Raw genomic sequence first — 72089 nt, forward strand, 5'->3', positions numbered from 1 at the left:
GTGTCATCCATTTTTTTACATTGAGCATTACCGCACAACCTCCAGGCAAAGCTGAGGTATCTTACGTGCTTTAGCGAAACATGTGCTTTGATGTTATCTAGATCTGGTACTGTTGTCCACGGAATGCAAAGAAATATCTAAGAGTCTCTGAGTGTCTGAATGTAGTGTGATGTCCTGTAGTTGCCACAGTGTCTGCTGTGAACTCTTCTCAAACACTTACAGAGAGACCATTGTCTTTACAATTTGCAGGACTAATAAAACATTTGATAACAGTGTCATGCTGTATAGGTATGCTTCTCTAGACCGGTGGTTCATCTTACTCCAAGTTCACTATACTTCCAAGAGGGATCATGGGTCTCTATGTGGCCCTGCAACAATCTCCAAAGGAAGGTAACAGCATGAACTACTGTACCCTCTGAATGGGGACATCTTCATTCAGCAGGCGTGTAACCTGGACGCTGTGTAAAACCTTTCACTCTATCACTTTTGCTTTCCCTCTCAAGCCTTTTTCTCTGTCGTTAACACCCCCGCCCTTTCTCTTGCTAAGGCCTGCCACCAATTACATGTGTGTGTGATAGTCACACCCATCGTCAGACATCACAACACTCCGACAGCCCTCCACCAATTCTCAGAGACAGAGAGAGAGAGAGAGAGGCAGACAGACAGACAGACAGACAGGAGAGAGACAGGCAAAGACAGAGAAATGTGTCTGTTTGTGCCTGTGTGAGCATTCTGACAAGCCTTTGTTGACTCTGTCGCCCTTTGTAAATCTGTCCAGTGACGGGGTACTGAGGCTACATCAGTCTCCCACACAACCAGCCTAACTGCCATGCTCTGTCAATCAATAGCCAGCCACAGCCAAGCGAGAAGCCTTCCCTTCCCAGTCACCACCACTATTTGGTCCAGCTAAGTAACTGCAGCTGGAGGCATGTGATGGCCATTGAAAGCATTTGACGGCGGCAGCGTTTGAAAGTTTGAATACGCTTTGGTCCCCATCTGACCCGATCAGACAAGACCCATGGGTGTCAAACCCCAAAGTAACGTCATGGTAACGTTTTAAGAACGCTGCATTCCACATATGCCTTCCTATGGACTTGATCATGTACAGGATGGGGGTGAGAGAGTGCTTGTTTACAAAGCAAAACTCTGGCAATGGTTTGATATGCATTGTAAACCAATGGTTTGTAATTGTACTGGAAAGAACACATAAATACACTACAGCTCTGTAAACTTCTACCATGTATGTTTACCTTGTGTTTCCCACACTGTGTAGCTGTTTATGTTTAAATCCTCCTCCTTTGTCTTCAAACTGTCTCACATTTGAAGTAAATATCTTTGTTTTGGGAAGATTCTTTTGGAACGGCAGTGACCACATTTGCTATTGAAGACAGGTTTGACATGTCTGTGTTCATACTTTGGACTGAATGTAAGCCAATGTATGTAAGAAAGAAGCTCTAAATATGCATTTTCAGTCCAGGTGGATACCATCATTATATCTCGTGATAAAGATATGAGCCCACTGTTGGTTCCTTTTAGTGTCGTTTTTATGTAACACACGTCACCAGTTTCATTTTACGTTCAGATTGAGCAAGAGATGTGCCGGCAAGAGACTGGGGAGTGATTTTAGTATGCTTGGCTTTTCTGAAGACCATTGTACTCTTCTGCCATCTACTGGCTAAAAGGAGGTACCGCTTGCATGCCCATCATGTTTACGTAGCCTATCTATACACCGAATATACAAATATTAGGAACATCTAAATATTGAGTGGCCTGTCTAGGAAAGAGCAGGTGTTCTTAATGTTTGGTATACTCAGTGTATAGGGAAAACAGCTATTGTTTCTATGAGATACTACAAATGATTATTAATTCCCAAAATCGAATAATTATGAATAAGCCTTTAAATATGTAAGTTTAATACAAATTACTAATTGATTAAGGGTTACATAGTTATAAACAAACAAATCATAGCGTACCAAATTAATATTTTGTCAAACATGTGCGTTAGAGTGTATGCATTGAAGAAATAAAAACTCCATTAATTGTCCCTCAATATTTTGCATGAAATGGACCTTGATGTGAACTATTTACATATAAACATTTGGTAGGCAAAACAATTACAATGTCCAGATTTGGGGAAATATAGGCCCTTTTACATTTCAATAGATTATCAAATGTAACTAATGCCGACATGTTTATTTTTCAAATAGCTTACCATATACATTACATAATTTGAATTAATTTGAAACGGAATTCAAAGTTTATGTGTAGGGTATAGCCCTAAAGCATGGTTATATGCATGGCTTATTGGGCGCTCTGGTTCTTTTAGTGACAGCATGTGGCGTTTTGGAGACCGAGTGGCCAGGTCCAATATTGGGGAAATAGCCTACAAGCTTCGGCCTTATATGGCATTGAGAATCCCATTTTCAAAACAAGGTAGTCTAGGTTAGTCTACTTTAGCCTTTAATTTCCAACATCAGGCTCGAATTTACTTTTGCTTGATTGACTTCCTGTTTATTATATTTTCTGTGAAACCTCTCAGCCCCGCCTGTCACCTCATATTTTCAGAAACCTGTCGCCTTGTTTACCTTTCAAGACGACAAATCGTTTTATTTTTTCTAATTCGGCTCCATTTTACGAAGATTGTGTGCGTCCGCGGTCTGAGATTGTGTGCGAGTTTATTTGTTTAAGAATGGGCCATCATTTATATCCCGCGCGCTCTGTTTGGGCAGATGGCTGGCTTTGGTGCGCCAAACAGGGCTGTTTATTTGAAATGGAGCATGTGGCACGCTAGGGTAAAAAAAAACGGCCCCAATGAGCATGTGGTCCTCCCGCCGCTGATTGAGAGACGAGAGTTTGGCAGCTTGGCTCGACTTTTGACAAGATGCAGGAGACAGGACTGGTGTTCTGTTGAAACAGACCCGACTGTTTCCACCGTGCAGGGCGCGCGGGGCACAGAGAATGACTGGCCTCGAATACTGGCTGTCCGTTATTCTTTATGGCGTCGTTCGCAACCCGGTGTGGATGTGATAATTAATTTTAAATGTCCAGCTGGAACTTCATATAAATCTAATTAAATTTCAATATGACATTAAATATGATATTTCACGGACTAAAGCATTTGGCAATGGAAAAATATTGGAGAGTAAAAAAATGTGCACATTTTAGGACATATTGTGCTTCCATAGTGCAGGTGAGAATATGAAATTAAACTTTCATATTCAACGAATTCAATCTTTGCAAGATAATTAGATTGGGAAGGGGGTTATTGATTGTTCAATTAAAACCAATGCACTCATTAAAACATAATAGATATAGGGACTACTATCAGTCAAATTATAGTTGCAAAAATGATTATGGTCTGTACTCTACAGACCGTCAGTAAGAGACCCACAGGGTGGAAGGGCTCACATTGAAGTGTACAACAATAAGGCAGAGGTATTTGACAGTTATAGCCTAGAAAATACAGTGTAGTTCATGAAAATGTTAAGCTCTTATTTCAATTGTAATTGCATAAGATGTTTTAATTATCATAGTCTAGTTTATCAGTAAAACACTTTCCATTTGTATTCTTTATTAACAAGACGTTAGACTACAGCTACAACTAATATGTAACCCCACAGTCTTATTTAAAGAAAACAAAAAATAGCACGTCTTTGACCACAGTTGTTGAGTGACAGTGTACCCCCTCTTCCACCCCACCCTTCGCTGTCTCCATCCAGCTCAGCCCACTTTTACACGTCACTGGAATATCCAATCAGCTGGAGACCAATTTGTCAATGTCAGGTCACACACCAATCAGCAAAAGATATGGTAATACATTCCAGCCAATAGAGTCAGCCTTTGCACATCATGGCTACATATATATATATATATATAGGAACTGGGCTGCATCTGTCACATAGACAGTTGGGAGCCAGCTGGATCATCTTATGGAACTAAATGAAACTGAGCAGAACAAACCTTGAGGCTGATGTTATAGGCGTATTGATAGAGACCAGGCATAACTAGATTACTTTTGTATTGGGATGTAGGCCTATTTTAGGGGAACAGAAAGGCAGAAAGAAAGGATATACACACCTATTTATGTGGGTGTCCTTTCTGAATTAGATTTTGTCAATACCGGCTACTTAGGTAGCCTACATGAAGAACTTTAAAAACGTTAGTAACACGTCAGTAACATTACACAACACAACAGACGGAAAATACATTGAGAGTGGACACGGGCAGGATTTACAGACTGACGTAACCACATTCAATGTCTGTCTGTAACATTGTCCAGTGTTGTCTTAGCTGAGTGCTCCCTAGATAATCCCATGACCCAGCTTTGGGAGAATCTGACCCAACGGCCCGACTGCGGTCCACGTATCTTAGGAATCCCAGCCCCAAATCCCCATTCCACTCCTGGACACCCCTCCAGAACCCCTGCCATTACCCAGAGCACCATGGCCCCATCATGGCCATGCACTGCCTCTGCCTGGCTTGTACAAATCACCCCCTGTCACTCTGTCAGATCTGTGTAACATAATTCACCCTATTTGACTTGGCTCTCTCACAAAAGGGTCTGAATGTGTGTTAAGTGTGCGCTTCCCACCTCTACGTCACACCTGCTTTGATGGAGGCCAGACCCTGGGGCCGCAGAGCCAGTGTGTGTGTGTGTGTGTGTGTGTGTGTGTGTGTGTGTGTGTGTGTGTGTGTGTCTATTGTCCATAGTCTCTCTCTCTCCCATCACTGCTTTCCTCTCTCACAACCCTCTCAATTTCACTCCCTGTGTATTTTCTCTCTTTCACTCATTCCATTTCTCTGTATTTTTCTTTCCCACTCAGTCTCTCTCTCATATTGTAGCCCATCCCTGTGTGAAACCCCCTTGTCAAACTCCCACTCCCACTTAGGCTTTGCCAGTGGGAGTCACTGGGATGGGGGCTAGGGAGGTTGTGTTGCCAGAGAGCCCTCCTCACTCTCCCCATCTTCCCCCCCAACTCATTCATCCTCTCAAGCTGCTTAAAGATCATACAACCTAAATAAGCTGTTGTCTTTTTTTTTAGGTATTTATGGCAAAGGGTGGCGTTGTGGGTTTGTGGTTCTCAAATAAAGTTGGCTGTGAAAGGCATTTGTATTATATATTTTTTTTAATCTCTCGCTCTCTCTATATATACACTCTCTCTATACATTTTTAAAATTATTTTACTTTTCTCTGATTAGCTCTGTGGCTGAAACCAATATGAATTCATAGTTTTACTTGGTAAGCATATATGCTAGGCCAAGGCCTATTGGTCTATCAAGCCATACAAAAAAACAATGAATATCTGATGTGTATTAAAGGGTCTGTTTTAATTTAATTATGGGGCTATTGCTAGCCTACCGTTGTTGTTATTTTATTCTTCCTCTCGGTGAAGTTGAACTATCGCTGACCTTTCAGCATTCTCTTCTGCCTCTGTCTGATATGAGAGGACGGAACCACGTGTTTGTGTGCGTTTTATTGCCCATACAGTTCAGAGAGTGGCGGGACGTGAACACATTTGAGAAAACGTCCGGAAAACAGATGTTAGTCGGCTTTAAAAAAAATGATCTCATAAAAAGGCCAGCTGGGTTGCTTTTGAGTCCGCTGTGACAGATGGAGATGTATCTGATATCTATTAACACTCACGCCTCGCTTCTAAAAGGCCATAATGGATGTTGCGAGTTTCCTGAGGATGTGGCACACGTGCGTCGCATGCTCAGAGTCGACTGGTGCGTTGATGACGATAGCTTGTGCTGAGTGCAGCGAAGGACAAGTGAGATAGAGGATGTCATGACTGACCCATTCGCTATGGAAATGTATCATCCCATGTAATTAACCAATTAATGGCATGTAATGCCACAGACTGGAATATATTCCGGAATTCATCTGACAACATTGAGGAGTTTACCACATCAGTCTCCGGCTCCATTAGTGCATCGACAACGTGACCATACAAAAATATCCCAACCAGAAGCTATGGATTACAGGCAACAGCCACACTGAGTTAAAGGATAGAGGTGCCGCTTTCTAGGAGTGGGACACTGATCCGGACGCTTATAAGAAATCCATCTCCGACCTCCGGCGATCGATCAAACAGGCAAAGCGTCAATACAAGGTTAAGATCGAAACTCTACTATGCCTGCACTGATGCTCAACGAATGTGGTAGGGCTTGCAAACTATCATGGACTACAAAGGGATACCCAGCCGCAAGCTTCCTAGCAAGGCTGCAGGGCTAGACAGAATACCAGGATGTGTACTTTGAGCATGCGCTGACCAGCTGGCAAGTGTCTTCAATGACATTTTCAATCTATCCCTGACCTGGTCTGTAATATCAACTTGTTTCAAGCAGACCACCATAGTCCCCGTGCCCAAGAATGCCAAGCTAACCTGCCTAAATAACTCCGGCCCAGTAGCACTCACATCTATAGCCATGAAATTCTTTGAAGGCTAGTCATGGCTCACATCATCCTGGACCCACTCCAATTCGCATACCACCCCCACAAGTGACCAGCCTTTCAAAGAAATGTCATGGCTATGAATGTGAGTGCTACGGGATGATAGTCTTTTAGGCAGGTTAGTCCCCTCAAAGCTCATCACCAAGCTCAGGACTCTGGGACTGAACACCTCCCGCTTACAACAGGATGGTGAACTTCCTGACGGGTCGCCCCCAAGTGGTGAGGGTAGGCAACAACACATCCGCCACGCTGACCATCAACACGAGGCCCCTCAGGGGTGAGCGCTGCTTAGTACCCTCCTGTACTACCTGTTCAGCCATGACTCCATGGCCGAGCACGACTCCAACACCATCATCAAGTTTGCTGACGACGTGGCTGTGGTAGGACTGATCACCGACGACGATGAGGCAGAGCTTCAAGTTCCTTGGTGTCCACATCACTAAGGAGTTAATATGCTCCACAACACACAAACACAGTTGTGAAGAGGGCACGACAGCGCCTCTTCCCCCTCTGAAAAGATTCGGCATGGGCCCTCAGATCCTCAAAAAGCTCTACAGCTGCACCATTGAGAGAGTTTTGACTGGCTGCATAATCGATTGGTACGGCAACTGCTTGGCACCCGACCGCAAGGCGCTTATACAAAGGATGGTGAGTTCGGATCAGTACATCACTGTGGCCGAGCTCCCTGCCATCCAGGACCTCTATACCAGGTGGTGTCAAAGACTCCATCCACCCAAGCCATAGACGGTTCTCTCTGCTACCGCATATCAAGTGGTACCAGTGCACCAAGTCTGGAACCAACAGGACCCTGAGCAGCTTTTACCGTCAAGCCTTAATAAGACATCTAAACAAAATCCTAAATATCTAACGAAATGACTACCTGCATTGTCCCTTTTTTGCACACTCCCTTGCACTGACTCCATGCACACACACGGGACTCTACCCAAATACTCACAAATACTTAAACTGACACCCCAACACACACATAACATGCTCACACATGCATACTGATGACACACACATGCTGCTGCTATTTATTATCTATCCTGTTGCCTAGTCACTTTACTCCTATCTATACATACATACATACAGTGGCAAGAAAAAGTATGTGAACCCTTAGGAATTACCTGGAATTCTGCACAGATTGGTCATAAAATGTGATCTGATCTAAGTCACAACAAAAGACAAACACAGTCTGCTTAAACTAATAACACACAAACCATTTTATGTTTTCTTGTCTTTATTGAACACACCGTGTAAACATTCACGGTGCATGGTGGGAAAAGTATGTGAACCCTTGGATTTAATAACTGGTTGACCCTCCTTTGGCAGGAATAACCTCCACCAAATGTTTTCTGTAGTTGCAGATCAGACCTGCACAACGGTCAGGAGGAATTTTGGACCGTTCCTCTTTATAAACAGTTTCAGTTCAGCAATATTCTTGAGATGTCTGTTGTGATCTGGTATCTTGAGGTCATGCCAGAGCATCTCAATCGAGGTGAGGTCAGGACTCTGACTGGGCCACTCCAGAAGGCGTATTTTCTTCTGTTGAAGCCATTCTTTTGTTGATTTACTTCTGTGTTTTGGGTCGCTCTCCTGTTGCATCACCAAACTTCTGTTGAGCTTAAATTGGCAGGCCGATAGCCTTACATTCTCCTGCAAAATGTCTTGATAAACTTAGGAATTCATTTTTACATTGATGATAGCAAGCTGTCCAAGCCCTGAGGCAGCAAAGCAGCCCCAAACCATGATGCTCCCTCCACCATACTTTTCAGTTGGGATGTGGTTTTGATGTTGGTGTGCTGGGCCTTTTTTTCTCCACACATAGTGTTGTGTGTTCCTCCCAAACAGCACAACCTTATTTTAATCTGTCCACATAATATTTTGCTACTGGAACATCCAGGTGCTCTTTTGCGAACTTCAGACATGCAGCAATGTTTTTTTGGACAGCAATGGCTTCTTCTGTGGTGTCCTCCCATGAACACGATTGTTTAGTGTGTTACGTATCATAGACTCATCAACAGAGATGTTAGCATGTTCCAGAGATTTCTGTAAGTCTTTAGCTGACACTCTAGGATTCTTCTTAACCTCATTGAGCATTCTGCGCTGTGCTCTTGCAGACATCTTTGCAGAACAGCCAGAGAGTAGCAACAGTGCTGAACTTTCTCCATTTATAGACAGTTTGTCTTACTGTGGACTGATGAACATGAAGGCTTTTATAGATACTTTTGTTACCCTTTCCAGCTTTATGCAAGTCAACAATTCTTAATCTTAGTTCTTCCGAGATCTCTTTTGTTCGAGGCATGGTTCACATCAGGCAATGCTTCCTGTGAATAGCAAACTCACATTTTGTGAGTGTTTATTGTAGGGCAGGGAAGCTCTAACCAATATATCCAACTGATTGGACTCCAGGTTAGCTGACTCCAATGAGCTTTTAGCCTAGGGGTTAGCATACTTTCTCCAACCTACATTGTAAATGATTAAATTATGTATTCAATAGACAAGAAAAAGACCATAATATGTGTGTTATTAGTTTAAGCACACTACGTTTGTCTATGGTTGTGACTTAGATGAAGATAAGATCACATTTTATGACCAATTTATGCAGAAATCCAGGTCATTTCAAGGGGTTCGCATACTTTTTCTTGCCACTGTAGCTACTTCCATTACCTCGTACCCCTGCACATCAGCTCAGTACTGGTGCTCCCTGTATATAGCCATTTGATTTTTACTCTTTATTGGCATTTGTTATTCCCTGTGTCACTATTTCTATTGTATCTTTAAATAGTTTTGAAAAAGAACCTGTAGGTAAAGCATTTCACTGTTAGTCTACATCTGCTGTTTATGAAGCATGTGACAAATAATATTTGATTTGAAAAAAAAAAAGCTTTGGCTATGGTACAGAGGATATGTGAACAATGCTATAAAAAAATTATGTTTTCAATCTCTGTAGATAAATACAGACTAGAATAGGCCTATTATTGAATTATAAAAGGCTCGGAAATAACCTAGGCCTATATGGTTTTTCAATTATTATTAGCCTATGGTTCTGGAAATTGCAATAAGCCTAATGGTAATGGAAAAAAAACACGATAGGCTATAAGCATAGGCCTACCTTACAAGGCACTAGTTCTAGGCAATCCATGATGAGATGGAAATATTCCCAGCTATTTGATTGGGCTTGGTTGTGAGATTGATTGTCATGGTAGTTTGTCAATTCCGATACTATGTCAACGATAACCCTATCAGTGACTTTTCATTGGGGAGAGGAAATTACTCCACATGAGATGCTGCAAGGCGGTGAAAGGCCACTAGATGGCAGCAATGGCATAGTTGGGGAAACGAATCCTTGGTGGGCACAGTGTACGCAGTTTTAATCAAGTCGATTATAATTATGAGCAGGCAGTTTCATGCGTTCAATAAAAAGATTAATTCGTTTTTGTTGCCGTTAAAACTAATGAATGGACCGCTATCACCTAACACAATGTATAGCTTACATACCCTGTGTAGTGAACATGTTGCCTTTGTCTTCCCTCTTACACATTTATTTCCATATAGGCACATTTAAAAACGCCAGATTGAGAAGCGTTGTGTGGCGTGTGTAGCCTATAATAAAATGTTTTATTTATAATGCAATTATAATGCAATTCAAACGAAAATAGGCTAAACACGAATGGCAGTAAAATTGCATAGAACATCGTAAACTAAAGATTTAGACAGTTAAGATTTTTAGAGGTGTAGGCTAAATAAAGAATTTCATCCGTTTCCGTTTCTTCCATCCTTATATGAAAGTAGCAGGTGATCCTTGTACATTTGAACAATTGTTTATTTTAAGAGACCTACATGCCCTCTTGCCATCAAATTCGTTCAACATTATCATTTCAAAATCGAAATAATTCTTAAACCTATGATGTTTTCCATTGATATAATATCGTACCAGTTCTACCAATTCCTAAATCTAAAGCATCGCAATGTAATCTAAAATAGGCCTACAAGCAACTTTTGTAATGCTATTCAATTTCTTTACATATACTATAACATTTACCACAGACACATCTTCATTGTCCATGCTTAATTTCACCTAATTATGGCCTATATTGAACAATTAAAACGATATTTAGCAGACTGATATGGAATATAGAAAGCTCCACCCTGCAGCAGACACGTCCAATCACATTTTGAGATTTAACAACTGAAACGCTTCATTGGCTCTTGCTATGAAGGCGGGGGATGTTGACGTAAGACCCTGACGTCCAATCAAAACAGACACCACACCCCATGTCTCATGACTATTCACAACTGAGATTACCATTGAAAATATTCATTTCAAAAGACACTGTGGGCTACAGCCTTCACTGCTCACAGGAACCCTTTTCGAAGAAACAAGAAAACAGTGTCAAATTAGGTATGATAAATGGAACAAGAGCCATTTTGACAACACAAAATATACATTTTAATTAGCTTGACAACAGGCAGACTACATTTGAAAAAAAGAAGTTGTCAATAGAAATCAACAAAGCGAAAAATTATTAGCCTCTTCTTCGTTGGCGTTAAAAATGGAAATATTAAAAGTGTATTTGTCCATCATAGACTAGTAACAAAATAGGTTATTCTTATAGTCCTAATGGTGTTCTCAGTGCTTTAGAAATAACAGGCCTACCCACCTACGCCAACTTCGTTTTAGTATGAACACAAAATAATTCAAAAACATAAATTAACATGGGGTAACCTGACTTTCAACTCGATACAGGACTACTGTAACACTACACAGGCTATTGCCTTTTTCTGTTAAACTTACAAAGCTTTAAAAGTGTAGTATAACATAACTTCATATTTCAAGTTCTCTGTAACATAACTTCATAATTATTGAAGCCCAAGCAAGTTTCCCTAGTTGTGTAGGCCTGCACACATTACAACAAAATGCAGTTGATTTCTTGGTTTGGTTAAAACATTTCTTTACAGAGTATTTTGGTGGGTTAAGGGAAATTAACAAAATCAAATGCTATAATCTAGCATAATATCTTGCAATTTATTGCAAATCAAATAAATTAAATAGATTATTTCCAAAATAATACATACAAAATGTCAGCTTGCCTTCATATGAAAAATGCCCATACTTGCCACTAGTTACCATAAATATAGCCTATTTAAGCATAAAACGCTAAATACACCTTTAATATTTACACATACATTCCTACTGTCCATTCCACTGTAAGACATTTGACCTTTGGACAGGCGGTGTAGATCATTTGAGTATTGACCACTTTATTTGTTCTTTGGCAGACTGCATTATCTGGAAAGAAAACCCCCAGAAAGAACACTTTCAGATTCAGTGTGGAAAAACAACATTATCACAGATCATACAGTAAGTAGCCTATTATAGTATGCAGTGTGTTATATTTATTGTTCATTGTGACACTTCAACCAGTAGGTGTCACTGTTGTATTAATGTGAATTTGAATGGAACTGCTCACGCTTTCATTATTTACATGAAATATGAGCTCCTTAAACTTGCAAGTGTAACATCAAACGTTGTAAGTGTATTTTGTGTAGTAGACACAAAAAAGTGACAGTCAGCTTCTCTGAGCAGACAAATTAATTTTCATCTTGCTTAGAAACAATTTAATTCTATTCAACATCGGCAATGACATGATGCAAGTGTGACTCAGTGATTTATAAAATGTCACTCTTCCTGCTAAAACGAAATTCCACAAGAGAAACAAACTGCATTTTTTGGGCTGTTGAAACAGAGATGCATAGCATAAAACTACACACCAGGGGGCGCAAGGAACCCAGCTAAAATTATGAACTTGTGACTAGCGTTTACTGTCTACCTCTAGTCGTTTACGGTTTCGTTTAATGTTAGTGTTTATTGTTTTAGGTTTATTGTCAAGGTCTAGTGTTTTTATATAGGCAACATGACAATTCCATTTCTATTAGAGGATCGAAAGGTATTGTCATTGACGTTTGGTTCCAACAAGGGAGAGAAACTACCACAAGACAAATAGTTAATAGCTTTGGATATGAACCCTTCCTTGCAAGCAGGGTCTGACTCAGGAGTACAGGGCAGTCTGAAAGTCACACAGAGAGATGACCAGTATAGAACAGTCATGATGTGTCCATTCTATAAACTTCATATCTATCTGCAACATTCTGGTCTTCTGAACACACCCCAAGAGACTCAAAATGTCCCATTTTGGAGGGTGAGGAGTGAGAGGACTTACATTGGAGGTCATAGCCAATTTGTCCGTAATGTGCTGTGAGGGTTAAAGTAGAGGGTTAGGAGAAGAAGGAAAGAGGAAGTAACAGGCAGAACATTGCATGAAGGTAAGAGCAATTCAGCAGCCATGTTGATCATGCAATGTGGCCCATTCCATAATTTACTATGCAGGTGTGAGCATGGCATCAAATCCAGATGCAGGTTGGTTCATGCTGGCAAAATGATATTGAAAGCATTCTGTATGAATGCAGTGTGTTTGGCACTCAAAGAATACACGATTCAAATGGATAAATCTATGTTTGAATGCAGTGACTTTAGTCAAATGGAAACCCTATTGTAGTATGATGGCATGTAACTGGACCCTATCTTTTAAATCAACCTTCAAACAATCAGGTACTATGAGTAGTAATATGATTGTTTTCAAATTGAACAATACTGGGAGACAATTATCCATATATTGTGTACTGTGGCTTTATTCTAGAGAACATTTAGTATAGAAATGATGAAAATGGGTAACTGGAAAGACACAAATCAGGGCTGGGGTCAAATCCATTTAAAATCCAGTCCATTCAGGAAGTACACCAAATTCCAATTCCAAAGCATTGAAGATAATTAGAATTTTGGTCTACTTCCCGAATTGACAAAAATTCAAAATGGAACTGACCCCAACCCTGATAAGAATCATGTTATAGTTTATATGCAATTAATATACTGTACATGACAGTATAATAGAAGGTTATGTCATCAGGTGTGAGCTGAAATTAATGGCTAAAGCTGTATCAATGGAAAAGATAATCATAGTCTATACATGCAGTGACATTGCTTTGTGTGTGTGTGTGTGTGTGTGCGTATGACCTCACCTGAGCCACGCTCTGCTCTGACAGTGGGTTCTCATCCGCCTGGAATAGATACAGTAAAAGAGGGGACATGACGTCATAGCAATCACACACCATTAGGGGCTGTGTGTGTGTAAAGAGTCAAACACATAAAGCAAGCAACAACTAAGATAACATAATACCCTTATAACAATCATGTGATGCCTTGCATTGCTAATGTAAATGCACTCTGACACTGGTGAATATGTCAATGACCACCGCAATCCAATCAAAATGGCTGCCTCACACAAGGCATGCATTGTGCAAGGGAGTACTACAAAGGGCCCCGCTGCTCTTAAAGTGTACCAACACCTATGGTAGTTCCTGGAACCCCATACGGACTCCTTGAAACACTCTGGGTAACCTCAGTCTAACCACTGACAAACCCAAGCAAGACAGACTTAGTGGACAGTTGTTCCAACATTGTGAACCTAAAGTGGCATGCTCTCTCACCATGCAGTTACCTGCACTGGATCTCCCTCAAACCCCCCCCCCTCCCTCCCTCACTCGCCCTCTCTGGTTGTTGGGGCAGTCTGTTGCTATGCACACTGGCTTCTGTCCGTCTGTCCATCAATGTTACCAACGATGTAATCAAAGAGGTCGAAGCCGTAGGCTTGCTCTGAACCATCCAGCTGACAGTGTGAGGAGATGGGTGGGGTCGGGGGAGAGAGAGGACACATGTAAGAGGAAGATGAGATGGACTTGGGTGTTGAGGGGATGGTGGGGAGGGGGGCTGAAGACTGGCATTTGGTGTTGTGACATCAAATAAGTTAATTCATTTTCCTCAAACATACAGGTTATCAGATTCCACAACAATCCCACTAAACACAATCCCTACCTCAGTCGGTCCGAAAATATCATAATTTCCTATAGTCATCTGTGTCTTCGAGTATTGTACTCATATCAGAATCTGTATTCATCCATACAGTAGACACAGTCCGTGATTGTAGGTGTCTTACCCTGTAATTGACCTTCTGGATGACCTGTTGAGGGTCGCTTTCCAAGATCACCCTGGTAACACAATGCTAGGGTCAGTAACTCAGAGAACACAAGATATTGTACCAGTAACTCCCAAACCCCAACTCCATCCCATGAATGATACCTCAAATCAAAGTTTATTGGTCGTGTACACAGTTTAACAGATGTTATAGCGGGTGCAGTTTAATTATTATGTTAACTCCTAACAAGGCAGTAAAATGTCAAACAAGGACACATATAATCCAACATTTTTTCAAAACAAGAAATGTGGGAAAGAATCCAATTATCAACACAAATAGCAATGTAACATTAATCCAAATGCAATCTATACGTTACCCCCCGTCGATAATTTCATCCACTACTAAGAAGACTCCGTCCATGTTGTCCAATAGACACCTTCTCTCCACATTTTTCCTGGAAGTAAGAAAACTTGATTGACTTACTTGAATTGTAGTTAGTACGTGGAGCCCAATCTGTGATTGGGTCTCATATTATTGCCTTGTGACCAGAAATGTAGGGGACACTACTGCTCATGTCACCTTAGGCTATTCTGTACATTTCAAACACCGACTTAAATTAACTTCCTGTAGTACCAGTTGTCAACGTTTGAAATGATACTTAACAGTTGGCATTTTGTTTTTGTTAAATAGGAGAAAAACTGCATGAAATGAGTAGAGAGCAAACAGATGAATTGACTCTCTCCCTCCCTGCATTGCTACTGCATTGGTTTCTATGGTAACGGCTCCAGCCCCTGTCAAGCTTTTCCACTACACAGAGAGCTCTGGGTGTGTCACTGTCATCCGATCATAATTTAACCCAAAATAAACAATCACTAACTTACTGCGGGCATCAACTGTTTCGGTTCCCCATATTTTGAACGCATGAAGGAAACAATTACAGAGTTACTCAAATCAGAAATGAACTTTTCTCATTTTGTTGACCTGTCCCCATATATTTACAAGAGTGATGTTTTCACTAATTATTTACCAAAAAAAAAATGGAATAATCGTTTCTTGCGTGGCTGTTGACTTTGTTACGTTTTTCTCCTCGATGTTACTACAATCGTTAGCCTCTAACGACCTCCTCACTTTTAAAATGTGAGGTTACTTCAACATAGGACAACACTTGTACGCTTACCTTAGGATTTGACCGAGGGACTCAAACAGACAGTTCAGTACAGCCATGAGCATGAGCTATAGGAAGAGAGAGAGAGAGCAGTGGAGGATGAAAGGAAAACAAGAGAATTGAGAGGTATAGATGGAAGCCAGGAGAAATAAACATAGAAAGGGTGTGGGAAAGAGAGAGCAAAAAGTCAGGTGTGGTTGAATCACTCTGCTTGTTGTATATAAATGCTGAGATGCCATACAGGGGCTGGTATTTCACTAGCAATGTACACAGCAACAAGAAGTGCTAAAGAAAATGAAATTATCAGCCACTTATTCTCATGGGCATTTTCTATATATAGGGTCTCCATTGATGACGTCATGCAGACAAATGACCTGTGGCATGTATTCATGGATGCCAATGGCAGTCAGGCTTCCCCAAAAATGTACCAATATATACAGTATATATTTTTTAAATCTTTTGTCTCTCCGAGTTTAATCATTTTCATTCAATTTCCAAAAGAGGCTGAATGCATCTCACCGGAGAAAGCATCCGAGCGAGCCAAACAGCAGCCCTCTGTCTCTACGTATCGGCCATCTATCTGATGCCATCTGGTCCAAACTAGTATGACATTGTTGCCACCTGTAGCATTGAATCCAAGGGAAGTCAGTGAGCATTTGATTTAAACTTTTTTTTTTTTTTTAATTTATTGCCAATCAACATTGAGCTAAACTGAGCTCAACTGTGAATAGTCCTGGCGCACCAACAAAAAAAAACAAAAAAAAAGGGAAGCCAGTCTGGATTTTGGCATCACTCCAATCAAATCACATTGTGAATATACGTCATTGACAGAAACATCTCATTGTATTGTTGTCCTCCGGTGCCTAGCTAGCAAGTTCAAATTGGCACTTTCCTAAATTAGCCATGGATGGAGATAGGGATTTGGACTTGTGGTTGTAATGAATCATCTGTACTGGACAATGATTACAATGGCGATTCTGATCCAACCATTAATTAATACATTGTGCCCCTGGCCTGAGAGGATGGAAGTTCAATATGTAGCTAGGTGTAGTAGGCTAATGTTAACTAGCTAACGTTGCCTATGAAAGGAAGTTAGGCTAGCTAGCAAGCATTTTTGCCAGGTAGTCTAGGACAACAAAAAATAAGTGCGTACTGTATAACAGAGTGATAGACCGTTTTGTCAACATGAAAGAGAGGAGGATGGCATTGTCGTTTCTCTACAAGTAGGGTGAGTCAACATGTTTTCCTACTCGCACGAATGCGCACTCACACAGAAATCCGAACCATGGACAGCCACATCATATATAGCTTACGTTGATTGGACTAAATTGTTTTTGGTATCTTTTAGTTGTCACTGTATTAGACTAATCAGGGGTGACTTGATGTTGAAGTTGAAATGGTGCTGGAGTAGTGGAGGCAGCGCTTTGTGGATTTCACCAGACAGAGGTTGCTCTCCGGTTGTGTGATAAAACAAAGGTGTGGTTGAATGTATTCTACCACTGAGTCTTTTATTGTCTCGGCTTTCAGGCACACCTAATAATATATATATACACACATTTTTATTTTACCTTTATTTAATTAGGCAAGTCAGTTAAGAACACATTTTTATTTTCAATGACGGCCTAGGAACAGTAGGTTAACTGCCTTGTTCAGGGGCAGACCGACATATTTGTACCTTGTCAGCTCAGGGATTCTATCTTGCAACCTTTCGGTTACTAGTCCTACGCTCTAACCACTAGACTACACTGCCACCCCACACACACATATATATATATATATATATATATATCACGGACGCAAGACATAATAATTAGCAGGTTAAAGATGAAACAACGCAATTATCACAACACAGGTTGTAATAGGGGGAAGCCATTTTTACCCATGCACCACTACTGAAAATGACATGTTGCTTTCTGAGATCCGAATTCTAAATTGATTATGCGAGGGCTTAACGCAGACTTTGTGTGAATTATGCATTGATGTCAATGCAAGATTAGTGCAAAAAACTTGAGTTGCATGCGGACTGCGGATCTCAAGTCAGGATCCGGGCCATAACGCAGTCTGAAGCACCAGTCTAGCCTTGTACTCCTTCTGCATCTGAAGCACATTACCTACCTCATTCTCCTGTGAACTGCCCACCACGTAGAAGAACAGGTCAATGCTGCACTTATACACGATCGTCATCCCCTCCACAAAGGCAATCTCATCTGCTTAGAGAGAATGAAAGAGCGAGAGAGATAGAGAGCGAGAGAGAGCGAGACGCTGAGATTTCAAGCCATCAAGTGACCTTTATTGCAACGTTAAAGCACATCCACACCTTATTCACATATACAGACATACCCAAGTGAGAGGTTTCATGGAGGTCGCCAATAATGGAGGCTTCCAATTTAAACGAGTGTTGTCACATAAAATGCTAATCTCCTATGTGTGTGGGGAAGAAGGGATGGAGAGGAAGGAGGGATATCGAGATAGAGAGTGGGTATCCTCCTTAGGGGCAGGTGGACCCGGGGTGTCAGATGACTGCTGTGAATTTCATTGGAACAAAAGAGTGTGAGAGCTGTCTGTCGCTGAACTGGTTCCCTCCCCTTTTGTTCACTGTAACGTGAGCTTGGGAGGACTGAAGAACCCAGAGGAACCAATACTGTTTCTCAACTTTTAGACAAACTAACCAATGAGGGTTGAGCCACAGGCTAATACTACACAGCTAACACTGCCTCATGGTTTTCTATGGTGGAGGATACACAGAAGGTGTGTGTACAACAGGTCGAGACCTAATAATGCTTTACACACAGTATCCTATTGACAAGAAGCCAAAGAAGACTGGTACACATATGCAATGATTTACATTATAATCTTGTTGATACTGATTTCACTGACAATGCACATCTTCTCAACTCTCACCACATTGCTAGAAGCTTAAAAAAAAAAATATATATATATATATATATATATTTTTTTTAAAAATCTTAGTGGTTCATTAAAACTATAAAATGGACCAGAATATCAGGCCTCAAGCTCAACTATCCACTCCAATAGTCTCCTGGGACATTTTTATGGGGTAAAAACTTACTGTCAGCTTTGTGTGTCTTGTTGAAAACGTTCTTTTCAAAGTTCTTCTGCTCCTTCATGGAGGGGTAGAGCTCTTTGTCGTAGTACTAAAACACAACAAAAGACAGAATTTTGAGTTATTAGTTATGATTAATACACCATCTACAACAAGTGCTCATTTGGGGCAGTACTCACAATGTCGACTCCACAACAACAACCAACGTGGGTCGTTATTGGACAACTGTTATTAGCATACCTTTGATAGAAGTCTATTGCCATCGTTATCCAAAATGAAGACCGCTTTCACTGTGTAAAGTGAGGGTTCCTGAAAGACAGTATGACCACATGTTGACCAGAATCAAGGACAATTTGCATTTCCATAGGACCTAGGCATACTGAACACATTCCTAACAGTTATTACTAGAGCACTGATGATGATTATGATGATGATGATGATATTGGTGATGATAATACAGTCAAGTTATTCAAAAGCATGAGGAATACGACAATATCAGGAAGAGATGCGAGTGTAGATGACGATGGTCCCAGAGCCTTCAGTTACTTCCATCCCACGGTGCCTTGGTTGAACCGGGCCAAAGTTCTGTTATGCACTGACTACCACAGACTCAGAGCCTAAGTGTATCACAGAACTTGGGCCAAGAACATCACATTCAGGACTTTAGAGTTGAACTGGGGAAAAGTCCAAACCAGTCATCCAGATGTCTATGGCAATTAGAAACAGTCAATAGTGGAACGAATTCCTTGAACAGTTCAATGAGGTGCAGGTGTCAGGTAACCAGTCCTATGGTCCTTTGTGCAACATTACTTTATGCATTAAGTACAGTGAATATCAATATCAAGAGTGCATAACTTATTGAAATCCACATCCAGACACTGTAGTGTGCAGCCATAATGACTGAGTACTAACAGAAAACACTGCAATTTACATAGAGCAATACATCAGTTAAAATGTTATCAGTAAAAAAAATATTTTAAAAAGTGTGTATATATACGAGAGAGAAAGAGATATCTTTTGAGGCTGGGGGTCAAGTGCTGTACAGCGGGTGTTAATAAACGAAAAGTAATTGCGGCCTTGTCCAGCGCTGCTTGTATTATTTAAAGTTTAAATTACAGTATAAAAAAAAGCAACAACTGTAAAGTCGAAACGTAAACCTTAATTTATCTTAGTACAATGATAATAGAGATAATAGAGTTTACCTCAAAAGTGTGAAATTATTCTATACATATTTTGTTGAAAACCCCACCTGTGGAATCAAGTTTTTGGTAAAAGCGTAAAATGCTGCGCAACGCACCTCCTCCGGTTGAAACCAAATATCGTAGACGTGGCACACAATATATTCAGTGTTCACCCTTCAATGCTTGGGCAGGGTGATGTCACAGTTATAGTAAAAGTATAACGGATAACCGACACCTCATGCCATTCATTTAAGTGTAAATCATAACAAATTGGGTTATAATATCAGATATGTGACATGGGGTAGCTTTTCAGACAGTATGCCCCTCTCTCTGGGATGATTTGGCAACTGTTCGAGTTTGTACAACAGCAATTGCCCATTGACGAGGAAAAAGTACAACACATGTTGCTGCTGGTTGTGGAATTTCAGTACGCTACACTCAAATAGCGCATAGCCTACATTCAGATAACGACAGTCGTGCAGAATACAGTACCTCCTAATGTCTGCTATCGCACCTGAAAAGATTAGATCCAGCCAGTCAGAGACCTCAAACAATCACGTCTTAGGCTGGCCATACTGTAAAATACTGAATACAACATCTTACGCAGCAAAGGGCTATAATGAATGCTATTCAAGCAATGGCCGACGAGGCCTAATCATGCGTTTGCAAGGTAATGCTCGTTTAGAAATATGTTTAAAGCGCCATATCCCTACCGATTGCTTACCAGAGACGCGATCTCCATAGTGGTTCTCTGGTGTTGACGTGGACAGGTTTGAGCTGTCATTCTAGTAGACCTCGCAAAATCCTCTGACTCATGGGTGGGCGGGCCTGGAGGAGGCTCCGCGAAACCAAGCCCTTCATTCGGCCATGTTGGCTCCCTCTAGTTCGTGAATGATGTTAGGTCCTTGTTCTCTAGGAACCACAATGGTGTCCGTTTCTTATAGCGGTGCTTTTACGCGTTACTCCAAAATTAACACCGATGAGGTTTTTGGTGACTTCACCTACTTCATATGGCCAAGCAGTGCATTATGGGACATTATGCATATAAATCCAATCAGTAGTATATTTAATTGCATGTGTTTAGTGCATGTCATACATGAATTACTCTTGTTTACAAGTGATAGCCTACTTTATTCTAAAATATGTGATTCAATCCATGTTGCGAGGCATGTCTGGGTTACCCAGCGCGGATGTCATTATTTTCCTAGTTCATTCTAACACGGCAGATGGCAGCAATGCACATAGGGATGGATTGACAGACAGAACAGACAGTATGATATTCTACTTTCGAGCCTGCGCACGGCGTGGCTGTGTGTGTGTGTGTGTGTGTGTTTAGCCATTGATTTGGCAGGGTTGGGCGTTATAGTCTATAGAGGGGCATGGTTTTTGACGCCGCACAGTTATAGAAAAAAGAAACGTGAAACGGTAGGCTTTACGTCATGTAGGGAGGGGACAGCGAACTGCGTGGTGAACTGAGCAGGGTTTAAAAGTCATCACTCTCCGATTTAGAGTCAGAATACAAAATCTTCCAAAAGGATTGGGTTTGCTGCTTTTCCACTGATGTGCCTATTGTTGACAACTTTTGTCTCCATAGTCCGGTAAGATAATCAAAACAAGACACTGACATTACCTACTCGTTTGTGTTATTTGGCGGTTATGTCGGTCTAATATTGGTGTTATTCATGTAAATAAATATGTAAACAGGCTATATACATTGTAGACCTTTAAATTGAGATGAAGTGGAGTTTATGGCACAGTTAATAACAGTTTTACATGGGATATTCAGTTGCTGGACCCATTTCTATTTGCCAATTAAAGTGGGAAATTTCTGAAGAACGGGAGTGAAAAAGTATTGTCAACGGTTTTTAGATCCTTGACGTTCATATATAAATCCAGATATTTTTTAAATGAACCTCTAATGATTTCGCGGGATCGTTCAGGGCCCTTTGATGAAGAAGCCTACAGGTTAAATTCTCAACGTTCTTCCTGTCAGACAGGATTATGTTCAGTAATTTAAACCATATTTTGTTGAACTGTCTCCTCATATGACATGATGTTTCATGCAGGAACAAATGCAATATACTTGCCTACTGAAAACATTGCAGAATACCATTGGTCACTAGTTTATTTACATGGCATATTACATTACAAACAGTAGTCTACAGTTGCCGAAGTAATGCTGAGGAAATGTGTTGTCAAGTCATTCATTGACCCATTGATTGGCAGAATATGCTTGTTATTTCCCGGGTAACAGTGTGATTACATCATGTGGTGTAACCTTCACCACTGTCTGTCTAGTACCCGCCCTGGCGCTATCTACCAAACAACTTCTAGAACGAATAGAAGGAAGTAGGTCGAAGTGAAGTCACTGGTATCTGTTGATAACAAGAACACTTCCCTGTTTGTCATCTTTAGGGAGAATGTTTCAAAATTCCCAATGTGTCTTAATCTTAACTGTACAATAGTCTTCTATAGGGCAGACTTAAGCCTTTTGGGGGCCCAAAGCGAGATTTGGTTGGGGGGGCCCCACCTCACTCAAAACATTTTAGTGGCCCCCCTCTTGACAGTGGAGAGAAATTAAAGTTTTAAAGTTAATTTAATGCAACTCTATACATTTTGCCATGGGGCAGAAAAAAAACATCTGTTTTACAGCAAATTTCCTGCAATTCTACACATTTTGCTATGGGGTGGAGAAATGTCTGCTGTTTTAGAGCACATTCATGCAATTCTACAAATTTTGTAATGACTTATGCCATATTAATATAGTATCTGAGTGAGAATGATTAACAAAATCGTTGGGGGCCCCATTGGGGGTCAGGGCCCACGTGCCCAGTCAGTATTCGGCCATGATTACTACCTACTAATCTAAAAATATTTTATTTTTGGGTTGTGGGCCCCCTAGCGGCCGGAGGCCCTAAGCGACCCTGATCTATGCCTAGAAGCGGCCCTGATATTATAGCAGTGTTGAATTCAGCAGCCTCTTCCTCTGCTATTACATCAATTACGTTGGATTCACTACTTGTAATTTTATGAATGATCTTTTCAATGTGATATTCTTTTGAAATAACTTGTCAATTAATTGAATTATCTAACTTTATTTTTTCATGTTGTGTTTGTCTGTATAGGATTTGACGATATTTGGAAGGGTGAAGAGGAGAGGATACACAACTTTTTTTATTTCACCATAGTGTCTATTTTGGTGTATCCTAAATAGCCTTATTTTCCCTCTTTATTACATTGACTTGAAGCTATAGATAACCCATCAACAGACAATAAGTCATCAGAGGCTTACACTTGGCATTTTGCCACCCCACCACATCTCCATTCCCTTTCCCCTCATTTCTTGCACTCACCCTGTAAACTCCGAAGACAAGACATGGTGTGTCTGAAGAAATATTTCACAGAGGGCTTGATCCAGGTAGCCATCCTGTTCAGTCTGGTTGGTGTCAGAGTAGATGTGGGCCCTTACCTGCCCCCCTGGAACGAGATGATCTTGGGCCCCACCTCTGCCCTCACCCAGACTCAGTTCCACAACCAGCTGGATGGCCAGGACCTCCACCCCAAGAGTGTAGACCTGGACGGTTTCTTCACAGCCCGGAGACTCCTGGGCTGGGTCCGCTCCCTGGACCGCCTCCGGGTGCCTAGCTCGGAGCTAGAAACCTGGCTTGTGCGGCGCGAGCCTGATGCCCTGGTGGTGGGGGCTCAAGGTCAGCCAGCCCCCCTGGAGGGAGGGGCAGGTGGGTTGGAGGATCATGCGGGTGACCAGGTGGAGTCGGTCATGAGGTCAAGCGTGGTGGCGGGGTCGCAGGAGGTGGGTTACGGGCCAATCAGAGAGGACAGTCTGGACACCACAGCGCCGCTTCTAAGAAGAAGCCATGAGGAGGAGGATGAAGATCTCTATGAAGAGGTAAACTTTGGTGAACTCTTCTATACTCTGTCAGTAAGACCAGTGGCAGCATAGAGTAGTGTTCAAGAGAATTGGCTGTGTCAGAGCTTATTCCATGTTCAAATACAATGCAGTGCCTTAAACAAATTAATTCCATCCTTAGATACACAATAGTGAACTACATTACTGCAAACCAGTCCAAGACTCTGCCACTGGAGAAGTGTGTTTAATTAGGCAACTATCAAACTGTTCATTTACAGAAGGCAAGTGATACGCCTGTCATATATCATTAGGGATCAAGGGCAGGATTTACTGGAGGCTGAGATCACTCTATAAAAGGAGGCTTAACTGGGAGAGAAGAACACCCTTGTATGAAAACAGCCTTAGAGTAAACAGAGTGGGGATTTCCACCCTCCTCAGATTCAAGCAAGTGAAAGCTTCCTGGTTGTATTTGCTGTATCATGCTGTTAATTTCAAACCTGCATAAGAGATTGCAAGACATTTTACAACTCCCTTAATTTACAGCATTAAGGATTGCATCTAAGATTGCAAGTCAAGAATGAAGTGTAGGTTACTTTTCAGAATAAGTGACTGATGACTAATCCTAAAGGCCCGTTCAGACTGTACGATTTTAGCCGTCTTATGCCACAATTTCCACGTTGTGCTCAAATTCTTAGGTTGTAAACGATTGTCAGACGTCTTGGCTTATTCAGTGTGACTAACAAATCAAATCAAACATAACTTAGCAGGCGTAAAAGACATTCCTGAAATTAGATCCCCTACCTACTGGTCTTGACGAGAAGGGGAAAAAATGTTGGGGGAGGTTCCATTCTGCACTGTTCAACCAATCTAGTAAATGTGGAGGAGGAGTTAAGATGGAGTGTCGCCTTGTTAACATCCAAAAGAGGAAGTCGCGTCACAGGCTCTTTCCATTTCCCCTGAAAACCGGAACACCCGGTTGTTGTGCGACAAGGTCTGACGATTTAAGTACCACTATGTGTGGTCGTAGCCTCCGACGAAGTGTTGAGCCTTTATCGTGTAGTGTGGCTGGTGTTACAAGCCAATCCCAGTGACTGACCAACAGGAACACAGCCGGCACAGAGTATGCCCACAATAATATGATGGAATAGTCAGATTAGTATAACAGTTTGATTTAGACGTCTACATGCTTTGCAAGAAGAACGATTTCTCTAATCTTTACATGACTTCAGAAATCAGGCTACCTAATGGGATTTTGATAAATGCACAAAATCGCCAATCAAAATAAACGTTTTACCACAGTGACCATGTTATTTTTGGGAAGCATGTTTGATTCTGACATATAAAGGTTGTATGTGAAAACAATTAATAGACACATCATTTCAGTGTTTCTGAACTCACTTCACTAGTGCATAAGTGTGGGAGACCTGCACTGCTGGTGCCGGTACATGCGCTGGTCAAATACACCGCTGCAGTTGGTCTAGCTTACGTCAGCTGACGTAACCTCTTAAGCCAATCGCAGAATGTGATGACAAAACTGAAGAAAATCATACAATCTGACCAGGTTGATAAAGATTTTGATTTGGTAACATGTAAAAGACTGAGTCCGACGTACAGTGTGGGAAGGCCAAAACACTAATTGGGCAATGACAGAATCACGTGGAGTTAACGCAGCAGCATGCTAAAAGCTTGGCTGGGCTTCCCCTTGTTTTTCAACAGCTGAGGGAGAGCTGCTTGTTGATATGTTCCATTAACTGAGGGGTGCGCTGGCCAGGCCCAGGCTGCTGTGTGTCAGGGGAAAGTAGACCAGAGAGGGATGTGTGACTGGAAATGTGTCCCACTTTAGCCACTGGCTGTTCAGATTTGTCCCATACATACAGCTTTCCACACCCCAGTTGATTTGGTGTAGGAATAAACTGGCTGGTATAGTCATCACAAGTACACACATTCTGTGTAGGCTAATTGTATTTGTACACCAATCATATTTAGAAGTGCAATCACAATAATACTTGAATTTACTATGGAAATAAAAGTATCAGAAGATACATAAAATATTACTGTTAACATGTATTTATTTATTGAATATTGCAAACACAGGGGAGTTTTTTTTCTGCTCTAACTTAGACTTTGAAGGGGAATTCCCAAATCACTTTCATTTAGCACTGAGGTACACTATTAGTCACTTTGGGAGTGTATGGAGTTCTCAGTCACTGTAGGGTCTAAATATATATCTGCTTGGCAACATGCCTGAGTATGCACCCTACACTGGACTCCTCAACACTCCATAATGAGCTTGTTCTGGATTGGGGAAAGTATGGGGTTTGTTTTGTTTTAGTCCTCTGTGTGTCATTGCTATCTTCTGGCTTCTGGGCCATTTGACTGCGTACCCAGTCTCAGCCAAGATGACTGCAGACACCGGAGGCTTTAGTTTTAGCCTTCCAAATCAGCTGCCACTCTCAGGGCAGAGAAAGTGGTGTCATTTGGCCAGTCCAATGTCACAGTTGACCAAGTATGCAGTTCAGACTGGATGTGTAGCCCTGTTGGCTATTTCTGGACAGTAGGGCATGTTTTTTTGGCATTGCTAACTGGCACTCAGTTCAAAATTGACATGCCTCATGTTTTCCCACCAACTCCCCCCATGGATGTATTCTTGCTGAAAAAGATTTTGTTTTGGAACATAGTTATACTCTTCCTTCCATCGATGGTTATGCTTTCTGGGTCAACCAAGATCCCAGTAAGTGATATTGAACTGACCACCTGAGACTAAGTTAGGGGCTGCAATCATGATGTAACAATTCAGACATACTGATAATCTTAGTTCCCTCCAAGGAACGAATCGTCCCTGATAATGACCTTCACCCAGACTAACTCATCCGGGAAGCAGCAACCGCGCGGAGACAGCTGGGCTGTATTGTTTTTTAAACTCCAGCTGCATCATATTATGGCAGCAATTTGTTGTACTGTCTGGGGCATGCCACCACATCTCCCCCTCTTATAGATGCTGTTATTGCTACAGGGCTAGGCTGGACATGTCTAAAGTGCCAGACATCACAAGTCCTACAGTATTGTTTGAGGAGAAAGGTCAACAAAGCTTCCTCTGGGATACTGCTCTGTGAACCTTTTGCCCTCTCCGCTCTCTGCTCATTCGTACAGAGGGAGGGGTCAAGGACCTCTCCTAAGGCCATGAGCTATAATTAAGCAATAATGCCGGACGGGTGTGGTATATGGTCAATATACCACGGCTAAGGGCCAATATACCAAGGCTAAGGGCTGTTCTTAGGCCACAGCGCTTAGCCGTGGTATATTGGCCATCAGTGGGGCGGCAGGTAGCCTAGTGGTTAGAGCGTTGGACCAGTAACCAAAAGGTTGCTAGATCGAATCCCCGAGCTAGGTAAAAATCTGTCGTTCTACCCCTGAACATGGCAGTTCACCCACTGTTCCTAGGCCGTCATTGTAAATAAGAATTTGTTCTTAACAGAATTGCCTAGTTAAAAAGGTTCAATAAAAATATCACAAACCCTCAAGGTGCGTTATTGCTATTATAATCTGGTTACCAACGTAATTAGAGCAGTAAATATAAATGTTTAGTCATACCCGTGGTATACGGTCTGATATACCACAGCTTTCAGCCAATCAGCATTCAGGGCTAGAACCACCCAGTTTATAATTTGTCTTAACTTCCCGGACTTATTATTCAATTCTATAACAACTAATCTCTGCTCTATTACCTTGACTTGCTCAATGAAACACTGAAGTGCTGCCAGGCTCATTTGTCTGAGCCTCTCAGGGAAGTAACATTGTGACATGTCAATATTGTGGAAAGTGGCAAACTGACAACGTCAGTGTTGACTCACCAGCTCGGCTGTGACTACAGATGTTTGTCTTGGAAACTTGGACTTGGAGTGCTTTGTAGGGAGGTATATTTCACTCAGAACATTGTGACCACAGCTTGTTTGTTTTGTAACACAAGGTGGCATCATTCTAGCACATATTCATACCTTTGATTTCACAATACTTGTTTACTAGCTTAGGCTAGTAGTATATCACGTCTTCAGACAGGCACATGTATATGTTTAGCCCTATACCCAGAGCCCTCTGGACCCCATCCAATGCCCAAATCTGTCCAGAGCTGCCTTCTTTGCCCCCCCCCCCAACAATTCTCATGTTGTGCTTATGCTTGAAGAAAACATGCTGTGCAATTCCTTCCAGTCACATTCAGGTACACATTGACCCAAACCCATAAGTGATTGCAGAGTAGCAGTAACACAGGCCTCAGGGAATGGTCAAAGGCAGGGGTTGGAAATGATTCAGGGAACAGAAAAGCAGACAAAAAAATTGAGGAAGGGAAACAGAACCAGGAACAAAAGTGATCTATATTCTTCCGGAACAGAACCGTTATTTTCTAACCTTGAGAGCCGGATCAAATCAAATCAAATGTATTTATATAGCCCTTCGTACATCAGCTGATATCACAAAGTGCTGTACAGAAACCCAGCCTAAAACCCCAAACAGCAAGCAATGCAGGTGTAGAAGCATGGTGGCTAGGAAAAACTCCCTAGAGAGGAACCAGGCTGTGGGGTGGCCAGTCCTCTTCTGGCTGTGCTGGGTGGAGATAACAGAACATGGCCAAGATGTTCAAATGTTCATAAATGACCAGCATGGTCAAATAATAATAATGACAGGCAGAACAGTTGAAACTGGAGCAGCAGCACGGCCAGGTGGACTGGGGACAGCAAGGAGTCGTCATGTCAGGTAGTCTTGAGGCATGGTCCTAGGGCTCAGGTCCTCCGAGAGAGAGAAAGAAAGAGAGAATTAGAGCATACTTAAATTCACACAGGACACCGGATAGGACAGGAGAAGTACTCTAGATATAACAAACTGACCCTAGCCCTACGACACAAACTACTGCAGCATAAATACTGGATGCTGAGACAGGAGGGGTCAGGAGACACTGTGGCCCCATCCTATGACACCCCCAGACAGGGCCAAACAGGAAGGATATAACCCCACCCACTTTGCCAAAGCACAGCCCCCACACCACTAGAGGGATATCTTCAACCACCAACTTACTATCCTGAGACAAGGCCGAGTATAGCCCACAAAGATCTACGCCACGGCACAACCCAAGGGGGGGCGCCAACCCAGACAGGAAGATCACATCAGTGACTCAACCCACTCAAGTGACGCACCCCTCCTAGGGACGGTATGAAAGAGCCTTACTAAGCCAGTGACTCAGCCCCTGTAATAGGGTTAGATGCAGAGAATCCCAGTGGAAAGAGGGGAACCGGCCAGGCAGAGACAGCAAGGGCAGTTCGTTGCTCCAGAGCCTTTCCGTTCACCTTCACACTCCTGGACCAGACTACACTCAATCATATGACCCACTGAAGAGATGAGTCTTCAGTAAAGACTTAAAGGTTGAGACCGAGTTGGCGTCTCTCACATGGGTAGGCAGACCATTCCATAATAATGTTATTTTCTGTTACCAGAATATTCCTAATGTGTAGTATATAATTTCAGTTCCAACCCCTGGTCTGACCTCAAACATGTTGTCAAATACTGTTCAAGGGGTCACAAGATCAGAATGTTCCAAACAGTCAAAGTGTAAACAGCCAAAGAAAGTCAGTCAGTTTCACTCAGGTCGCTGTGCTGTAAGGTTAGAATCGGGGCATCACAAATGGCAACATCCCGAACTCCAATAGTCCCTTTCGGTGGAGGGCGAGAGGATCAGCTGCAATTTAGAACTGGTTTAGGGACATGACTGGAACAGTTGGTATCACTAAGCTCCAACTTAAGGAAAAGGTTAAGTCTATTCATAGCCATCTCACTGTTTGTATGCAATGTCTACTAATGTATGGGCCTGTATGGAAAAATAAACTGTAGTAGATTAAATGCAAGGTGTCTGCGATCCCCTTTCTCTTTTTGTTCCTGGCCCGTGTCCTATCTAACAATACTGCCCTACCGAGCAAAAAGGCAGTAACTGCTCATAGCGTGGAACTGAGGGGGGAAAAAATGGCTTTTATTTACCTTTGTTTCACAGTAACCTTATGCAGTTACTGCTAATATGACCCCCATTTTCTCCAAAACACAATAGAGGCAGGATACTTGTCCACATGATTAAGCATGTATTTAATGTAACAAAAATGACTAATTTTCAACCAAATTAGCAGTTACTGCCTTTTTGCTTGGTAGGGCAGAATAGTACAACGAGAACTTGAATAAAACATACAAGGATACATAGGGCATTGTATGGATGATTGATTATCATAGTTAATATGCTTAATAAGGTGTAGATAACATCACTACACCTAACATTTCAATTATTATTATGTGTTCACAGGATACAGATATGCTTTGGCAGGATCACTCTGATCTTGGACGTCATCAGAGGCCTGAGGAGGAGCTGGTGGGGGACACCTGGAGAGAAATCTGGAGGGATGGTGGACGCTCTTATGACCTTGCGAATAGAGAACTTGCACAGGATTTATCTGATCAGGTGGGACTCAGTCCGGAGGCTTATAAAATGTCCATATTTCATACATACCTGTACCCTTGGACTTGTTCTTAGACATCATGATTCAATTATGTTATAAAACGCACATGTTGAAATGTAAGACATGGTGCACTTTGGGAAAGTGTAATGCTCCGGTTGCTTGAAACCAAATATGAGTTTTCTATCCTGGCTGTGCGTCGTGAAGCAGGATAGAGTGTTTGGGGTAGATGAGGTGAAGATGGGAAGCAGTCTTCCCATGTGTGTACAATAAGAACATGAACTGCAGGTTTCTGGGTTCTAACCCCAATCTCTTGCACTCCTATGGGTTAGAAGAGACCTGAAACTCTTGCTAATCCACTATACCTAATTTTGGGAACAGGGGCAGCCACATATCATTAAAAGGCATTTGCACTCATCAGTGGTGTATAGCTGGAGCATGAGTTTCCTTGACCCAAGGAGAAATACAGTATAGTGAAATGAAATTAACATTTGATACCACACTACAAAACGTTTCAGATAAAGCCACGCTGTTCCAACTGTTGAGTTTTACCCTCTTGCCATGACGTGTTCTGGAAAAGCCTAATCATTTCCACCATCTGTATCAGCTCAGCTCAGAAGAAAAAGAACCATTGTCACCATCCAGAACATCCAGGTAGCTCTCTGCTCACTCCTGTTCTCTTCTCAGTTTGCCAGCTTGGAAGCTCAGTCCTCAATGTCCTTCCAGGAATGTCTACGGCTCTTGGAAGACACCTTCCCTTTTGGAGAGGAGACAGAGGTACAGTTTTATTTGATGGTACTAGGGTAAGAGATGACCATTGATAGGATTGTTGACCACAGGATGACCATTGTGATGTTTCTGTTTTTAGCTGTCAGACCCAGTTGGCGTAGATCGGAGGGAAGCCGCCCGCGGAGAGGACCCAACCCCTGTCCGAGAGCTTCTCCTGTCCCCCCTGCTGTCCCACGAGGAACCCTCTCTGGACTTGGAGCAGCAGTGGCATGATATTCTCGCCACCATGGAGCCAGAAGTAAGTTCTACGTGGTTTCTGATTTTTTTTTTATCCCCTTCATAAACATCAGAATTTATTTAAAATGTCAAGAAGTGTATAAACTTTGAAATACCCTTGCCCTGAAAGTAATTCAAAATAAATGTAATCCAACTTCTTGTACTATTTTGGAAGGATATGGATATGGACCTTGGCAGAGATGAAATGCAATCTGGATCTATTCAGAGTTCCAGCTTGATGGACCCCGTTCACCAGGATGTCAGCCTTCATCAGGCAATCCTGCCCGGAAGCAGCCGGGATAGTTACCCCTTCAACTCCAGCTTTGGGGGCAGTGTTCCCCTGGAGGACCCACTCCAGCCAGCCCTGCTCAGTCAGTCCTCCAGCGGACCTGACTTTGACCTTAACTTGACCTTTGGCCCATCTGACCTGACAGATACCACTCTTCCTTTGGCACTCAATGGCACAGTTGGCAACCCCATGGCTTCCATTCAGTCAAGCCTCTTTCTGGAGGAACCTGTCCTGCCTAGCCCACTCGGCTCCCTATTGGATGATGCCTTGTTGGATGAGATTAGTTTCCTGGACCTGGCTCTGGAGGAAGGCTTCAACCCAACACAGGCCTCCCAACTTGAGGAGCTAGACTCTGACTCTGGACTTTCTCTAAACTTCAGCCACAGCCCTGCATCCCCTAGCAGCTCGGAGGCATCCTATTCCTCTTCTTCATCCTCTTCATCATCTGACTCTGTGTTTTCTGATGAAGGGGCTGTGGGCTACAGCTCTGACATGGAGGTTATTGTGACGCGAGAGGAAGGTGCAGTGGGAGGCTACTCCCCAGAAGTCCGTAAGATGTGCAGCACAAGCTACCAGAAGCCTGGGCGTTTCAACAACCTCCCTTGGCTGGAACAAGTCGGCCACGACCATACCTACAACCAGCCAAGGGCCACCTCTCCCACGCAGGGAAAATCACATTACAGCAAAACCTATGAGCATGACATTTCCGATAAGCTTTGGGGCCGTGATGAGCGCCGGGCTCTCGCCATGAAGATCCCCTTCTCCAACGATCTCATTGTCAACCTGCCCGTGGAGGAGTTCAATGAACTTCTGACCAAGCATAGTCTCAGTGAGGCCCAGCTCAACCTGATCCGAGACATTCGCAGGCGGGGCAAAAACAAGATGGCCGCTCAGAACTGCCGTCGACGCAAGCTTGATGTCCTGTTTGAGCTCGAGGAGGGAGTAGAAGGATTATACCGCCACAAGGCCCGTCTGTTAAAGCAAAAGGCAGAGAACCTTCGCTCTGTCCGGGAAATGAAGCAGCAGCTCAGTGGTCTTTACCAGGAGGTTTTTTCCCGTCTGCGGGATGAGCAAGGAAGACCCTTGCCTGCCACTGACTACACCCTCCAATTTGGCAATGATGGACAGGTCCTGCTTGCTACACGGAACGGTTCACCCAGTGAACAAAACCGCAAGCCCCACAAGAAACAGAAGAACAGAAAAAAGTGAACATTTGTTGGGTGTGCAGTTTGGTGTAGCACTCAAGGAGTCGCTTGACAAGGGGATGGCTGTAAAGATTAAATATCTCACAATAAGAGGGAACTGAAAAGGAAAGATGTAAGAGGAAACCCAAATCAGTTTAATGTGCTCTGATAGTTTATTTGCTGGAAAGGACATGTAGCACAAATATGATCGTGCAAGAATCTTGTGAACATCTTGGAAAAACAAAGGGAAAACCTGTCTCAGGGGCAAAATAACTGTTGGGAGGACCATGTCAGCCTTCCAAAGAAATACAGTACATAAAACACTAAGGTGACAAGGAGGAATGGCTAGCCTACGGCCTTCAGCCAACAGACACAAGACCGGGCTCTTGGCGCAATGCGGGCACATTGCTGTCCTAGTCTTCCAGTGCCTATATGTTGAGGGTAGGCCTAGGTTTCTTGAAGTCAGCACTCACCAGACAGTTTATTAAGTACACATCTAGTACCAGCTCAGAGCCCCCTTTGCCTCCAGAACTCTTTGGGGCATGGATTCTACAATGTGTCGGAAACGTTTGTTGCTCAATTGGTATCAAGGAAAAACATTCCCCACACCAGCTTGTACCAGGCAGGATGGGTCCACGGACTCATGCTGTTTATGCCAAGTCCTGACTCTGACGCAACAGGAACTGAGATTCAACAGACCAGACCATGTTTTTCCAATCCTCAATTGTCCAGTGTTGGTGATGACATGCCCACTAGAGCCGCTTCTTGTTTTTAGCTAATAGAAGTGGAACAAGGTATGGTGTCTGCTGCAATAGTCCATATGTGACAAGGATCAACAAGTTGTGCGTTCCGAGATGCCGTTCTGCACACAACTGTTGTACTGCAGCGTTATTTGCCTGTTTGTGGCCCACCTGTTAGCTTGCAGGATTCTTGCAATTCTCCTTCGACCTCATCAACGAGCCGATTTCACCCACAGGACTGCCGCTGACTGGATGTTTTTGTTTGTCGCACCATTCTCGGTAAACCCTAGACCCTGTTGTGTGTGTGAGAAGCTCTGGAGGGTGGGAGTTTGAGATACTGGATCTGGTGAGCCTGGCACTGACGATCATACCACGCTCAGGTCACTCGTTGCCCATTCTAACGTTCAAACAAATAGCAACTGAATGCCTCGATGCCAATCTGCCAGCTTTACAAAGCAAGCCTCAGCCACAAGACTCCCTGTCTTGTCTGTAAGAGTTATCCATTTTCATGAACAGGGTGGTGTACCTTTATAAATTGACCGGTGAGTGTATACCCAAGTATAGGACAGGGGAGCCTGGTTGAAGGACAGGGGAGCCTGGTTGAAAAGGACTGGGGAGCCTGGTTGAGAACAAAAGGGAACCAAAAAGATTTTCTCCAGTCTAAAGTGAACACAACACACAAGTTACCATTAACTGGTGCATTATGGCTGTCAGTGAAGGAGTTGGATAGTGCTTTTAGTAAAGCCTTAGTTACCCACACAGCTATCTGTGGTTCTCAGGGGATGTGACATGATGCAGACAATGGTACAATGATATTCAGGAAATAGACTGCTTTAAAGTACCTGAATATAATATCTACTCAGGCCCAGTGCCAACAATATTGTGTTAATGATATGGTTGTGGACTTTTATTTGTAACAAGTTGAAATTGAATGCCTTTATCACCGGTATCATACTGGAATATAACTTAATGCTGCATAAAATATCACAGCATTTTCATAAATGTTAAAGTCAAATTTATGAAATGCCACTACAAATCCTGTGATTGTGGCTTCACACTACTGTTATGCTTTGTCAAGTGTCCAATATCAACATAAAAGTACTTAAAAATGTATATATATATTTAAACCCTGAATTGGGTGCTATATGTTATTATTGGTTTTAAAATAACAATATTGTGTTTTAGGAGGTTCTCACCCCATTCTGTTTCATACTTTTGAGTACTTGCTGGCAACCAAGGGATGTTACTTTTGGGTGAATAAAACATTTTCAACCTACATCTTTTTGATCCCTTTTGCCTTGACGATTGAGTGATATTACTAATAATACTTATACGTACTAAAGAATTACAAGTTACCTTGTTTCATCAAATTATATGAAACACCATTGTTAACAAAAAGATTTATTGTCCAAAAACATTTATACAAGTAAAAGTAACCACTGCAAATGGTGACATTGATTGAAAACAAGAAACATGCAACGAGATGCATCTTCAGTAGACACGAGAAAGAGTCAAAGACAAAATAACTAAAAGGTTACATATGAGCCACTTGTCTAGGATATACTGTGTGTATATATATATAGAAATCTTCCGGTCTAGTATATTAGAAAAGATATACAGCCCTCTTAGACTTGTAATGTTAAAATGAGCAGTAAAATGCCAATGCAAAATCAATCCAAGGCAACAGGCTCTATACCAGGGCTGTAAAACCCCTGGTACAGGTGGTTGTCTTCAGTACCTCAACATTTAAAATGTTAGTCCCGATTAAATCAGTTCAATCGATTAACACTTTCATTCAAGCTATTGTTAGCTGTGATTAAATCGATTAAATCAATTACTTAACAATTTAGGATTTTTTTTTTTTTAAAGAAGAGGAATATTCAGATGCAGTAAAGCAGTGAACAATTCTGCAATTAAGCCAGCGGTAGCTAAGCCCCACAAACCAAACTCAAATATAATCCACCCACCTCTGAGGGTGTCAGATGTTTAACATAACCCACTCACCTCTGTGAGGGTGTCAGATCTTTAATTGGCAGCTCATTTTAATATAACAGGTCCAGACTGGGCGAGTATTAACATCAGAGCTCAAAGGTAAAGTCTGAAAGTAGAATTAGCTTAGTTGGAGAGGCCATCATGATCTGGTCTTGCGATTTCTTGGGCAGGAGGCCCATCTTTTTTTGTCAGTTGTGTGAGATGGATAAGTTGCTAGATTGATCTATATTCACGTGGGCTGTCAACACCTTGAATACATTTACTTTACACTATAAACAGGTCACCATAAAACCGTTGTGTTTACTTTGAGTCACAATATAGACTATACCTAGGGACCAGTCTTTATTTAAAAACAGGGGTTTAGTAAAACAGAGACATGTGCATAGACCAGGGCATTCCAACCCTGTTCTTGGAGAGGTACTCTCCAGTAGGTTCCAGTTTTAATTGACCAGATTCAGCTTATCAACCAGCTAATTATGACAATCAGGTGCGCTAGATTAGAGTTGGAGCAAAAATATAAAGGACTGTAGCTCTCTAGATACAGGGTTGGAGAGCCCTGGCATAGACACTACATTTACATCTGTGTACACCTCTTGGGAGGGATTTGACACTTGCATTACTGGCTTATGTTGGTTGCATTGCAAGAAAACACTTCTTTTTTTTGTCCATCCATCTTCACAATCACAGCCAACCATAGGCATTGACTGGGCCCAACCCTTCCCATCCCCTTAATCCAAATCCACGTATTTACAGTGCAGTTTGATGGCAATGCCAAACCTCCTAAAAGCCCCCAATCACCTCAAGGGAGCCTGTGAATGGTGAGCATGTACTGCACATGGGAAGAGCTCGACAAGAAAGCGGGACAGACTACGTTGACTTTATAGTAAATGAAGCTTTCCACCAAAGATGAATCTGAGTGAAAGCCCGTCTTTCGCATCTTCTTACTTATTGCCGGTTTTCTGAGGGTATGTTATCTGACAGGAAAGTGGATCACACCAATCAAATTTTATTAGCCATGGGTACGAGCCTACAAACAACTCGGGTTACATAGGTCATACTGGTGCTCTACAACAAAGTGAGTTGCTCCATACCAGGGATTCTGTTGGCTAGTAATAGCCGGCTTTTGGCCGATTAAAAAAAAGTGAAATCCCATTGAAAAATAATGCTTTTTAGCCTATTCATTGATGGAAATACCAGTCGATGCAAATACATATGACCGGTCAAGATTCAGTCTATAGGTTCATTTGCATAATTTGGTGGAATTAAATTGCCGTTTGTGTATTTCCGTTAGTCTTTATGCATCTTATGACATGCACACAGCATACAGATGCAGAGCCTAATTTGAGCGGAAAATCTGTCAGAACAGAGGAGCTGCTGGTACAGCTTCTCAAACAGCGTGTTCCTTGCTGCTGGAATCAAACGTGCTTTTACAAGCCCAATCATTGCACAACTAAATGCAATCGTGTGTTGAAATAAGATGATGGCCATCATTAAAAATAGCTACTATTTAATTTCTTAACTGGCAATAGAAGCGCCCTTATTTTAAGTGCCTAGGCAACAATATGCAGGCTTCAGCGCGTCACACACCACTTAACAATGAAATGGAGGCAGTATGCGTTTAAAAAAAACAAAAACATTCTTACTTGTTTGAAACCTGAATGTTTTACTTCATATTATGAGGCATGTCTTCCCTTGCTTCAAAGTAGCCTAGCCAACATCCGACCGTAGAAACGTAAAGGCAATTTAGAGTTCCGTCTGCCATTGAAACCAGCAGCCTATTTCTCTCATTTTCTATTGGTTTTCAAATCAACTTTCTTTCATTGTCCAGTAGTGAAAGGCACAATCCTAGTCATATTAGCAACCCATGCTAGTTGTTGCATCTTTCGATTAAGAGGGGAGAACAAATGGATATTTTCATCCCATGAAGCCGCTCACAACAGTGTTTTCTTGCCAATTGCATTACGGGACAAACATTCGCGAAGTGTGAAGAAATAATAGTTGATCAACATTTTAAGCTAAACGTTCTGATCGGTAGCATCAGCCTCGTTGCTTTAACGTTTCTGTTTTATGTAGCCTAGTCCTACTGGTTGTATGAATTTGGGATCTGTCGTCCCACAACTGTCCCAGAGTCTGTTTGGAGTAGACCATTTCTTTCTCGCATAGAACGACAAGCTGACCAATAAATAGGTTTATTGTTCCACTGTGGGGATAGTAGACTGACATAGGCAGGTGATTTTTGCTGTTCGTTACTCTTCTTGTTGGCTGAGGACAAGTACATGTGGACAGTTGTTCTAACATCTTCAAAGTATGCATTGGAATTCGGTAAGGATGCACGCCGTTGCATCCTCGATTTGCACGTTCTTTTTAGATGAATTTACCATCATGTAAAAGTGATTTCTGTCATTCGGAGCACCATGGCTGTACGCCCTAAGCAGGTTACGCACACAATTCATATGGGTCGGGAAAATGTCTCAAATGTCCGGTAAATTAAAATGCTGCCAGTCAAATGTCCAGCACCACATTTTCCTAACGGAAACCCTGCTTCACACCATTGTTCACAACTCTATACACCTATGCGTAACACTTAAAGACCAGAATCTAGGTTAACTCCAGTCTGAACATCCAAAACACTCAAATAGAATCCTTCTTAGATCGCTCTCATAACCAAATAAAACCACAACTATTTACACATTATATGATAATGATATGGCAAGGGAGGGCAGGTGCCAACACTTAAAACGTCAAAAGAGAAACAAAAAGCACTGCAAGTTGCTCGATGAGGGATGTGTAGGTACAAGATAATGTTCTGACTAGAAATCAACTTCAACATTTCACACAGGAAAACTGGAAATTAAGATTGGCTATTTCAATTGAATTAGCAGAGAACGTTTGCTGGATCATGTTTTGGAATCTGACCCTTCCATTTTGTAAACTCAGCTGCTGTAGTGATACCTCGCTCACTCAAAAGTGTATCTCGACAAAAGCTTTTCTGAGGCGAAGCTACAGTAAGAGGAGCTGGTGATTTTAAAGCAATTTCAGTGCTCAGGGACTGAAAACTACATATCCCATGGTCCTAGCTGATAAGACCCAAAAGTGAGGCCTGATAAAGTGATCTTGAGACTTACGAGTTCTATTTACCCATGCCCCCCAACCCACCTCCTTGACAAGTCTTCCCATCATCCCCACCCATCTGTCAACCTCTGTTTTAGTTTCAACAGTCCGGGTTTGTAGAATGAAGCTTTTGAAACAAATCAGCTTCTCTGTCCCTCCCCACCACTCTAAACCCCACCCTCTGTACCCCCTTCCCCTTCATCCTGGACCTGTGGCTAGTTCTTATCATCCTTCTTCTCTTCCTCCTCAGTGGGGTAGGAGTGCCATGTCAGGCGCTCCTCGTAGAAGGATATGACCACCTGTGGACATTTAATGTTGGCCTCCTTGGCCGGCACCAGGTCCGCCTCATCACTGTTCTTCCTGTGGAGACAGAATTTAAGGGTGAAGCCACTTAAACCAGTTGTATGTCCCCCCTCTCCCAGTAACGTATAGCGAAAAGTGTCAAAATCCCAATGCTGCCCAGAACTCACCATTTCATGAGGAACATCAGCTCTCCACTGGAGTCTGTGGCTCCAATGATCCGTTCGGGGTCAAGTCCACGAGCAAAGCCTCTGGGCTTCTCTGCCTGAAAGAATGATAGATAAGGAGAGCGACGGAGAGAAGGTTCAGTACAGGACTACGTTCACGGTCTGTAGTTTCAGGCATGTTCTTTAATATTGAAGCGAAGTACAGGCTCTCACCTCATCTTTCCTCTTCTTGGGCCTGCCTTCTTCACCCCCTGCCTCTGTGTCAGACTCACCAGCTTTCCTCTTGCCACCAGACTCTTTCTTGTAACTTTCTTTTTTGTTATGATGATTCTGCATGTACTCGGCAATCAGGTCAGGGCAATCCAGGTTGTCCTGCGGTTCCCATGTATTGTCCTCACTGTGGTAAACAAATAGTGTAAAAAGGTACATTTATACCTGGGCTACAACCATCAGATTCCGTTTCATCCCCCCCATTCCCCAGCCCATGGCCCAACTAACAATTGAGGTCAGTCCGATGTTATAAAAGTGCATGAAAAAAAAAGGGGCAGGGCCCAGGGTGGCAGGACTACCACCGCAACACTGGAAGACGAAGTAGTAAAACAGACAGATGCCAAATATACAGCAGCTGAAGACCAACCAAGCAAGTCACTGTGTCACCATGGACCAGAAAAAGTTGGAAGTGTTTGAGATGGCTATTGACTTTTTGTCGAACGATGAGAACAACCAACAAGAGCAAAAACAGCCAACCAAAAGGAAAGGAGATTAGGTAGCAGGCTTTGGCTTATGCAGTGCCAAGCCCAAAGAGTAGGGCCCTATAAAGTCTACGATATGGAGAACCCAGACAGAATCCAGACATTAAAATGGAATTCAACGACAAACATGTATTGAACTTAGGACATCAACTAAATGTATTGTATTTATTAGAACATTTAATTTACCCAAGATTATAATAAAGACCGGAACAAATAGCCTACGGGATTCATATTTTCCGTTAACTTAGAAGAGGCAACGGTGCGGGAAAGCCAGTATGCGCGCATTTGTCTACCACAAAGCCATTAGCGATGATGTGATTTACAACCGTCTTCTGACAGATGGAAAGACTTTCCCCAAAACTTTCTCATTTAAATGTTAACTACAAAAGTAGTCTGTGCCTACCTGGCAGAATTGATTATTTGCAAGAATCCAGTAGTGATTTGTTTAACAAATCTGAAATACTGTGTGCTATAGGTATTTTGCTGGTGCCAGACTGCACACTTGAATATAAAGGGTATCTACACCCAAAAATGTAAATGTCTTAGATTTTTCCCAGACCTCAAAAGTGTGTGTGTGGGGGGGGCTCTAACATAATTAGGTAAAAAATAATAATAATTTTTAGAGGGCCCTAAAAGAGCCTACGCAAACTTTTGTCAGGAGCTGAAGTTGGGTGATGTAGCCCATTTCCATAATCTTTCCCAGCTGGTGGAGTTGGTGGCCCCTCTAATCGGGAAGCAAGACACTAACTTCAAAAGATAGCATTTCTGTGATTCCTGGCAACTGGCGAGCGATAGCTGTCCTAATGTTTAAATGTTTGATATTAGATTGTCACGATGCCTAAGAGACAACCATGAAGACAAGTAAAAGCTAGCCAGCTGACTATGTATGCTAGCCACACAAAACATGTAAACAATATGTTAGCTAGCATTATTTAAAATGTTTCTTGCAGCTATATTTCTAATGTTTGGTGTTGGCTAGCATGTGGGCATACATAGCCAGCTGGCTTCATGGTTGACTTTTTCTCACAATGCCCATATAATGTTCTGAGCTCTTAAATGCTAAATAAAACACAAGTGTATCTGTTAGCTAGTTAAGTTTGCAGCTAGCTGGGTTGACTTGTTGTCTTGGTTTGTAACCCTTATTTGGTAATCAATTGTCACTGACAGAGCTCTAGAGTTACTCTGTGGAGATGGGAGAATTTTCCAGAAGGACAACCATCTCTGCAGCACTCCACCAATCAGACCTTTATGGTAGAGTGGCCAGATGGAAGCCACTCTGCAGTAAAAGGCATGACAGCCAGCTTGGAGTTTGCCAAAAGGCAACAAGACTCAGACCATGAGAAACAAGATTCTCTGGTCTGATGAAACCAAGATTGAACTTTTTGGCCTGAATGCCAAGTGTCACAGCTGGAGGAAACCTGGCACTATCCCTACGGTGAAGCATGGTGGTGGCAGCATCAAGCTGTGGGGATGTTTTTCAGCGGCAGGGACTGGGAGACTAGTCAGGATCGAGGCAAAGATGAACAGAGCAAAGTACAGAAATTCTTGATAAACCTGCTACAGGGTGATCAGGACCTCAGACAGGAGTGAAGGTTCTCCTTCCAACAGGACAACAACCCTAAGCACACAGCGAAAACAACACAGGAGTGGCTTCGGGACAAGTCTCTGAATGTCCTTGAGTGGCCCAGCAGGAGCTCGGACTTGAACTCAATCGAACATCTCTGGAGAGATTTGAAAATAGCTGTGAAGCAACACTTACCATCCAACCTGACAGAGCTCGAGAGGATATGCAGAGAGGAATGGGAAAAACTCCCCAAATACAGGTCTGCCTAACTTGTAGTGTCATACCCAAGAAGAATCAAGGCTGCAATCACAGCCAAAGGTCCTTCAACAAAGTACTAAGTAAAGGGTCTGAATACTTAAGTAAATGTGATAGTTTTTATATTTTGTATACATTTCTAAAAACACAATCTTGCTTCATCAAGTAACAAAATATGGAAAAAGTAAAGGGGTCTGAATACATTCCGAATGCACTGTACTTTGCCAACCGCTGGCAAGTGTTCCACACGACCACTCGTCTTAAGACAGAGACCGTGGAAACCATTGTTGACCTTGCACAACATGCTCTGTGAGGAAAACGGAAACCAATATGCCCGGCCTGTTGCAGATCCAGAGGGCCCAGGGGGTATGACAAATCCTGTTGCATGGTGACAAGACCCGCAGCTACACTACCCCATGGGTACCAATAAAGAGATGAAAAATTATAAACCAATAAAATGTACACAGGATTGTATGTAATGTATGCCAACGTAATTTATATGTGACTGGCATTACAAGCATTACATTCTTCACTCACTCTGAGAAGCCTTTCCATTTGAGCAGAAACTCAACGCGTCCCTTTACCACCCGTCGGTCCAGCACCTTCTCCACCACATATTCCTCCTCCTCTTCCTCTACCACCTCCTCCACCTTCTTCTTGGTCTGCTTCTTGCCTGCTGTTGCCGCCAACTTGACCTCTTCCTTGGGGGGCTCTGGTGAAGGGGAGGAGTGCAGAACAGTTTGGTTAGACTTCATAGACTTTGTTCACCGATATAAGTCTGAATGATTATGGTCACACTTCATTATGGCCAGGTTGAGTCATGTTACACAGGTGGGAATCATCCCAAAGACATTTGTTGGACTTGCTTTGCCATTCAAAATACAAATGATGTCTTTTCTGCAATTAAGCAGCACTGCCAGCATGGCAACCTCATGGATGCAAACTGTTGAGGGCCCAAAAAGGTGACTTCATTTGTTAAAATTGCACTGAAAACATGCAACAACAAAAAAATCCCTGCTAGGAGGAAGGCAGGTTAACTAATTAAACAAAGAATATGATCTACATCATCAGTCTCTGTGTAAAATAAAGTGGTTAATGTGAACCTAACTCACAGCTAAAAACATGTAAAGAAGGCAATCCAATGTTATTCGTTGCCTAGACTTTACCGCAAATGACACGCAAGACTTGAGAAAAAAAAACAATACGGTAATATTGCAGTTAGCCATGACAGCCTTTATAATAGAACACTTGTGACCACACACCTATATTGCAGTTGGAGAAAAAACATCTTAAAGTAGAAATAGAATGAAACAAACAGGCATTCTATTTTTGCTCTATTATAGTGGCCACTATAGTAGATGATCAAGACTACACAAGGCTACATGTGTGCAAAAATTACATTCATTGAGTTAAAACATATATATAATCCCCCCTCACTCACACGTTACTGTAAAGTTCAACACAACAAAAGCAATATATTTGGGCTACATTGCACATCATACACTTTCTGCATGTGGACATCTGTTCTACAATGTGCCAGAAAGTGAGAAAAAGGGAAAGTGTGTGGTGTTCCTTTCACCTCTATAGTGGCATCCAGCTTAAGCCATGCCCAGCTACACTTGATCCCTGAATCCACTTGTTTAACGAGTAATGCCTCATTCTCACCTAATTCTCTCATTCTGAAAATTAACCACATACTGTAGAGGGAAAACATGCGTTAACAGATAGTGGTTAGTTCGTTAACATTTCACACAGATTACCAGGGTCCAGTAAGCAACGTTAACACAACGTGAGGAACGGCAAGGAGTCGTAAACCAGTTAATACTATAGCGAATTGGTTAGGTTACTAATGTTAGCTCATCTGATGTTGCTGACTTTATTAGCCAGCTCATTTTCACACATTAAACTCAATTATTTAATCAGTTAAGTTGGCTAATGTTGCTCAACATTTATCTGGCTAGCTAACGGAGAATTTGATCCAGCTAGCAAGATACTTAACAATGCTAATAATACTTGTTCCACCCCACTTTCTACCTCACCTCAAACTTTCCAAATGCCAGTTGGTTTTCGGATACAGCTCATGAAGTACGCATCATCACCTCCTCACCCCCGTCTCGGTGGTCAGGCAGCTCACCTAGCGTTACCTCTTCGTTATCGTTCTGGGGACGAGCTGCTGTAACTGCCTTTCTACTCAATGCTGTCTTTCCAGATCACGCACTGATGTTGAAACTCGCAAATTGGTTGTCTCTGCAGTCGCTTGCTGCGCTGCATTCTGATGTTATGTAAAACCATTGGCTGAGCCTTTGATACAGCTGGTATTGCTCCAAACGCACATCACTCGTAGGCTTACAGCCGAAAGGTGACTAGTTTTCGTCCCTGCAACCTTCGTACCTTTTAATTATCAACCCTGTTTGCCAACCCTTTCTTCATTACAGCTAATGGAATTGTAGAGGACTATGCAGAGACGGGCTCTCTGACGTAGGCTTCAGTGTGCCTCAAGATCTCTGGATCTGAATCACTAACATGTGACTGATCCACTTTCAATAGTTTTTTTGTAACTCTGTCAATATAACCAAACCATAGCAATGGGTTTCTGTATTCAAAAGAGAGATCCTCCAACTGACCCTCGTGGATTTGTTTTTAGAGGGAGTTAAATTCGTTTGGTATTCTCCTGGGGTAGTTTTAAAGTGTCCGGTATGGGGACTTGACCCAAGGATTGAACATTTCAAGGACATATAGATAGATATAGAGGTTGGGCAAAGGATAAGAGGCGTCAAAGCCAATGAAAGGTTTTGGTCAGTTTAATTGGATAGAATCTGTGGAGCATCTACAGATGGTCTATCAACAAACTGTTCATCTGTTGATAAGCAACTGCATGCTACAGTTAGGGTTAAAATAAGGGTTAGGGTAAAGTTTACGTTTATAGTTAGGATAAAGGTCAATTAAGGTTAGGCTTAGCAGATCATTTGTTTAAATGTTACTGGTAGAGCATCTACAGATAAGACTACAGACTATCCCAAAAAAAGAATAACCAAGGTTTCTCAAACTATAAATCCACCTCTAGCTTGGACCATAATGTTAAAGAGCTGGACTGCACTAGAGGTCGACCGATTAAATCGGAAAGGGAAGATTAATTAGGTCCGATTTCAAGATTTCATAACAATCGGAAAATTTGTATTTTTGGACACTTTTTTTTTACTCTGTGGAGTGGGCTCGAGGTGGAGGGTCTGTCATGGTCTGGGGCGTTGTGTCACAGGATCAGACTGAGCTTGTCATCATTGCAGGCAATCGTAACGCTGTGCGTTACAGGGAAGACATCCTCCTCCCTCATGTGGTACCCTTCCTGCAGGCTCATCCTGACATGACCCTCCAGCATGACAATGCCACCAGCCATACTTCTCGTTCCGTGCGTGATTTCCTGCAAGACAGGAATGTCAGTGTTCTGCCATGGCCAGCGAAGAGCCCAGATCTCAATCTTATTGAGCATGTCTGGGACCTGTTGGATCTGTCATAAGCATTTACAGAAAACTTCACCACGGATAGTGGTTTCTATCTTTGACTTCGCCATCTATTGTGGTCTCCAAAGTTCTGGGATTTTCCATAAAATTGTGACTGCTGATCCACCATAGAAAGTTTTAAGTTGAAGCTCCTTTAAAATGGATAACTATGAAAGGTTTAGAGACATGTTTTTCTACATTGTAATGGACACGGACAGTGCAATATTTGGTTGGTGGGCTGCAAACAAGCATTGGCTGCGTTTACAGCCAAGCAAAATCAGCCCGTGCTCATGGTTCTCACAGAGGAAGTGAGACTTCAATGACTTTGCTCATGATGCAAGACGCAAATGAAATGCAACCACACCCTTAGCACATCGGACACGAAACACCAATACAAATGTAACACAACAAAATATCTAACAAGTTCCTTGAAATTTTCATTATAGGATATTGTGGTTTCTAGCTGCACCAATCAAAGCAGTGGAGCGTGTTGTGAAGCAATGGGAAACATTCTCTTGCCGCAGGTGGACAGAGAATTCTTCTTAGGACCAATGGAATGGTCGAAAAAGAGCAAACACCGCACACCGTGCCTTGCAAAATGAATTCACCCAAAACTTTAGTGGTCAAAACCATTCAACTTGGGGCGACGGGGAATCAGGGTCCCAAAATGTTTTTGTTTTTTTACAGACTAGCTATAAAAAAAATAAGTAAAACTTACAAATTCTCCAATAGATTATGATAATTTGCTGGTAAAAATGCAGAGGTGCAAAAACAACACCTAACTTTGCAGGTTTTTCTTATTATTAAACAAATGCCAAGCTAGTTGATTGTAACATTCAAATAAAACCCAGCCCTGGGAAAAAAAATGTAGACTGAAAAGTATTAGCACGTCATCTCATAGGGGAAAACACATGGCAATGACACGGAAAGTAGATACCACTTCGGATTTCCCACTTCAAGCCAAAATATATCATACATTGACTAAGGCGATCAACTTAAATCCTTATGCAACATCATGGGTAAGCTATGTTCATTGTCTTTTACCCCCCCCCCCCAATTTTCACTTGTGTGCGTTTAAATTCTGCCGAAGCTGGCCAGTCCACCACCGAACCCTATGGCATTCATAAAACAGAAACAATGGTTTACCGTTTGCATTAGTAGAAAGTTGATCTACACCTTCAGTGGTAACACCAGTAGTAACACTGGGGATCACATCACTAGGGGCTTCTGTAGCGGTAGCAGTAGGCTCACTCATTTTCAGGCTGGGAGGAGGCAGTGGAACCAGTGGGTTCCTTGTCAACAGAGCTAAACAGGATGAGAAGGGGGGGGTCATGGATCAGAGGCATAAGGGAGAAATCACAGATGGAAGTAGAAAATGGCATTGGTAAGAAGAACACATGGTTTCATCTCTCAGTCGTCTCTAACATGTAATGCATGCATACCACTACAGCACAGATAGAACAATGAGACAGATGTTTCATCGGATGTATAAATGTGAAGCAACCAGCTGGCATTTCCACTCACCACCAAATATGGTGATGAGAGGAAGACCAGTGGTTGGCAAGTGGGAGAAGATGGAGCGAGATTTTGGCCATCATCCTGCTAATTTTCTCATCTATAAAACATTTGATCTCAATACAGTTGTGACCAAAACTAGAATCTGTTACAAACAGAATGGACTAAGTTATGTAAACTTTATCCTTTGCTGGGCTCTCCCTAACAGAAATATGCAAATACATGCTAGAAAGCGCCAATAAGATCTCGCTAGCTCGTGCTTGGCTCAGCCAAACTCCTTGCTTGTTCTGCCTATGATTCATTTGCACCTATTGGAAAACAGGCTGTGGTCTATCTTGGGTCAGTTATTTTTTTTTAAATCTTTGACTACAGTTCCTACTATGTGGTCAGTACTAAAACGCATGGAGCGGCGATATGTTTCTTTTAAAAGAGCTGGCATGCATTGATTGTACTGTAAGTCTGCAACTAATGCAAACAAATACACAGAAAAACACATTTGACGAGAATCATTCTCGGTTTGTCATCACTATTTCCAGACAAATTTATGACTACAGTCTAAATGATGGTACACTGTTGGTGCGATTCCCAGAGGAGAGCCGTAGGGGTTGGTACCCATCTCAAATACATGATCTAGGCAGGGGGTAGGGACTACACGAGTTCATGAACATTCCATTGGGCTGTAGCCTTGACTTGGTGTAGACTAATGCACACCTACCAATATCGTAGGAAAGTTTAAAATGTCAGAAGCACAATCATTTCAATCAGACCAGCAATCATGCAGTCAAACACATAACATTACATGAGACTCAGCAGGTGAAGGGGTCAAGCTTAAAATCTAGACATCAACGCACAGTAATGCCACATACAGTCCAATCAACTAAAGCACACAATCACTACAAACCACTGGCAGAAAACAACATGGTGAAAACAAGAAGGTTGGAGGAAGAAAGGGGGGTGGCACACACATCCTGGTTCTTATCCTTTAGAATACACAACACCAAGAAAACGCTTACCCCCACCCCCTCTTAACTGAACATTGGGGTAAGCTGGGGTAAAACATCACTATCATACAAACACTGACAACGCAAATGTATTAAAAACATAATTAAATAGGACATCGTTTTTAAGTGTCATATATTTTGTAGGCTAAACAACGCATTTGAGTGGCAGCGTTGATGTGCAATTCAACAGCTTATTTAAAAATGTAATTAATTTCAAGAAGGTGATGATTTCTGATTCCATTGCCCTATTTGGGTAGAATTGAGTTTAGGTGCACGCTGCAGTTCGCCGGTGGCTTTAACGTTAACAGACAATGCCAATAAATGATGCAAATGTGGCCACTTGTAAATCGATGCAAATATATTTGTATCATAAGCAGTCATTTCTTTGCTACCGCACGTTTCCTTTCTTTTATGATTAGCCAATTCGACAAGACACATTCCTGCTTGAAAGAGGGCAATGAAATGTAGCAACCTAATCGTTTTCCTACATCAATAATAACGGGCAATCACGCAATGCAACAAAATAACAACATGGTCAAACACGGTAAGTGTAAAGGGCTACGCACAATTGCAATGTATTAACCAACCCGTTCCCGCAGCCGTTTCACATGGTGGTGCTAGGGTTTTTTCCCCCCAGAGCTCTGGAGACGGAATGACTAACGTTAGTCGTCCATGTTGACCTGAATCATAGCACGAGCAATCTACACGACCTCGCGCGAAAACAATGCAATTGAATACTCAAAAGCAGAATCCGCATGCAACAATGTAGCAAGATGCACATTGCAGGGTCAATATATTGGCCTATTGAAATGTGCTTATCACGCATTGTGCATAATAGAAGGTTAACGCTGGGGGGAGAAAACCGCTAAAGCGCAGAAGGCTATGGTGAAGTAACTAGCCACTTACCTTTACAGAGAATTGACTCGAATGAATGAATGGTCGGAAATGTTGTTAATTTTATCAAATGGATACCAATGATTTATCTAAACAATTTTAGTGCTAATAATCTTATATAAATATCAGCTTGTAAACTCTATTTTAAAAATACTCTTCTCGTATAAGCGTAAAGCTACAGACAAAAGCCATCCAGTGCCTCCTTCGTACCCGCCAACTCCGGCCGAGCGTGGCTACGCAGCGTGTTATTGTATGGCACCATGGGAGATGAAGTCTTTCAACATTTTCTTTTTCTTTCTTTTATCTATTATACACATATTACTCAGAGATGTTTGATGATCTTTATTTTCAATGTTTAGTTATTGGTCCAGCATGTCAATGAGTAGAGTAATTACTTTACTTACAATGTCTTGTACTTGGTTCTATTTTCTAGAATTCCAGGTTTGATTGATGAATTTACCATTAAAAAAAGTCACATTTTAGAAAGCAGTAGTAATTCAATAACCTATGACACCAACAGTTGTGGAAGCCTGAACGCGCCTGAACACTAGTATGACTGCACCAATATTTATATCATACATATTCTGAAGGTATAGCATCTCCGATGTCCCGACTGGCAAACTGCTGTATGTGAAAACACTCAGACCTCTGATGAAGATGTCACCCATGAGAGGTGCCATCTTCACACTCTCTGTGTCCTTTGGGATATCGTTAGAAGCCATCCTGTTAATTGTTTGATTAATTATAATACTTAACAGTCAATAGCCCAGACAAACAATGCTTCCAGAGATAGACAACAAAATGTGCACTCATTATGTTGTCATGTAAATCAAAAGGTACAGAGGAAAAAACACAGAATTAATGTGTAAATGATTTAGAGCTGGGCAGTGATGCATGCTAACAAAATATCAGTAAAAAGCTTGCATTACCTGCACACGCACTAGTCAAAGTTTTGTTAAAAAGAAGACTACACTGCTGCAGAGCTTGGTCTTCCAGCTGACACTGTATCCAACGTGTTTGTATTTTTATTACCTTTATTTAACTAGGCAAGTCAGTTAAGAACAAATTCTTATTTTCAATGACGGCCTAGGAACAGTGGGTTAACTGCCTGTTCAGGGGCAGAACGACCGATTTGTACCTTGTGGGGCAGAACGACAGATTTGTACCTTGTCAGCTCGGTGATTTGAACTTGCAACCTTCCGGTTACTAATCCAACGTTCTAGCCACTATGTGTGTGTGTGTGTGTGTGTGTGTGTGTGTGTGTGTGTGTGTGTGTGTGTGTGTGTGTGTGTGTGTGTGTGTGTGTGTGTGTGTGTGTGTGTGTGTGTGTGTGTGTGTGTGTGTGTGTGTGTGTGATCTTATTATTATTATTATTATTTGTATCTGGAATGCACAAACAAAAGCCATTAAACAGGATCACTTCTGCATGCTCTTCCACATCTACATTATGTGATCTTGTCAACACACACAGGGCCATATCCTCTTTGTTCCTTTGACACACAAAAAAAAAGAGCTGTACTTTTGGAATGGAAATGCAAATGCCTCTTCATTTCCCATCAAAACCATGAATTGAATCAATTGGATAGGATTGAAATAGACGAGAAGGAATTAACTCTTAGGTCTATATGGGCAGGTGGACAGTATAATGTATATTTGTTTATGTAGATCCCTAATTGATTTGACTGTGTGGAGAAGTGTTAAGTGTCAGGCAGGATGCCAAGTGGTGTGATCATGTCCCCTGTCTCCTGAGGCTAGGTAATGCATGTGTTCTTCAAATGCATAAATACATACCACACACACACACACACACACACGCATGTATGCACATACACACGCATGCAAACACACCTATTCCCCCTCCAAACACACACTGCACCCCTGCCCCCTTTTGCATGTACACAAACACATGCACACATAAGGTGTCTGCATTAGAAGTATGAGTAAGTGGGGAGAGGAAGGAAATGCAGAGGAGGGAGATGTGTAGGGGTAGGAGGACAAACAACACGTTCAGCTTCATTAGCGAATAGCAACCCCTTTTAACAGGAAGCCCATTATTCACCCAGGACCCCAAGTCAATTACAAGTAGGAAGGAGGTGACTTTGGTGGGAACTTTCAACAAACCCTAACTCTCATGGTATATGAAGAAGAAGAAAAAACTCATATGTATCGATTATATAGTGTCCAAAGGACTGCTCCGATTGTCTGGTCCGTCTATGTCGCTGATGATTGTGTTTTAGTTAAGTGTTGACAATTTTTATATTCAAATGTAAGTTGTACTCACAAATCAGCATGTTGCTGCCACTTGCCACAATGTCTGTTAAAAAAACAGTAAAGAAAACAGCAATCTCAGTTCACGAAGACAAGGAAAAGTTTGAGATCTTACTGAAACAGCAGAGGATAACCGAGGTTGAGAGGGGTGAAGTCTACCTCAGTAGGATGAAAGCGGGTATAGAGAGAGAAGGGTGAAGGGAGAGGTGGGGAAGGAGGGAGGGGGAGAAGGGGTGATAGGGTCTCTCTCAGGTAATGTTGAGGAAAGAAACCTGATTGGGTTTTAGCAGAGAACAAAAGAGGAGAGCACACAAAATTCATCTTGTGTCTCTTCAGCATGATAGGTCTAATTACCCCATTACTCACTAGGACCAGTGGCCCTGTGTATGAGAGAGAGAGAGAGTGAGAGAGAGGGGTGGGGGGAGTGAGAGAGAGGCAGCAAGAGACAAAGAGGGGTAGATATAGAGAAACAGAGTAATAGGAAAAGAGAGGGTCCGATGAAGAGAGAAAAATAAAGAGGGAGAAAGTGATGTGTTGTCGAAAAAAGTGTCTACAAATCTACATACAGTGATAACAGCACGATATCAACCTAGATGATGTGCTACCATTGTAATGACTATTATAATTAAGCAATAAGGCCCGGGGGTGTGGAATATGGCCAAAGTATCACAGCTAAGTTCTTATGCGCTATGTGGAGTGCCTGGACACTTCAAGATAAGAAAAAATAAATATAGAAATAGCAACACGAGGAATAAATACACAGTGAATAATGAATAACAATAACGAGTAAAAATAACATTGCTAATACAGGGTTGTACCGAGTCGATGTGCAGGGGTATGAGGTAATTGAGGTAGCTACACCATACATGCATATCCGCAAATTAAACTTGAGAGCTTGCGAGTGTAAACTTTGAGTGACCACAACTGCATTTCTGCATACAGGGCAGAGATTTTTGTTCGCCTGAAGAAATACCTACTTCTTGTCAAGACTCAGAAAGGACTGCATCCCTACACGGATGTCTTTTCTCCCTCTCACACCAATTTTCCAGTTTGCTCTCAAAAAGAAATGTTGCTTTCGCAACTGCTTACTATAATTTTATAACAGGGAATTTCTAGCCAATGAACATAGCCTGTAGCAGTCTACCGAAATGCACTTGGTCAGGTTGTTGGACCATAGAGATAAAAAGGGTCAGTGAAAGGTGAATGATGGCTGACAATAATAAAGAGGTAAATTCAAAAGTTTTTCAATAGAGGTCCTAGCTAATCAACTATGATTTCAATATTGAAATTGAAGTAAGTAGTTATTTGGTCTTCTGTTATTAAAGCAGGCTATTGATGAGGCAAGCTAGGTTAACGTCAGCTAGCTAGGAAGGTAACGTTAGCTAACTAATGTTAGCTAGCTAACGTTTAACCATGTGGTTTAGTTTAATAGACCATCTCTGGTTAAACTAGTTCGAATCCAGTCTGTATCACAACCGGTCGTGATTGGGAGTCCCATATGGCGGCGCACAATTGGCACAGCGTCTTCCGGGTTTGGACGGTGTAGGCCGTCATGGAAAATAAGAATTTCATCTTAACTGACTTGCCGAGTTAAATAAAGATTAAATGTAAAAAATTAACTTAAAAAAAAGAGATCAGTGATTGAGGAGGAGCCAAGAGAGGTCAGGCTCTTAACCAAATAACAGTCATTATTGTAAACTACTCATTGCATAATTTGATATACAATCTGATTGAAATAAAGATGAAAGATTTGTATAACTTTCACTCTGTCAGTTTTTGTGCAGTTACAATAAATGTAAACCATTTATCTCTCTCCATCCTTCTTTCCATGCAGGTCCACTGTCACCAACATGTAGTGGTGAAGTTGTTCTCAGTTGACAGGAGATACAGGAGTCCATTCTGTTCCAAGTAGGTTACCTTGACTCTCCTCTATGCACAGCACTCTGGAGACTTCCTGCAGGTAACCATGACATCCACCAATCACCCCCTTAACTTAGTCATTAGTGGTACTGTGACTTCCTCACATTTCTTTGACGCTGTATGAAGGCATTGTGCATAGGACATTTGTCACGTAGAGGGGATGATGACCAGCTATTGTCTATTGGTTAGAAAGATGGTTATATAATGAATGTCTGCGATAATCATTGCTAAACAAGGTGGGATGGGCATGAAATGGCAGCAGGCTGTTCAACCCTGAGCCATGCTGACTGACAAGTGGCGTGGATTGGTACAAGGAAATTCCACAGTTAAAGAGTATTTGTATTTTTATTTACTCTTCCTGGGGTCCAGAACAATTAAGGCAGTTTATACAATTTTAAAAACATTACCATACATTTACAGATTTCACAACACACTGTGTGCCCTCAGGCCCCAACTCCACCACGACCACATATCTACAGTACAAAATCCATGTTATCGTGTGTGTATACATGTGTCTGTGCCTAGGTTTGTGTTGCTTCACAGTCCCAGCTGCTCCATAAGGTGTACTTTCATCTGTTTTTAAAAAAAAATCTAATTTTACTGCTTGCATCAGTTACTTGATGTGGAATAGAGGTCCATATAGTCATGGCTCTATGCAGTACTGTGCGCCTCCCATAGTCTGTTCTTGACTTGGGGACTGTGAAGAGACCTCTTGAGGCATGTCTTGTGGGGTATGGATGGGTGTCTGAGCTGTACGCCAGTAGTTCAAACAGACAGCTCGGTCCATTCAACATATCAATACCTCTCATAAATACAAGTAGTGATGAAGTCAATCTCTCCTCCACTTTGAGCCAGGAGAGATTGACATGACTATTATTAATATTAGCTTTCTGTGTACATCCAAAGACTAGCCGTGCTGCCCTGTTCTGAGCCAATTGTAGTTTTCTTAAGTCACTTTTTATGGCACCTGACTACACAATTGAACAGTAGTCCTGTAGGGCCTGTAGGACCTGCCTTGTTGATAGTGCTGTTAAGAAGGTAGAGCAGTGCTTTATTATTGACAGACTTCTCCCCATCTTAGCTACTGTTGTATCAATATGTTTTGACCATGACAGTTTACAATCCAAGCAGTTTAGTCACGTCAACTTGCTCAATTTACACATTATTTATTACAAGATTTAGTAGAGGTTTAGGGTTTAGTGAATAATTTGTCCCAAATACAATGCTTTAAGTTTTAGAAATATTTAGGACTAACTTATTCCTTGCCACCCACTCTGAAACTAACTGCTACTCTTTGTTAAGTGTTGCAGTCATTTCAGTTGCTGTCGTAGCTAGAGGTCGACCGATTATGATTTTTCAACGCCGATACCGATTATTGCAGGACCCAAAAAAAGCAGATTCCAATTAATCGGCCGATTTTTATATATATTTGTAATAATGACAATTACAACTATACTGAATAAGCTGTCACGTTCTGACCTTAGTTCCTTTGTTTTGTCTTTGTTTTAGTATGGTCAGGGCGTGAGTTGGCGTGGGCAGTCTATGTTATTTTTTCTATGATTTGGGATTTCTGTGTTTGGCCTGGTATGGTTCTCAATCAGAGGCAGCTGTCAATCATTGTCCCTGTTTGAGAACCATTCTTAGGTAGCCTGTTTTCACCCTTGAGTTGTGGGTAAATATACTTTCGTTTTAGTGTGGTTTGCACCTGACGGAACTGTTTCTGTTGTGCTCTTTTGTTTCTTTGTTTGATGTTGTTCAGTTTTAATAAATAACATGAACAAGTACCACGCTGGGCTTTGGCCCTCAACTTCTTCCACCGACGACCGTTACATAAACAATGAACCCTTATATTTTAACTTAATACAATACATAAATAAAATCTATTTAGTTTCAAATAAATAATGAAACATGTTAAATTTGGTTTATTTAAAGCAAAACAACACTGTTGGAGAAGAAAGTAAAAGTGCAATATGTGCCATGTAAAAAAAGCTAACGTTTAAGTTCCTTGCTCAGTACGAGAACATATGAAAGCTGGTGGTTCCTTTTAACATGAGTCTTCAATATTCCCAGGTAAGAAGTTTTAGGTTGTAGTTATTATATGACTATTTCTCTCTATACGATTTGTATTTCATATACCTTTGACTATTGAATGTTCTTACAGGCACTTTTGTATTGCCAGCCTAATCTCGGGAGTTGATAGGCTTGAAGTCATAAACAGTGCTGTGCTTCAAGCATTGCGAAGAGCTGCTGGCAAACGCAGGAACGTGCTGTTTGAATGAATGGTTATGAGCCTGCTGCTGCCTACCACCGCTCAGTCAGACTGCTCTATCAAATATAAAATCATAGACTTAATTATAATATAATAAACACACAGAAATACGAGCCTTAGGTCAGTAATATGGTAAAATCCGGAAACTATCATTTCGAAAACAAAACATTTATTCTTTCAGTGAAATACGGAACCAGTCCGTATGTTGATGAACGGGTGGCAACCCTAAGTCTAAATATAGCTGTTACATTGCACCACCTTCAATGTTATGTCATAATTATGTACAATTCTGGCAAATTAATTAATGTCTTTGTTAGAAAGAAACACAGTTCGCAACGAGCCAGAAGGCCCAAACTGTTGCATATTTTTTTATATTTTTTTATTTCACCTTTATTTTATTTAACCAGTTAGGAAAATTGAGAACAAGTTCTCATTTATAATTGCGATCTGGCCAAGATAAAGCAAAGCAGTTTGACACATACAACAACACAGAGTTACACTTGGAGCAAAACAAACATACAGTCAATAATACAGTAGAAAATAAGTCTATATACAATGTGAGCAAATGAGGTGAGATAAGGGAGGTAAAGGCAAAAAAAAGGCCATGGTGGCGAAGTAAATACAATATAGCAAGTAAAACACTGGAATGGTAGATTTGCAGTGTAAGAATGTGCACGGTAGAGATAGAAATAATGTGGTGCAAAGGAGCAAAATAAATAAATACAGTAGGGGAGAGGTAGTTGTTTGGGCTAAATTATAGATGGGCTACGTACAGGTGCAGTAATCTGTGAGCTGCTCTGACAGCTGGTGCTTAAAGCTAGTGAGGGAGATAAGTGTTTCCAGTTTCAGAGATTTTTGTAGTTCGTTCCAGTCATTGGCAGCAGAGGACTGGAAGGAGAGGCGGCCAAAGGAAGAATTGGTTTTGGGGGTGACCAGAGAGATATACCTGCTGGAGCACGTGCTACAGGTGGGTGCTGCTATAGTGACCAGCGAGCTGAGATAAGGGGGGACTTTACCTAGCAGTGTCTTGTAGATGACCTGGAACCAGTGGGTTTGGCGACGAGTATGAAGCAAGGGCCAGCCAACGAGAGCGTACAGGTCGCAGTGGTGGGTAGTATATGGGGCTTTGGTGACAAAATGGATGGCACTGTGATAGACTGCATCCAATTTATTGAGTAGGGTATTGGAGGCTATTTTGTAAATTACATCGCCAAAGTCGAGGATCGGTAGGATAGTCAGTTTTATGAGGGGATGTTTGGCAGCATGAGTGAAGGAGGCTTTGTTGCGAAATAGGAAGCCGATTCTAGATCTAATTTTGGATTGGAGATGCTTAATATGAGTCTGGAAGGAGAGTTTACAGTCTAGCCAGACACCTAGGTATTTGTAGTTGTCCCTTTATCTAAGTCAGAACCGTCCAGAGTAGTGATGTTAGTCGGGCGGGCGGGTGCAGGCAGTGATCGGTTGAAGAACATGCGTTTAGTTTTACTAGCGTTTATGAGCAGTAGGAGGCCACGGAAGGAGGGTTGTATGGCATTGAAGCTTGTTTGGAGGTTTGTTAACGCAGTGTCCAAAGAAGGGCCAGATGTATACAGAATGGTGTCGTCTGCGTAGAGGTGGATCAGGGAATCACCCGCAGCAAGAGCGACATCATTGACATATACAGAGAAAAGAGTCAGCCCAAGAATTGAACCCTGTGGTACCCCCATAAAGACTGCCAGAGGTCCGGACAACAGGCCCTCCGATTTGACACACTGAACTCTATCGGAGAAGTAGTTGGTGAACCAGGCAAGGCAGTCATTTGAGAAACCAAGGCTGTTGAGTCTGCCGATAAGAATACGGTGATTGACAGAGTCGAAAGCCTTGGCCAGGTTGATGAAGACGGCTGCACAGTACTGTCTTTTATCGATGGCGGTTAAGATATCGTTTAGTACCTTGCGCATGGCTGAGGTGCACCCGTGAGACCAGCTTGGAAACCGGATTGCACAGCGGAGAAGGTACTGTGGGATTCGAAAAATTGCAAATTGTTAAAAGTTATATGGTTTGCTTCACTTTGAAATCATTGTTTTTTTGTTTTACATACATTTTAAAGTGAAACATCTGACTGTCAACATCACTGTACTGTGGAATTGCCCAACAGCTCAGCTCAGTCCCAAATCATGTGTTATCACTTATTTGGCTAAATGATTATCCATAGTTGTCTCTTTTGATATAGCCACTGCAGTCTTAAAATGGACTTCCCTTGAATGCTACATTAAGATGTTAACACATTTGGACTCCAGTTGAACTCTGTGACATTTTCTGACATCTTATTTTCCTCTCTCACTCCAGTTGTTCTCAGGAGACAGGTCAGTGTGTGTGTGTGTGTGTGTAGAGAGAGAATGCATCAGGCTTCTATTCTACTTCATCACCCAGGACCACTACATCAATGAGGCAGAGGAAGCCAAGTTTGGACCAGTGAGTCACCAACTCATCATATGCCTTACATTTGGGCTGAGTTGTGTATCTCTCCACCTTCCTCAAACTCCAGTGCCTTACTTTTGTTTACCTTTTTACCAATGTCTTGTATAAGGATTTTAAGTTGGGACTTCGACTCCCCACTAAATCTTATTCCATCTCCTGTATTGTTCTGCCCTCTGTATAGATGATGCTGAAGCCCCACTGTAAGAACCTGGAGAACTTCACTGGTTCTGAGGGAGCTGACGTGGCTACAAACAGTTTCTGGGACACCTTCCAGCGCTACTGCTGTCAAGACATCTGTCTAGAGAACAGCCAGAGGGTGGTCAAGACATCTGTCTAGAGAACAGCCAGAGGGTGGTCAAGACATCTGTCTAGAGAACAGCCAGAGGGTGGTCAAGACATCTGTCTGGAGAACAGCCAGAGGGTGGTCAAGACATCTGTCTGGAGAACAGCCAGAGGGTGGTCAAGACATCTGTCTGGAGAACAGCCAGAGTGTGGTCAAGACATATGTCTGGAGAACAGCCAGAGGGTGGTCAAGACATCTGTCTGGAGAACAGCCAGAGGGTGGTCAAGACATCTGTCTGGAGAACAGCCAGAGGGTGGTCAAGACATCTATTGCAACTTCATCTTTAGTGAGTCAGCTCTGCTGCACCTGGGAGATAAAGGTATGGCACCACACTCCCAACTGTCATGTATGCTTAAACATACTTGAATGCCACAGGAGATTGGTGGCACCTTAATTGGTGAGGAGTGGCTCGTGGTAATGGCAGAAGCGGAATAGGTGGAATGGTATCAACATCAAACACATGGTTTCGCTCTTTTCCAGACATTAGTGAGATATACCTGCTAGAGCACGTGCTACAGGTGGGTGTCGTTATCGTGACCAATGAGCTGAGATAAGGCGGAGCTTTACCTGCGCCCACTTTGAGGATAACACAGTGCCATCAACGCTGCCCGCTACCAAGTACTCTGGGCTCTCACCGACGTGAGTGAGACGTTTGTAGCGTGTTAAGCCTTTCAAGGCCGCCGACGCAGACGGCATCCCTAGCCGCGTCTTCAGAGCATGTGCAGACTAGCTGGCTGGAGTGTTTAGGGACATATTCAAATTCATATTCTGCACACTGACCTATCTCATCTGGACAAGAGGAATACCTACGTAATAATGCTTTTTATTGACTATAGCTCTCAGCCTTAACACCATAGTACCCTCCAAGTAGGGTAGGAAACAGGTAGGTAGGAAACGACACCTCCACTTCGCTGATCCTCAACACGGGCCGCACAAGGGTGCATGCTCAGCCATCTTTTGTACTCCCTGTTCACCCATGACTACGTGGCCACGCACGCCTCCAACTTAATCATCACGTTTGCAGATGACACAGTGGTAGGCCTGATTACCAACATTGACGAGACAGCCTACAGGGAGAAGTTGAGGGCCCTGGCGAAGTGGTGCCTGGAAAACTAACCCCTCAACATCAATAAAACGAATGAGCTGATCGTGGACTTCAGGAAACAGCAGAGGGAGTACGACCCTATCCACATCAATGGGACTGCAGTGGAGAAGGTGGAAAGCTTCAAGTTCCTAGGCATCACTGACAATCTGAAATGGTCCACCCACCCAGGCAGTGTGGTGAAGGCGCAACAGCTCCTCTTCAACCTCAAGAGGCTGAAGGAAGAAATTCTGCTTGGACCTAAGACCCTCACAAACTTTTACAGATGCACAAATTGAGAGCATCCTGTCAGGCTGTATCACCGCCTGGTATGGCAACTGCACCATCCGCAACTGCAGGGTTTTCCAGAGGGTGGTGCGGTCTGCCCAACGCATCACCGGGGTCACACTGCCTGCCCTCCAGGACACCTAAAGTCACAGGAAGACCAAAAAGATCAAGGACATCAACCACCCAAGCTATGGCCTGTTCACTCCACTATCATCCAGAAGGCGAGGTCAGTACAGGTGCATCAAACCTTGGACCGAGAGACTGAAAAACAGCTTCTCTCTCAAGGCCATCAGACTGTTAAATATCCATCACTAGCTGGCTCCCACCCGGTTACTCAACCCTGTACCTTAGAGGCTGCTGCCCTACATACATAGACATGGAATCATTATCCTCTTTAGTAATGGAACACGAGTCACTTTAATAATGTTTACATACTGCTTTACTCATCTCATAGGTGTATACAGTATTCTGTTCTATTGTATTTTAGTCAATGCCACTCCGACATTGCTCGTCCTATATTTATATATTTCTTAATTCCATTATTTTACTTTGTCACAGCTGGCTGAAGGACCAAGGTGCAGCATGGTAAGCGTACATTTTGTCTTTATTCAAAAATGACGCCGACAAAACGAAGAACAAAAACCAAACCGTGAAGCTTTGGTCTATGTGCCCTGAACAAAGACAAAGTTAACTTCCTGCAAAACAGGTGGGGCAAAACCTGAACCTATAGGGGAGGGTCTGGGTGGACATTCCTCCGCGGCTCGGCCTAGAGCGGGGACCCTCGTAGCGGGCCCCGGACAGGAGGGAGACTCTGGCAGCTCCGGACAGGAGGGAGACTCTGGCAGCTCCGGACAGGAGGGAGACTCTGGCAGCTCCGGACAGGAGGGAGACTCTGGCAGCTCCGGACAGGAGGGAGACTCTGGCAGCTCCGGACAGGAGGGAGACTCTGGCAGCTCCGGACAGGAGGGAGACTCTGGCAGCTCCGGACAGGAGGGAGACTCTGGCAGCTCCGGACAGGAGGGAGACTCTGGCAGCTCCGGACAGGAGGGAGACTCCAGCTCCGGACAGGAGGGAGACTCTGGCAGCTCCGGACAGGAGGGAGACTCTGGCAGCTCCGGACAGGAGGGAGACTCTGGCAGCTCCGGACAGGAGGGAGACTCTGGCAGCTCCGGACAGGAGGGAGACTCTGGCAGCTCCGGACAGGAGGGAGACTCTGGCAGCTCCGGACAGGAGGGAGACTCTGGCAGCTCCGGACAGGAGCGAGACTCTGGCAGCTCCGGACAGGAGGGAGTCTCTGGCAGCTCCGGACAGGAGGGAGTCTCTGGCAGCTCCGGACAGGAGGGAGTCTCTGGCAGCTCCGGACAGGAGGGAGACTCTGGCAGCTCCGGACAGGAGGGAGACTCTGGCAGCTCCGGGCTGGGGAGAGGCACAGGATTCACCGGGCTGGGGAGACATCCAGGAGGCCTCTTCCTTGGCCGAGGCACCGGATACACTGGGCCGTGGAGGCGCACTGGTGGTCTCGAGCGCAGAGCTGGTCCCACCCGATCTGGCTGGATGCCAGCTTCCACCCGGCAAATGCGGGACGCTGGCACCGAGCACACCGGCCTGTGAATGCTCCACCTCGACACCGTGAGCATCACCCCATAGCACGGGGCCTGACCAGTCCCATGCTCTCTACGGTAAGCACGGGGAGTTGGCGCAGGTCTGCTTCCTGACTCTGCCACACTCCCCATGTGCCTCCCCCCAAAAATGTTTTTTGGGGGGGCTGCCTCTCGGGCTTCCTTGCCAGCCTTTCTCCAGCTGCCTCTGCTCTCCTAGCTGCCTCCACCTGTTCCCATGGAAGGTGATCCCTTCCCTCCAGGATCTCCTCCCATGTGTAGACTCCCTTGCCATCCAGAACATCCTCCCATGTCCAGGAGTCCACCTTACCATGCTGCTTGGTCCATTGGTGGTGAGAAGTTCTGTCACAGCTGGCTGAAGGACTGGACCAAGGTGCAGCATGGTAAGCGTACATTTTCTCTTTATTCAAAAATGATGCCGACAAAACGAAGAACAAAAACCAAACCGTGAAGCTTTGGGCTATGTGCCCTGAACAAAGACAAAGTTAACTTCCCACAAAACAGGTGGGGGAAAAGGGTACCTAAGTATGGTTCTCAATCAGAGACAACGATAGACAGCTGCCTCTGATTGAAAACCACACCCGGCCAAACACAGAAATAGAAAATCATAGAACATAGACTGCCCACCCAAATCACACCCTGACCAAACCAAAATAGAGACATAAAACGCTCTCTACAGTCAGGGCGTGACATACTTTTAGATTTGTGTGTGTTGTTGTGTATTGTTAGATACTACTGCACTGTTGGCGCTAGGAATACAAGCATTTCACTTTACCCGTAATAACATCTACTAAATATGTGCATGTGACCTGTACAATTTAATTTGATTTACACTGAACAAAAATATAAACGTAACATGTATCAATTTTACAGCTCATATAGGGAAATCAGTCAATTTAAATGAATTCATTAGGCCCTAATCTATGGATTTCACATGGCTGGGATTACAGTTATGCATCTGTTGGTCACAAAAAAAGCAGAGGCCAGGATCAGAAAACTAGTCAGTACCTGGTGTGTCCACCATTTGCCTTATGTAGTGTGACACATCTCCTTCGCATAGAGTTGATCAGGCTGTTGACTGTGGCCTGTGGAATGTTGTCCCACTCCTCTTCAATGGCTGTGCAAAGTTGCTGGATATTGGCGGCAACTGCAAACTGCCGTACAAGTCGATCCAGAACATCCTAAAAATAAATGCTCAATGAAAGACATGCCCGGTGAGTATGCAGGCCATGGAAGGACTGGGACATTTTCAGCTTCCAAGAATTGTGTACAGATCCTTTCGACATGGGGGTATGCATTATCATGCTGAAACATGAAGTGATGGTGGCGGATGAATGGGCCTTAGGATCTCATCACGGTATCTCTGTGCATTTAAATTGCCATCGATGAAATTAAATTCTGTTCGTTGTCCGTAGCTTATGCCTGCCCATACTATAACCTCACCACCACCATGGGGCACTCTGTTCACAGTGTTGATGTCAGCAAACCGCTCGCCCACACAACGCTGTCTGCCAACTGCATGGTACAGTTGAAATCGGGATTCATCCATAAAGAGCACACAATGAGCATTTGCCCATTGAAGTCGGTCACGATGCCAAACTGCAGTCAGGTCAAGACCCTGGTGAGGATGACGAGCACGCAGATGATCTTCCCTGAGACGGTTTCTTATAGTTTGTGCAGAAATTCTTTGGCTGTGCAAACCCACAGTTTCATCAGCTGTCCTGGTGGCTGGTCTCAGACGATACCGCAGGTGAAGAAGCCGGATGTGGAGGTCCTGGGCTGGCGTGTTTCCACGTGTTCTGCAGTTGTGAGGCCGGTTGGACGTACTGCCAAATTCTCTAAAACGGCGTTAGAGACAGCTTATGGTAGAGAAATTAACATTAAATATCTGGCAACAGATCAGATGGACATTCCTGCAGTCAGCATGCCAATTGCACACTCCCTCAAAACTTGAGACATCTGTGTGTTGTGTGACAAAACTGCACATTTTAGAGTGTTATTTTATTGTACCCATCACAAGGTGCACCTGTGTAATGATCATGCTGTTTAATCAGCTTCTCGATATGCCACAACTGTCAGGTGGATGGATTATTTTGGAAAAGGAGACTAACAGGGATGTAAATAAACGTGTGCACCAAATTTGAGAGAAATAAGAACATTTCTGGGATCTTTTATTTCAGCTCAATGAAACCTGGGACCAACACTTTACATGTTGTGTTTATATTTTTGTTCAGTATACATACAGCTATGGGTAAAGTGACCTAGGCAAGAGGATAGATAGATACAGTGGTGATTTTAGAACGTAAATATTGGTGGGGCAAACAAAACAAATGTGGGATGCATGCCAGCAAAGCCACAACACAACACTAAACAATACATTAATTGCACTATAACAGTGACAAACGGTGCCCACAAACTGTTAGGGCCCAACAGCAGTCCCAACACCTTCCTACTGCTACAGTTCATTCAGCCTCATTTACTGCCTTTAAAAAAAAAAACTTTGCTGATATGGCTGACTTGCTTAAACAAATGTGGTTTCTACTGACAATTGAGATGTACAAACTTTGGCATAAGGGGACAACGAGCGGATAAGAGGCAATCCGTGATTTCAATTAAGACATTAATGAGCGAGAGATGATAGATGTAGTCAATATAACTACTTGTTCAGCACTTTTGAAATGTACAGTGACAGAATTCAGAACATGGTCCGTTCTTACATATAAACAGACAATGAAAGCTCGTACAATATTCGATGATTACATTTCTCTAAAACAGGTTATTGGCAAACAAGCACACCGGCCACGAACAATGTGTTTACAATGCTGCGTTGGTGAAAATAGACCAAATTATTATCAGTCCAATCAGAGCTACTGATTTGATGCCATTCTATCTGTGGCCAATGACCTTGAGCCTTCTTGGATGGGCACTTCTAATTTCAGAACCCAAGGGGTTAGAATTGGGGATGACGTACTGTCCCATGAGTGACAGAAAACTGAGCAATCATGACAGAAAACTGAGGCAATCAGCCTCAACCCTCTGCATTTTCTGCTGCCTAGCCCCACCACCACAGAAAGCACTGAGCTAGGCTGAAACACCTGCATTTTGGAGCTGCCTTACTCAAAGTAAAAAAGAGACCATGTTTGTATGCGGCTTTATTAACTCAATGATTTTTTTTTTTACACTGTTTGCAAACTGATATGTGACGCATTAATGCAAAACTAACAAGCAAAACAGGAAAGCCCCCACCCCCCGCCCAAAAACAAACTTTTACCTAAAAGTGTGGGGCTCAACCCACCTGCCCTGGATGACGGTTCGCCACTGGATAGATAGTAGACTGAGCTGGAGCAGCAGCGCGCGTGTGTTTGACGTTAATATACATGTGTTTTGTGTGTGTGTGTGTGTGTGTTGAACCAGTGTATGTGCAGACTCAATGCAGGTAGTCCGGGTAGCCATTTGATTATTATCTATTTAGCAGCCTTGTTTAGCAGTCATATGGCTTGGGGGTAGAAGCTGTTCAGGGTCCTGTTGGTTCAAGACATGGTGCACTGGTACAGCTTGCCGTCCGGTATCAGAGAGAACAGTCTATGTCTAGGGTGGCTGGAGTCTTTGATATAGAGCTCCTGGATGGCAGGGAGCTCAAGACCGCACTTGCCCCAGTACTTTTCCATCTGGTGTGGTGGCAGAGCAGCAGCAGCACCAGCCGGGCCAGTTCTCAGTGCATTTTTGTGTTCCAGTTGAACATTTACCTGCTCTGTCGCAGTCCTACCATCGAAAAGTCATGCTATTTGTAAGTTAGCCATGTGATTGGCCGTTCATTCAAGCACCACGACACTCCCGCGAGTCACTCACAACATCTTGAGCACTGGAGTCGAGCAGTACAGAAGCTGATAGCGTCGCTCACAGCACGTGCAAGCGGTCCTGAACAAAAAGAAGCGCCCATCAATCTACTCGCTGAGCTTATTTATTTGAGGGAACGTAATTTACTTTCGTGAGATCAGGAAAAACTCCCGGCCCCAGAAAAGACACGTACTAATTTTGCCAAACCACTTTGAACCTGTGGTGCCACCTCTGCCAAGCGGTGATGCAGCCAGTCAATATGCTCTCAATGGTGCAGCTGTAGAACTTGTTGATTTATCTGAGTACTCTTTTCAGCCTCCTGCAGGGGAGAGGCACTGTCAAGCCCTTTTCACAACTGTGTGTGTGAGGAACTTGAAGCTCTCGACCCACTCTACCACAGCCCCTCGTTTCCTGTAGTCCACAATCAGCTCCTTTGTTTTGCTGATATAGAGGGAGACGTTGTTGTCCTGGCACCACACTGCCAGACCTCTGACCTCCTCCCTAAAGGCTGCCTCATTGTCTGTGATCAGTCCTAGCACTGCCGTGACGTCAGAACACTTGATGATGTTGTTGAAGTCATGCACGGCCAGCACTTGTGGGTGAACAGGGAGTACAGGAGAGGACTAAGCACACACCTCTGAGGGGCCACCGTTTTGATGGTCCGAGTGGCGGATGTGTTGTTGCCTACCCTCACTGCCTGGGGGGCGGCCCGTCAGGAAGTCCAGGATCCAGTTGCAGAGGGAGGTGTTCAGTCCCAGGGTCCTGAACTTAGTAACGAGCTTGGAGGGGACTATGGTGTTTCATGCTGAGCTGTAGTCAATGAACAGCATTCTTACGTAGGTATTCCCTTTGTCCAGGTGGGTGAGGGCAGTGTGGAGTGCAATAGAGATTGTGTCATCTATGGATCTGTTGGAGGTGAATGCAAATTGGAGAGTGTCCAGGGTGTCTGGGTTGATGGTGTTGATGTGAGCCATGACCAGCCTTTCATGGCTATAAATGTGAGTGCTACGGGGTGATAGTAATTTCGGAAGGTTATCTAGGCGTTCCTAGGCAAGGGGACTATGGTGGTCTGCTTGAAACAAGTTGGTATTACAGACTCAATCAGGGACATGTTGAAAATGTCAGTGAAGACACCTGCCACTTGGTCAGCACATGTTCTGGTAATCCATCTGGCCCCGGAGCCTTCAGCGCACAACTCATCGGTCTGGGACCTCCATCCTGTCAACACCACTGATTGTCCAAAGAGCCAGGAAGTGACCTCAGAGTTCGACCAGGTTGAGCGTGCCATCAAAAGGCCCTCGCCCCTGGCTTTCAGCAGGCCTGTAAAAGGCCTTAGGGAGACGAGCCTCACTCTCAGCCTCCACTGCTTCAGTGACTTGGCAATGATTCCCACTGACCAGCACTATGGAGACCTTTGCTCACTGTCCCCACAATCACACATCACGACATGCTTCAAGCAGACCACCATAGTCCCTGTGCCCAAGAACAGAAAGGCAACCTGCCTAAATGACTACAGACCCGTAGCACTCACATCCGTAGCCATGAAGTGCTTTGAAAGGCTGGTAATGGCTCACATCAACAGCATTATTCCAGAAACCCTAGACCCACTCCAATTTGCATACTGCCCAAACAGATCCACAGATGATGCTATCTCTATTGCACTCCTCTCTGCCCTTTCCCACCTGGACAAAAGGAACACCTATGTGAGAATGCTGTTCATTGACTACAGCTCATTGTTCAACACCACAGTACCCTCAAAGCTCATCACTAAGCTAAGGAATCTGGGACTAAACACCTCCCTCTGCAACTGGATCCTGGACTTCCTGACGGGCCGTCCCCAGGTGGTGAGGGTAGGTAGCAACACATCTACCATGCTGATCCTCAACACTGGATCTCCCCAGGGGTGCGTGCTCAGTCCCCTCCTGTACTCCCTGTTTACCCAGGACTGCATGGCCAGTCACGACTCCAACACCACCATTAAGTTTGCTGACGACACAACAGTGGTAGGCCTGATCACCGACAACGACGAGACAGATCACCGACAACCTATCCCTCAACGTAACCAACACTAAGGAGATGATTGTGGACTACAGGAAAAGGAGCACCGAGCACGTCCCCATTCTCATCGACGGGGCTGTAGTGGAGCAGGTTGAGAGCTTCAAATTCCTTGGTGTCCACATCAACAACAAACTAGAATGGTCCAAACACACCAAGACAGTCGTGAAGAGGGCACGACAAAGCCTATTCCCCCTCAGGAAACTAAAAAGATTTGGCATGGGTCCTGAGATCCTCAAAAGGTTCTACAGCTGCAACAATGAGAGCATCCTGACCGATTGCATCACTGCCTGGTACAGCAATTGCTCGGCCTCCGACCGCAAGGCACTTCAGAGGGTAGTGCGTACGGCCCAGTACATCACTGGGGTAAAGCTGCCTGCCATCCAGGACCTCTACACCAGGCGGTGTCAGAGGAAGGCCCTGAAAATTGTCAAAGGCCCCAGCCACCCCAGTCATAGACTGTAGCGGTACCGGAGTGCCAAGTCTAGGACAGGTAACCAAATGGTTACCCGGACTATTTGCGTTGTGTACCCCCCCAACCCCTCTTTTACGCTGCTGCTACTCTCTGTTTATTTAATATGCACAGTAACTTTAACTATACATTCATGTACATACTACCTCAATTGGCCCGACCAACCAGTGCTCCCGCACATTGGCTAACCGGGCTATCTGCATTATGTCCCACCACCTGCCAACCCCTATTTTTTACGCTACTGCTACTATCTGTTCATCATATATGCCAAGTCACTTTAACCATATCTACAGTGCCTTGCGAAAGTATTTGGCCCCCTTGAACTTTGCGACCTTTTGCCACATTTCAGGCTTCAAACATAAAGATATAAAACTGTATTTTTTTGTGAAGAATCAACAAGTGGGACACAATCATGAAGTGGAACGACATTTATTGGATATTTCAAACTTTTTTAACAAATCAAAAACTGAAAAATTGGGCGTGCAAAATTATTCAGCCCCTTTACTTTCAGTGCAGCAAACTCTCTCCAGAAGTTCAGTGAGGATCTCTGAATGTTCCAATGTTGACCTAAATGACTAATGATGATAAATACAATCCACCTGTGTGTAATCAAGTCTCCGTATAAATGCACCTGCACTGTGATAGTCTCAGAGGTCCGTTAAAAGCGCAGAGAGCATCATGAAGAACAAGGAACACACCAGGCAGGTCCGAGATACTGTTGTGAAGAAGTTTAAAGCCGGATTTGGATACAAAAAGATTTCCCAAGCTTTAAACATCCCAAGGAGCACTGTGCAAGCGATAATATTGAAATGGAAGGAGTATCAGACCACTGCAAATCTACCAAGACCTGGCCGTCCCTCTAAACTTTCAGCTCATACAAGGAGATGACTGATCAGAGATGCAGCCAAGAGGCCCATGATCACTCTGGATGAACTGCAGAGATCTACAGCTGAGGTGGGAGACTCTGTCCATAGGACAACAATCAGTCGTATATTGCACAAATCTGGCCTTTATGGAAGAGTGGCAAGAAGAAAGCCATTTCTTAAAGATATCCATAAAAAGTGTCGTTTAAAGTTTGCCACAAGCCACACCAAACATGTGGAAGAAGGTGCTCTGGTCAGATGAAACCAAAATTGAACTTTTTGGCAACAATGCAAAACGTTATGTTTGGCGTAAAAGCAACACAGCTCATCACCCTGAACACACATCCCCACTGTCAAACATGGTGGTGGCAGCATCATGGTTTGGGCCTGCTTTTCTTCAGCAGGGACAGGGAAGATGGTTAAAATTGATGGGAAGATGGATGGAGCCAAATACAGGACCATTCTGGAAGAAAACCTGATGGAGTCTGCAAAAGACCTGAGACTGGGACGGAGATTTGTCTTCCAACAAGACAATGATCCAAAACATAAAGCAAAATCTACAATGGAATGGTTCAAAAATAAACATATCCAGGTGTTAGAATGGCCAAGTCAAAGTCCAGACCTGAATCCAATCGAGAATCTGTGGAAAGAACTGAAAACTGCTGTTCACAAATGCTCTCCATCCAACCTCACTGAGCTCGAGCTGTTTTGCAAGGAGGAATGGGAAAAAATGTCAGTCTCTCGATGTGCAAAACTGATAGAGACATACCCCAAGCGACTTACAGCTGTAATCGCAGCAAAAGGTGGCGCTACAAAGTATTAACTTAAGGGGGCTGAATAATTTTGCACGCCCAATTTTTCAGTTTTTGATTTGTTAAAAAAGTTTGAAATATCCAATAAATGTCGTTCCACTTCATGATTGTGTCCCACTTGTTGTTGATTCTTCACAAAAAAATACAGTTTTATATCTTTATGTTTGAAGCCTGAAATGTGGCAAAAGGTCGCAAAGTTCAATGGGGCCGAATACTTTCGCAAGGCACTGTACATGTACATACTACCTCAATCAGCCTGACTAACAGGTGTCTGTATATGTCCTTACTCTACTCTTATTTTCAAATGTCTTTTTACTGTTGTTTTATTTCTTTACTTACTTACACACACACACACACGTACCTTTTTTTCTCCACACTATTGTTTAGAGCCTGTAAGTAGGCATTTCACTGTAAAGTTTACCTACACCTGTTGTATTCGGCGCACATCACCTATAAACTTTGATTTGATTTGAATACAGCGCACATCTTCTTAACGTTCCATTGTGTTAGTGGCACCGCTGCTCCTCTCTGTTGTTATCATCTAGGCATAACTCTACCTACATGTACATATTACCTCAATTACCCCGCACATCTTCTGCTCCTCTCTGTTGTTATCATCTAGGCATAACTCTACCTACATGTACATATTACCTCAATTACCCCGCACATCTTCTGCTCCTCTCTGTTGTTATCATCTAGACATAACTCTACCTACATGTACATATTACCTCAGTTACCTCGACTAAGCGGTGCCACCGCACATTGACTCTGTACCGGTACCCCCTGTACACAGTCTGACTAGTGTTATTTTACTGCTGCTCTTTAATTACTTGTTACTTTTATTTCTTATTCTTATTTGTTTATTTTTCATTTTTAAACTGCATTGTTGGTTAGGGGCTTGTAAGTAAGCATTTCACTGTAAGGTAAACACTTGTTGTATTTGGCGCATGTGACTAATTTAAAAAAAAAATGATTTGATTGTCCACACTGGTTAATGTGGAAGGATGAGTTCCAAAGGTTATTCAATGCTGCCACCTTGTGGATAAAAGGGTTGAGTGCTCTCGTTCAACAAATACTGGGAGTGGTCACTGACACAATACACATGTAGAACAATTGCAATGAACATTATACTGAAGTAAAGGGTTCTGGCACAGTACAGCCCAAGGGAAGCCGTGGCACCATTGTCATTAGGCAAAGCAGACTATAGGGTTTTCTGTCACCCTCCAGGGATCCTGGCTCATGTCGACTCCAATGCCTCCCACAGTTGTGTCAAGTTGGCTGGATGTCCTTTGGGTGGAGGACCATTTTTGATACACAAAGGAAACTGTTTATCAGGAAAACCCCAGCAGCGTTGCAGTTCTTGACACAAACCGGTGGCACCTACTACCATACATACCCTGTTCAAAGGCACTTCAATTTTTTATCTTGGCCATTCACTCTCTGAATGGCACACATACACAATCCATGTCACAATTGTCTCAAGGCTTCAAAATCCTTCTTGAAACTGTCTCCTCCCCTTCATCTACACTGATTGAAGTGGATTTAACAAGTGACACCGATAAGGGATTGTAGCTTTCACCTGGACTCATCTGGTCAGTCTGTCATGGAAAGAGCAGGTGTTCTTAATGTTTTGTACACTCAGTGTGCGTAATCATGTATATCAATTGATATTAAGGGGGTATTTCAATTGCATATCATGACTGCTTGCGAGAACTGTTATCCCATGTTTATAAGGAAGCTTTATGAGATCGGGTTCATGTCAAATGTTGCTGTAGCAATAGGTAGTATTGGATGATTTACTTGTGTCTTAGTATCAGTTAAAGGACAAGTTGAAACAGATATAAAACTGCCCTTGAACTGTTAAAAACGAGGTCCTGACTCTCTCACTACAGATCCCATGGAAAGGACATTTCCGCATTTCACCCAACCCCTCTGAGTCAGGCATGGGGCACGAGAGCAGTAACGCTGCATGAGAATGTGTCCACACACACACAATCAATTTACTGAATGTTTCTGCCCTCTTTGGGTGTAGCTACAGCAATATTACATAAGCATTTCCCAAACATAGACATATTTACAAGCAGAGCACAACCAGAGCAGAGTGCATACTCAGCCTATGTGCCCTTGGGAGTGTATATCACTTTGTACCCCACTCCCCCTATCCTGTAGTATACTATCTAGTCTAGTGTGTCGAGGGCTTGCACTGTCGTACAGGGAAGAAGAAAAATCAATACATTATTATCTCAGCTGGCTTGTCTAAGCGATAAACCGAAGCCCACTACTTACAGCAGGCTTTAATACGAATCTCCCACCCCAGGCTTTAATGGCACCTTAATATACCTCCTCTGTCAGATACTGAATGCTTTACAGCTATATGCTTTGCTGCTTTTGACCACCAGGTGGTGCTTCAGAGCAAGGTTGATTAAAGCTGCATTGATACCGTAAGGTAGGGATCCTCAACTATATGTAGATTGAGACACGGGTCGATTTTGTCTTGAGCTGAAGGTCGGGGGGCCAGAACATAATAACAAATAATTTTATAGACTGAAAATTGACTGCAAGAAGCCCAAACAAATATCATATTTGACAAAAACATCATAATTTCAAACCATGCTTACGTTTGTATACAATCAAGTATACATTATGCGTGGGAAGTATACATTATGCGTGGGAATACTTGGAACAGATTGACAAAACTGTTATCAGTGTTTTTACAGTATTTTATGTACAACAATTAAAAACAAATTTTCCTCATAAAACTTGGGGTGGCAAATAAAATAAACAGACATGCAGACACACAGTAGCAGATCTAATTAAAAGATGCTTCCTCACCATCTTCCTCTGCTTCAGTCCTCTCTCTCCCTCTCTCTTTCTACTCCAAATGCTGTAATGACTTGGTTCCCAGTTCTTTCAAGAGCTGTGTTTTACGAGTGGCGACCATTCTGGTGGAAGGAGGGAGACACCCTCTGTCTTATGTTACCATGGTCACAGAGTTCTTTTGTCAGCTGCTAGGAGCCATGTCATCTACCCTGAAACATTTCAGACAGTGCTGATTCTTCAGACATGCGTAGCTAGAGCACATATCCTCAAAATATAGTAATGTCAACTTGTCCCCAACAATTTTTGGACTCCACCACTCTTATGGGATAAGGTTAAGACATAGGGAGGGAAAGCTGTTTCCCAATGTCTTCTATTTCTGCACATAGCTACAAACCCCAGCACCCCAATGCAGCAAACAGAACACAGACTGGCTGTACTGACAGAGACATACACCAGTGGGTGCCCC

At 43.0% G+C, this 72089-nt stretch overlaps 3 protein-coding genes across 8 annotated transcripts; 1 reads left to right on the top strand and 2 right to left on the bottom strand.

Annotated features, from left to right (window-relative positions):
- Nucleotides 1–10880: 10880 nt before the first annotated feature.
- Nucleotides 10881–20776, bottom strand: LOC112258542 (coatomer subunit zeta-1). Of its 5 annotated transcripts, none has more exons than XM_024432978.2 (10): nucleotides 20622–20776; nucleotides 18957–19025; nucleotides 18723–18807; nucleotides 17768–17859; nucleotides 15665–15720; nucleotides 14864–14941; nucleotides 14509–14560; nucleotides 13535–13573; nucleotides 12679–12711; nucleotides 10881–11747 (listed from the first exon to the last, which is right to left on the bottom strand). In XM_024432978.2, exons 1-10 carry the CDS (start codon nucleotides 20679–20681, stop codon nucleotides 11700–11702), a joined length of 612 nt encoding a protein of 203 aa, XP_024288746.1. In that variant the 5' UTR covers nucleotides 20682–20776; the 3' UTR covers nucleotides 10881–11699. The 5 variants fall into 5 exon arrangements, with proteins under 5 accessions (XP_024288746.1, XP_024288744.1, XP_024288749.1 ...); XM_024432976.2 differs by having other exon boundaries at nucleotides 17768–17862; XM_024432981.2 differs by lacking the exon at nucleotides 12679–12711.
- A 479-nt stretch (nucleotides 20777–21255) lies between these two features.
- On the top strand, nucleotides 21256–34744 carry LOC112258543 (endoplasmic reticulum membrane sensor NFE2L1). The gene is made up of 6 exons (XM_024432982.2): nucleotides 21256–21495; nucleotides 23023–23804; nucleotides 30100–30255; nucleotides 30938–31027; nucleotides 31119–31277; nucleotides 31431–34744. The coding sequence occupies exons 2-6, from the start codon at nucleotides 23274–23276 to the stop codon at nucleotides 32751–32753; spliced, it is 2259 nt and encodes a 752-aa protein (XP_024288750.1). The 5' UTR covers nucleotides 21256–21495; nucleotides 23023–23273; the 3' UTR covers nucleotides 32754–34744.
- A 109-nt stretch (nucleotides 34745–34853) lies between these two features.
- Nucleotides 34854–48750, bottom strand: LOC112258544 (chromobox protein homolog 1). Of its 2 annotated transcripts, none has more exons than XM_024432983.2 (6): nucleotides 48529–48750; nucleotides 46253–46411; nucleotides 42147–42321; nucleotides 39252–39435; nucleotides 39042–39136; nucleotides 34854–38931 (listed from the first exon to the last, which is right to left on the bottom strand). In XM_024432983.2, the coding sequence occupies exons 2-6, from the start codon at nucleotides 46359–46361 to the stop codon at nucleotides 38787–38789; spliced, it is 708 nt and encodes a 235-aa protein (XP_024288751.1). In that variant the 5' UTR covers nucleotides 46362–46411; nucleotides 48529–48750; the 3' UTR covers nucleotides 34854–38786. The 2 variants fall into 2 exon arrangements, with proteins under 2 accessions (XP_024288751.1, XP_024288752.1); XM_024432984.2 differs by lacking the exon at nucleotides 48529–48750 and adding an exon at nucleotides 48189–48396.
- Nucleotides 48751–72089: the final 23339 nt, after the last annotated feature.

The sequence above is a fragment of the Oncorhynchus tshawytscha genome, linkage group LG09 (genome assembly GCF_018296145.1).
Source record: "Oncorhynchus tshawytscha isolate Ot180627B linkage group LG09, Otsh_v2.0, whole genome shotgun sequence".
In the NCBI taxonomy this organism is placed as follows: Eukaryota; Metazoa; Chordata; class Actinopteri; order Salmoniformes; family Salmonidae; genus Oncorhynchus; species Oncorhynchus tshawytscha.

Coding starts and splice junctions, on each gene's coding strand:
- LOC112258542 (XM_024432976.2), bottom strand. CDS start 20,681: ATGACAGCTCAAACCTGTCCACGTCAACACCAGAGAACCACTATGGAG. Junction 17,863..18,722: donor CAAGACACACAAAGCTGACA/GTAAGTTTTTAC, acceptor ATTCTCTCTAAG/CAGATGAGATTGCCTTTGTG. Junction 15,721..17,767: donor GCAGTTCACAGGAGAATGAG/GTAGGTAATGTG, acceptor CTCTTCCTATAG/CTCATGCTCATGGCTGTACT.
- LOC112258543 (XM_024432982.2), top strand. CDS start 23,274: ATGGTGTGTCTGAAGAAATATTTCACAGAGGGCTTGATCCAGGTAGCC. Junction 23,805..30,099: donor ATGAAGATCTCTATGAAGAG/GTAAACTTTGGT, acceptor ATGTGTTCACAG/GATACAGATATGCTTTGGCA. Junction 31,278..31,430: donor TCGCCACCATGGAGCCAGAA/GTAAGTTCTACG, acceptor CTATTTTGGAAG/GATATGGATATGGACCTTGG.
- LOC112258544 (XM_024432983.2), bottom strand. CDS start 46,361: ATGAGTGAGCCTACTGCTACCGCTACAGAAGCCCCTAGTGATGTGATC. Junction 42,322..46,252: donor ACTTTCTACTAATGCAAACG/GTAAACCATTGT, acceptor CCCCTTCACCAG/AGCCCCCCAAGGAAGAGGTC. Junction 39,436..42,146: donor AAATGGAAAGGCTTCTCAGA/GTGAGTGAAGAA, acceptor TGTTTACCACAG/TGAGGACAATACATGGGAAC.